Source organism: Pipistrellus kuhlii, unplaced genomic scaffold (genome assembly GCF_014108245.1).
Source record: "Pipistrellus kuhlii isolate mPipKuh1 unplaced genomic scaffold, mPipKuh1.p scaffold_m20_p_18, whole genome shotgun sequence".
Taxonomy (NCBI): Eukaryota; Metazoa; Chordata; class Mammalia; order Chiroptera; family Vespertilionidae; genus Pipistrellus; species Pipistrellus kuhlii.
The window spans coordinates 25,493,287-25,562,990 of record NW_023425493.1 but is presented as its reverse complement, the minus strand read 5'-3'; the positions used below and the strand labels follow the sequence as shown (position 1 = coordinate 25,562,990).

General features: G+C 51.7%; 3 protein-coding genes across 9 annotated transcripts in view; 1 reads left to right on the top strand and 2 right to left on the bottom strand.

Annotated features, from left to right (window-relative positions):
- CHRNB2 (cholinergic receptor nicotinic beta 2 subunit) overlaps positions 1 to 4,345 on the top strand; it is an 8,098-nt gene extending 3,753 nt beyond the window's left edge. Inside the window, exons 5-6 of the mRNA XM_036441730.2 lie at positions 1 to 578; positions 4,119 to 4,345. The exon at positions 1 to 578 is cut by the window's left edge and continues 410 nt beyond it. Of these exons, the coding sequence (XP_036297623.1) occupies positions 1 to 578; positions 4,119 to 4,289 (749 nt within the window). The 3' untranslated portion in view covers positions 4,290 to 4,345. The remainder of the gene's footprint in view (positions 579 to 4,118) is intronic.
- Positions 4,346 to 15,065: 10,720 nt separating this feature from the next.
- On the bottom strand, positions 15,066 to 51,704 carry ADAR (adenosine deaminase RNA specific). 7 transcript variants are annotated; one of them, XM_036441659.2, is made up of 16 exons: positions 36,541 to 36,675; positions 30,980 to 31,258; positions 29,829 to 30,892; positions 27,707 to 27,890; positions 26,963 to 27,111; positions 26,293 to 26,437; positions 25,990 to 26,180; positions 20,802 to 21,027; positions 20,389 to 20,560; positions 19,596 to 19,689; positions 19,099 to 19,221; positions 18,738 to 18,868; positions 18,290 to 18,472; positions 17,882 to 17,994; positions 17,431 to 17,558; positions 15,066 to 17,330 (listed from the first exon to the last, which is right to left on the bottom strand). In XM_036441659.2, the coding sequence occupies exons 1-16, from the start codon at positions 36,553 to 36,555 to the stop codon at positions 17,093 to 17,095; spliced, it is 3,435 nt and encodes a 1,144-aa protein (XP_036297552.1). In that variant the 5' UTR covers positions 36,556 to 36,675; the 3' UTR covers positions 15,066 to 17,092. The 7 variants fall into 7 exon arrangements, with proteins under 7 accessions (XP_036297552.1, XP_045439298.1, XP_045439301.1 ...); XM_045583342.1 differs by having other exon boundaries at positions 31,019 to 31,258; XM_045583345.1 differs by lacking the exon at positions 36,541 to 36,675 and adding an exon at positions 51,565 to 51,704 and having other exon boundaries at positions 29,829 to 31,258.
- A 17,653-nt stretch (positions 51,705 to 69,357) lies between these two features.
- Positions 69,358 to 69,704, bottom strand: part of KCNN3 (potassium calcium-activated channel subfamily N member 3) — a 111,552-nt gene continuing 111,205 nt past the window's right edge. The window contains exon 9 of the transcript XR_006741986.1: positions 69,358 to 69,704. This exon is cut by the window's right edge and continues 369 nt beyond it. The gene's annotated coding sequence lies outside the window, so the exon portion shown is untranslated.

Sequence of the window (69,704 nt, the reverse complement as noted above, 5' to 3'; positions counted from 1 at the left end):
CCTCGGACTGCGGCGAGAAGATGACGCTGTGCATCTCGGTGCTGCTGGCGCTCACCGTCTTCCTGCTGCTCATCTCCAAGATCGTGCCGCCCACCTCGCTGGACGTGCCGCTGGTGGGCAAGTACCTCATGTTCACCATGGTGCTCGTCACCTTCTCCATCGTCACCAGCGTGTGCGTGCTCAACGTGCACCACCGCGGGCCCGGCACGCACACCATGGCGCCCTGGGTGCGGGCGCTCTTCCTGGAGCGGCTGCCCGCGCTGCTCTTCCTGCAGCCGCCGCGCCGCCGGGGCGCCCGCCAGCGCCTGCGCCAGCGCCTGTGTCGCCGCCAGGGGGAGCGCGAGGGCGCCGCGGCCCCCTCTCCCCGCGGGGCCCCCAGCGCCGACCTCTGCACCTGCTTCGTCAACCGCGCCTCCCTGCAGGGCCTGGCGGGGGCCCTCGGGGCGGAGCCCGCGCCCGCAGCAGCCATCCCCGTCCCCCGGCGCCTGCGGGGCCCCTGCGGCTGCGGCCTCCGGGAGGCGGTGGACAGCGTGCGCTTCATCGCCGACCACATGCGCAGCGAGGACGAGGACCAGAGCGTGAGTGCGGGGGTGGGGGACTCAGGGCGTGGGTGCGGGGGTGGGGGTATGAGGGACTCAGGGCGTGGGTGCGGGGTGGGGGTACGAGGTGGGGGTGGGGGTACGGGGGATCAGGGTGTGGGTGTTGCAGGATCTGGAAAGCTGTCGCGTGGTGTAGAGACCCGCAAAGCTGGTCAGGCTGGATGCAAAATGTGAGTAAGCTGGGGGTTTGGGGCTGGGGACTGGGGTGCTGGCCAGCGGGTTTTTTTTAGTTCTTTAAAAATATTTTTTAAAAAAATATATTTTATTGATTTTTTACAGAGAGGAAGAGAGCCGGATAGAGAGTTAGAAACATCAATGAGAGAAACATAGATCAGCTGCCTCCTGCACACCTCCTACTGGGGATGTGCCCGCAACCAAGGTGCATGCCCTTGACCGGAATCGAACCCGGGATGCTGGAGTCCGCAGGCCGATGCTCTACCCACTGAGCCAAACCGGTTTCTGCTGGCCAGCGTTTTGGATCGGCTTCGGGATGAGGCGCGGCCGAAGCTGGGGTCCTGCAGGAGGACCGTGCGGCTCCCGAGCACCAGCACCCAGCGGGGAGATGCCCCGGTGGGCGTCGCTCCTGTCAGGAGGCGGCCAGGAAGGGGAGGAGGCCTCCGAGCTGGCCGATGGCCTGCACCCGCCGCCGCTTGCATTCCCAAGTCCAAGTTGTTAATCTTCAGCTCTCAGCACAAACCCAGACTGCGTTCTGCGTGTGCCCACGGGAGAGGGGAAGGCAGAGTTAGAGGCAGCGGCAGGGGAGCGGGGAGGGGTGGGGGTGGGAGTTCAGAGGTTCCCAGGGCCTCCTGGTGGAGGAGACAGTCCCCGATCCATGTACTGTTTCTGCTCGTCTGGGTCCGGGGGAATGGCCTGGTGACATGGTTATGGAGGCAGGGGTGGGGGGTGGGGGGTAGAGCTTCTGAGACCCGCCCCCCAGCTTCCTGCACAGCTGGCCTTTCCTGGCAGCTCCCGGAAAGGGACTCCCATGGTTTCCGAATGGAGAGCCGAGTGTGAAGAGTTGACATGCCCTTACATTGAGTGCCCCCCCCCCCCCCCAGCTCAGTGTTTGGGCACCTGGCTAGCTCCAGGCAGCTGCTCAGCTGTTGCCATGGTGACCAGCGAGGTTTCTGCTGGGGTGCTGCCTTTCCAGTTTGAGGGTGAAGCAGGGCGAGCTCCTGTTTGGGGGGAGGAGGACTTCAGAGCCTGGCGTCTGAGCTGGTCCTGAGGCAAAAGAGGTGCTGTCCAGGCGGAAGGGGAGGGGTGCAAGCCTCTGAGCCGGCAGAGGCCAAGCCGAGGCTGCACGGGTGGGGATGGGGCGCAGGAATCCAGCCAGCTCTCAGCTCCGCCCCTCCCGCAGTCCACAGCACAGCATGTCATTTACCCAGCGGGGGCCGAGGGTGCGGTGACCTACTTGGCTGCCTGCCAGGCATCTCCAACGGAACTTGTCCCAAACGGTGCTCCGTCGACACCCACCGACTCCTCTTCTCACCTCCTGTTTTAGCGAATGCATCACCTTCCACCTGCTGGGTTCAGACTAAAAAACTGGAGTGACTCTCATCTTCCGGAGTAATTCTTTAAAAACGTATATTTTTATTGATTCTTTTTTAGAGAGAGAAGAAGGGAGAGGGAGAGGGAGAAACATCCATGTGAGAACGTGGATCAGCTGCCTCGTGCACGCTGCCTGTGGGGATCGAACTCTCAGCCTGGGCATGTAGCCTGACGCGGATCCAGCTGACAGCCTTACAGAGCATAGGGTGCTGCTACCCGGCCAGCTGAGCCACCCGGAGTGCTTTTCCCTTGTTAACCCTCACTGAGCCACACCAGCCATGCTTACCTGAGGATATTTGTTCCTTTGCTTTTTCAGAGAGAATGGAAGGGAGGGAAGGAGAGGAGAGAGAAAAACACTGATGTAAGAGAGACACATTGATTGCCTGCCTTCCTGCAAGCACCCCCATAGGGGGCATAGAATGAATCCACAACCCAGGTACATGCCCTTGACCAGGAATTGAACCTGAGCCCCTTTGGGGCGCAGGGTGATGCTCCAACCACTGAGCATGCTGGCCAAGGCTGCTTTTTTTTTTTTTTTTTTTTTTTCCTCACCTGAGGATTTGTTTTCATTGGTTTCAGAGAGAAAGGAAGGGGGATGGGGCGCAGGAATCCAGCCAGCTCTCAGCTCCGCCCCCTCCCACAGTCCACAGCACATCATGTCATTTACCCAGCAGGAAATTTACCCAGCGAGGGAGGGAGAGAGAAAAAGAGAGAAAAAGAGAGAGAGAAAAATTGATGTGAGAAACATGGATCGGTTGCCTTGAGTATGTGCCCCAAATGGGGATTGAACCCGAAACCTGAGTGTGTGCCCTGACTGGAAATGGAGCCTGCAGTCTTCTGGTGCATGCTCTAACTAACCAAACATCTCGGCCAGGGTGTAATTCTCTTATTTTTATTTATTTTGTGTCCATCTCCCTCAGTAGACTGTAACCCATAGGATATGTTTGTCTCGCTCTCGTCATAGCCCCAGTGCCAGCATGGTGCCAGGCACACAGTAGGCATACCTGTGACACGAATGAGTCATTATTCAGTGGCCGACTAAATGAAGGTGCACAGGTGCCTCCTTCCCACCCCCAGCCAGCTGGGCTGCAGGTGAAGATGTGGGCTAAGGCCTCGGCTCAGGCTGGGGTGGAGCAGCTTGAGGGAGCCAGAGCTTCCCCGGAAACCCACAGAGGACATGGTCTTTCTGACTGGTCTGTTCACCTCTGGGACTTCGTCCTCCCCATCCGGGGCCTGTGTGCTCAGGATGAGACTGTTGGGTGGGGCTCCCCAGGCAGTCACGTAAGGAGCAGAGGGAGCCATTCCTTTACTAATTGAACACCCATTTACTGATTCTCTGTGCGCCATGGGCTGGAATTACAAAGATGAATCTGATGGGCCCTTGGAGTTTAGGAGCTGAAGGAAGAGGAAGGGGTGGGGGTGGGGCGCAGGTAGCAAACTGGAATGTAACACAGAGCAGTAAAAATACTGTGCTGGACATGTGTACACGGCGTTAAAGGAACACAGAAGGGACCCAGGTTCGTTCTTGTCAGGGGCATCAGGAAAGCTTTCATAGAAGAGGGGACATTTGATGTGGGCTTTGAAGGATGTGTAGGAGTTCACCAGGTGGAGACAGGTAGGGCAGGCATTCTAGGCAGAAAAGAAACCCAAAGGCATGGAGAACTGAAGAACGTGGGGTTCAGTAAATCCGGGGCGTAGCATGGAAGAGGATGGGGGGTAGGCTCAGACTGGGTGGGTCTTGATTCCGGATTTGGGCGTCTGGGGAGGTCCTGAAGGCAGAGGGGGCACTGCTGGAGGCTTTAGGCATGCTTTGGAAAGGTCACTGTGGGGTCCTGAGGGAGAGGCGTGGTGTGTGTGTGTGTGTGTGTGTGTGTGTGTGTGTGTGTAAGGGGGAAATGCTCAGACCCATTCCGTTCCCATCTTTCCTCATGTGGCTGACATACTTGGGCATCATTTGTCTCCTCCGCACAGGTGTGCGAGGACTGGAAGTATGTCGCCATGGTGATCGACCGGCTGTTCCTCTGGATCTTTGTCTTCGTCTGTGTCTTTGGCACCATCGGGATGTTCCTGCAGCCCCTCTTCCAGAACTACACCCCCGCCACCTCCCCCCGCGCGGACCACTCGGCCCCCGGCCCCAAGTGAGCCCCCTCCCCAGCTCCAGGGCCCCCTCCCCAGCTCCGGGGCCCTCGCCCCGTAGCCTTCCTTTGCACAATGGGAAGGTGGAAGAGGATGAGCCCCGGGAAGAGGGGCACTGCCCACAAGACCCATCCTTCCACCCCGGAGCCCCTCCCCCCACACCGGCCCTCACACAGCAGGTTGCACCCGGAAGCTGGGCCGGCCGCTCGCCTCCTCCCGCGCCGGGCGTGTCGCTGGTGGAGGATGAAGGCTGAGAAGAGGAGGATGGAGAGATCAGCGACTTCTGGCCTGAGGAGAGTGGGAAGGGGAAGGCCCACGAAGGGGCCAGAACCTTCCAGAACCTCCCACTGCCTCCTAGTCATGGGCAGGCTGTGGAGGAGGAGGGGAGGGGGACAGCGGCTTCAGCTCTGTGCTGGGCTGGCAGCTCAGAGGGAGGAGCAGAGGAGAGGGGCCTGGGTGTGGCTGATGCTTGCCATAGGCCGGTGAACTCCCACTGGGCTGGGTGGGCCTCACTGTGGGCACAGGTTCTGCCCAGAGGCTGTGTGGGCTGCTGTGGCCAGACTCCTGAAGGGAGCCTGCAGCCCAGGCCCACAGCCCCAGCTCCCCTCCATTGGCGAGGCGTTCTCACACCCCCTGGGCTCCCTTCCTTTCTGATCGGCCAGGGTGATGGCCAAGGCTGGGGATAGGGAGCCTCTGAGTTTGGAGCCTCTGCGTACCTGCCTGGAGCCTGAGGTCTGGGCACACACACTGTGAGAAGGCTGTCTTTTACCCCCAGTTGAACTGACTGGTTGTTTGAAGTAAATGAAGGATGTTCGCTGTAAGCAGACCCAGCTTTTTAAAAAATTTAAATATGTTTTTTAGTGATTTTAGAGAGGAGGGAGAGGGACAGAGAGATAGAAACATCCATCGGCTGCCTCCTGCATACGCTGCACTGGGGATCCATCCTGCAACCTGGGCATGTGCCCTGACTGGGAATCGAATCATGACCACTCGGCTCATAGGTCAACTCTCAACCACTGGGCCACACGGGCCAGCCAGCCCCAGGCCCTTTGCTTCAGCAGAGCTGGCTCCCGGGAGTGGCCACATCAGCACTGCTCCTGCTCCGCCCTGCTCTTCAGGGCTCTGCTCTTCCGGCTCTCGCCCCTCCTCCTACCCTGCCCGCCCAAACCTGAGCCAGGGTGCAGGGGGACAGGCCAGCTGCTGCCGGCAGCTCCCGGAAGGCACCCCGTCCTGGGGGCTGTGGAGGCTGCACTCTGACACCGCGCCCAGGGGACAGCCGGGGGCCACCTGGCCTGTCAGCACAGGAAACATCTCTATCTTTTGTCCCCATCCCTGCCACGGACTGGCTCTGATTTATGGTCCCAGCCTGTGCTCCGTGCTGGGCCAGCAGGTGGCCGGTCACAGAGGGGTCAGTCTGCCAAGTGCACTGAGGGGCCTGGCCCCCACACACCATGCTGTTCTGAGCCCAGCTGGACCCCAGTGCCTCCAGACCCTGCACAGGTTGGGGTGCCGGGGCGGGGGGAATGGGGGGCGGGGAGAGGAGACACACGGCATATGCAGAGCGCTGAACAGGGGTCACTTTCCGGATTCTGGTCCCAGCTCTGCTGCCATGTAGCCATTTCAAGCAGTCTCTGCCCTGTTGGGTCTCTGTTCCTCACCTATCAAATGGGGGCAGGGATGCCCTCTTAGGGGTTGCCGTGAGGATGAAGGGATGTTTGTGGAAAAGCCCAGTGCTCTCGCGGGCACAGGGTGGAGGGTCTATTACTGTGGAGTCAGAGGCAGGCAGAGCTGGTGGGGTCACCTGTCATGTCAGTCTTCCCCTAGACCCTTACCCTCTCTCTCTTTTTAGTCTTTATGTACTTTTATTTTAAAAAATCTTTATTGTTGAGAGTATTACAGATGTCCCTCTTCCCCCACCCCAGTGCTCCCCTCTTCCCAGTTCCTGCCCCACCCCAGGCCTTCACCACCCTTTTGTCTGTGTCCGTAGGTAAGATGTTTGGATAATCTCTTCCTGCCCTCCAACCCAATGCCCTCTGAGATTCGTCAGTCTGTTCCATGCTTCCCTGCCTCTGACTCTGTTTTATTCACCAGTTTATTATGTTCATTAGATTTCTTGTTCATCTTGATTTTTAGATTTAATTGTTGATAGATATGTATTTGTTGCCATTTTATTGTTCATGTATTTTATATTTCCTCCTTCTTCTTCTTAAATAATACCCTTCAACATCCTATATAATAAAAGTCTAATATGCAAATCGTCTCCTCAACCAGGAGTTCCACTGGAAGTTCAAGCCACTGGCCAACCTCTGAGGCCCCTCCCCTCGGCCATCCCTGCCCCCCCATCTCCTCCACCCCCTCCCAGTCAGGGGACCTCATCTGTGCGTGAATTTGTGCACTGGGACTCTAGTTTCATAAATACTGGTTTGGTAGTTAAATTCCTTTAGCTTTTTCTTGTTTGTGAAGCTCTTTATCTGACATTCAATTCTAAATGATAGATTTTCTGGGTAGTCTTGGTTGAAGGTCCTTTCTATTCATCACTTTGAATATTTCTTGCCACTCCCTTCTGGCTTGCAAAGTTTCTGTTGAGAAATCAGCTGACAGTCATATGGGTGCTCCCTTGTGGGTAACTAACCACCTTTCTCTTCTTTTAAGATTCTCTCTTTGTTTTTAGTCCTTGGCATTTTAATTATGATGTGTCTTGGTGTGGGCCACTTTGGGTTCCTCTTGTTTTGGACTCTCTGAGCTTCCTGGACTTCTTAGTCTATTTGTTTCACCAGGTAGAGGAAGATTGCTGTCTTTATTTATTCAAATAGGTTTTCAATATCTGCTCTCTCTCTTTTCCTTCTTGCCACCCCCCCAATAATGCGAATGTTGGTATGCTTGAAGTTGTCCCAGATGCTCCTTACACTTTCTTCATATTTTTGGATTCTTTTTTTTTCTTCTGATTGGGTGCTTTTTTGCTTCCTATACTCCAAATCATTGATTTGATTCTTGGAATCCTCTACTCATTGTTGAATCCCTGTAAATTGTTCTTTGTTTCAGTTTGTGTATGCTTAATTTCTGACTGGAACTTTTTCATGTCTTTGACATTCTCACTAAGATCCTTGAAAGTCTCATGAAGATCCTTGAGTAACCTTAGAACCACGCTTTTGAACTCTGTATCTAGTAGTTTGCTTGCTTCCATTTTGTTCATTTGTGACGTGTTTCTTTGTCTCTGCATTTTGGCTGCTTCCCGTGTTTGCTTCTATGTGTTAGATAGAGCTGCGATGTCTCCTGGAGTGGGTGGAGTGGCCTTGCGTAGTAGGTGCTTTAGGGCCCAGTGGCTCAGCCTCCCCAGTCACCTGAGTGGGCATAGAGCGTTAAGATGACCAGATGTCCTGCTTTTGGCGGGACAGTCCCAATTTTGAACAATTTGTCCCGCATCCCGTGCATTTTAAAGCGGGACATCTGGTCACCTTACTCTAGGCGCACCCCTGTGTGGGCTGTGTGCACGATCTTGTAGTTGAGCCTTGATTGCTGTTGGCACCTCTAGGAAGAGTTGTCCACCAGGCCAATTGGCTGTGAGGACCCCCTGTGAGAGCAGTGGGAGAGCTGCTGTGCGAGAGCCAGTCTCTGGTCTTCTATTCAAGGGTTTGGGGCACCCAGCTGCAGCTGGTTGAAGCCTGAGGCAGCACAGACTGTTCATAGGGAAAAGCGGCTGCAAACAGCTTAGGGTGATCCTGCAAATTGGAGGGGGTGGGGCCTCAGGAAACGAGAGGGCGGAGCAAACAGTGTGCTCCAGGCTGATGGAGACTCCAGTATGCCTGCGGGTCAGCCCTGCCACAGGGGAGGTCCCAGCACTGGGACCGGGACCCTTATGAGCACCCCTGTCTGAGAGAAAGCCGCCCCGAGTTCCTGCCCTGCTGCCAGACAACCCACTTCCTCCCGCCTGTGTCTGGAGCTCAGAAGTAAGTGTGCGCCGGGCATTCACACCTGGGATTCCACAGCCTTGGGGCCACTCAGCCCCGGTCCCCGATGGTTTTCACAGCCTGTAGTTGCGTGGACTTTTCTTCCCGGCTCCGGAACGCTGGGCTGGGGTTTGGTGTGGGGCTGGGACCCCCCTGGTCCTCAGGGGCCGCCTCCCCAGAGACACCCTCCCTCCGGATTAAAAAACAGCACACACGGGGTGAGGCCGGCCGGTCCTCGCCGCCACCGCCCCTCCCCATCTCAGAGTGCTTTCCTCGTCACCGTTCTGGCTGTGATGGAAAGCAGGCCTCCGTTCAGCCAGCCTTCGTGGTGGTTCTGCATTTCGGTTGTGATCTGGATGCGGTTGTGGGAGGCGGCGTTGATTGATGGGCGTGGGGCACGCTGCCCCAGCTGCAGCTTGTTGGGGGATTTCAGCCGAGTCTGAGGCCCCAGCCAGCACATCCGGTTCTCCTCTACCCCATCTCTTTCTGGAACAAACCAGGTCGCCCCAAACAGGGCCTGTGTCGGGGGACCTGAGAGCTGGAGGGAATGCTCTGGGAGTGCAGTGCTGGGGTTGGCAAACTGCGGCCCGAGAGCTGCATTTGGCTTTTTGGCCCCTTGAGTGTGGCTCTTCCACAAAATACCACGGCCTGGGCGAGTCTCTTTTGAAGAAGTGGCGTTAGAAGACGTTTAAGTTTAAAACATGTGGCTCTCCAAAGAAATTTCCGTCGTCGTCCTGTTGACATCTGGCTCTGCTGATGAATGAGTTTGCCGACCACTGGGCTAGTGGGCGGGTCTCTCTGGAGCATCTTCAGGTTGGAACTGGCCTTGGCCCTGACCTCCCTTCTGTGCTCAGGGCTCCCGCTGACCGGGGCCTTCCCGGCGGTGTGTGGGAGGTGTCCCCAGTGCTCTCACCCGCCGGCCAGAACAGGCTTCGGACAGCCCTCCTCGGGGGGTAGTTAGTGTCCTGGCTCCATGGAAACGCGCTTGTCCTAGGACAGCACATGGAGCGCTGCCAGTGTGAGGCCTGGCTTCTCCTCAAACCCACAGCCCCGAGGAAACACCTGGAACCGGGTCAGCAGCTGGAGAGGAGCTGTCTGCAGGGCCGGTGTCTCCCTGGAAGGGCAGGTGCTGGCCTGGGTCCGGGGAAGCCAGCGGAGGAACAGCTCCGCCGGGTCCTCTCCGGGCACATGAGGAAACCGAGGCCTGGAGACTCTGCCTGACCTTGTGCAAGCACCTTCCTCCTCGTCTGTAGAACAGGGTGAGAGTGGGCTGAGGGCTGCAGCAAGGAAGAGGGATCGGTGGACGCGAAGGGGCTAACCAGGCCGGGTCCCTGGGCAGTGCCATTCCCGCCATCGCTGGCTTCAGCCCTCTGGGGACCAAACCAGTGGGGAGGGGAGGGGAGGGGAGAGAGGGCGCCACTGTGAGGGCCAGTGTTACAGGGTCTGAGCCCCCCAGGCCATGGGAAGCTTCGGAGAGCCAGGCTCTCCATCCTCAGGTCTGTCCTTGCCCTGGGTGCTGTCTGGGCAGCCCCTGCCCCTTCCCTGGTGGGGCTGTTTGTAGGGAGAACCAGGTGCCCAGCTCAGCACTGCGCACCCACCAGAGGCCCCACATCTGAAGAGGGAGAGACACCGGATTGCGACCTGAGTGAGGTGGCCTGGGAGGAGGGCAGTGTGGGAACCAGGAGGGATGGTCTCCATCAGAAACGGCAAGACTGCAGGCGACCTGAGAGCTGTTCTGTCTGAAAAGAGTGCCTGCAGATCTGCCTTTGATGCTGGCCCTGCAGCTGGGGGACGGCAGCTTCCTGGCCGCGAGGGGGCTAATGCCGGGACAGCTTGTGCCACGTTACTGAGGATGTAAACACCAACGGGGCACGGGCAGCCCCAGCTGGCATCCTCTGCAGAGCAAGGCTGCCTGCGGAGGGAGGAAAGGCCGTTTCTCTCCGAGGAACCAGGGTGCTCTCGGGAATTGGGGAGCTTTGACCCCCGTTCGGTCTCCTCCCTGCTGCAGTATTCACTGCTGCTGGCCACGGGCCTGCTCTGTGCCATGCGCTTCAGCTGCACTGTCCTCATTCCTCACAACAGCCCTGCCGGGAGGGGCCTGTGGGCAGAAAGCGGGGCTCAGAGGCAGGTGGCAGCTGCCGAGCGGGGCTGGGCCGGAACCTGACTCGGGGCCCCGGAGTCCCCGCTCCCGCGGCTGAGATGGGGAGGAGGAAAGGGGGGGGCCCTCGGGGTCTTTTCTGAATTCATTCCCAAGCCAGGGTGGGCCCCGGGCCTGCTGTCACCCTCTGCTCGTGTCACGGCCTCCCACCGGCCCACCCAGACTGGACAGAGGACCAGCCGTCACGTTTTGTTTTTAACGTAAATGCAGATTTATTTGTACCCAAACGAGGAAGAAAAGCAGCCTTCTGACAAACGGAGGCCTTAGGTTGTTAAGGAGCGGACTCTGGGGCCCACTCCGGTGGGGAGACTTGCTTTGCTGCCTTCAGAGGTCGGGGTACCTAACCCCCGGCGGGCTTTTTCAATAGGGCTTCCCCCTCCTCCGATTCCTGATGACGGACAAGCCGGCGCTGCAGGCAGTTTGTGCTCCTTCGTTCCTCCGTGCTTTCCCTGAAGCGGGAGGCGTGTGTCCTTGTTGTCTGAAGCATGGTCTTCCCTTCAGGCAGGAGCTGGGTTACCGGCTCCCCAGTTCTCCCTCCCCCTCCCCCTCCCCCTCCTCCCCTCCCCCTTCCCTTCCCTTCCTTCTCCCTCTCCCCTTCCCCCTCCCTCTCCCCCTCCCTCTCCCCGGGAGCTGGGTGGGACTCTCACGTCCTCTGAAACATCATAGCAATAGCTTTCCGTGTTCCCTCTTCACCTCAGCTTGATTTTCAGTGCACGTGGCAACCCGAGGTTCCTCTGGGCCTCCCACGTAATAACAGGCCACAGAGAGGGGGCACCACGCATGTGCAGCTCACAGATGCCATGTGATCCAGAGCAGCCCTCCACGCTCAGAGAGCTCCAGAGAAAGCCAGGCATGAACAGTTTTGGTATTCATCCCCCAGGTCCGAGAGGTCAGGGTGAGAGTCCCATGGTTCCGAAGGGGCTGTAGGTCCAGGACACCTCACCCATCTGCCCTTGGTGCCCCTCTCCCCGACATGCCTTGCGTGGCCTCCCTTCCACTCCAGGCCAGACTCATTAGGAACTTAAGATTCTTTTTTTTTTTTTTTAACTTAAAAAAAATCTTTATTGTTTAAAGTATTACATATGTCCATCTTTCCCCTCCCTCCCCATTGACCTCCAGCCACCCCCCTACTCCTTTACCACCCTATGGTCGGAGTCCATAGGTTATGTATATTTGCATCTTTGTTTGATCACTTCCCACCCATGTACCTTCCCCCGCCTTTCCTCCGAGATTCTGCACTCTGTTCCATGTCTCTGGATCTACTCCGTTCGTCAGCTTATTCATTAGATTCCACATATGAGTGAGATCATGTGATTCTTGTCTTTCTCTGACTGGTTTACTTCACATAGCATAATATTCACTAGGCCCCTCCATACTATCTCAAAGGGTAAGAGATCCTTCATTTTAACTGCAGCATAGTATTCCTTGGTATAAATGTACCACAGCTTTTTTATCCTCTCATCTACTGATGGGTACTTGGGCTGTTTCCAAATCTTAGCTTTTGTAAACTGTGCTGCTATGAACATAGGGCTGCATACATTCTTTCTGATTGGTGTTTCAGGTTTCTTGGGATATATTCCTAAAAGTGGGATCACTGGTACAAACAGAAGTTCCATATTTAGTTTTTTGAGGAAACTCCATACTGTTTTCCATAATGGCTGCACCAGTCTGCATTTCCACCCGCAGTGTTCTAGGGTCCCCTTTCTCCACATTCATGCAGTCATTTGTTGATGGCAGCCATTCTGACAGGCGTGAGGTGACATCTTGTCGTCGTTTTAATTTGCATCTGATGATCAGTGACTGAGCATTTTTTCATTTGTCTCTTGGCCATCTGTATGTTCACTTTGGAGAAGTGTCTGTTTAGGTCTTTTGCTCATTTTTTTTTATTTTATTGGATTGGTGTCCTTTGTTAAGCTGTATGAGTTCCTTATATATTTTGGAGATTAACGCTTTTTCAGATGTGTCATTGTTCTCCCAGACAGGGGGCTCCCTTTTCATTTTGTTGGTTTCTTTTGCTGTGCAGAGCTTTTTATTTTGTTGCCCCACATATTTATGTTCTCCTTGGTTTCCTTCCCTAGGAGATGTATCTATAAACATATTGCTATGAGAGATGTCTGAGATTTGCTGCCTATGGTGTTTTCTATGAAATGATGGTTTCCTGACTTATATTTAAGTCTTTTATCCATCTTGAGTTTATTCTTAGGTATGGTATAGGTTGGTGGTCTAGTTTCTTTCTTCTTTTTTTTTTTTTTTGCATGGATGTGCCCAATTTTTCCAACATCATTTATTGAAGACTATCTTGTCTCCACTGTGTTATTGCCTCCTTTGTCAAATATTGAGCATAATGGTTTGGGTTGATTTCTGGGGTCTCTGTTCTGTCCCATTGGGCATATGCCTGTTCTCGTGCCAGTTTTGATTGCGGTGGTTTTGTAGTGTAACTTGATATCTGGTATTGTGATTCCTCCAACTTTGTTCTTCTTTCTTAAGATTGCTGCAGCCACTTGGGATCTTTTTTGGTTTCATATAAAATTTTGGAGTATTCTAGATCTGTGAAATATGCTGCTGGAATTTAATAGGGATTGCATTAAATCTGTAGATTGTCTGGGAGAGTATGGACATTTTATTATTATTTTCTTAAAATATATTTTTATTGATTTTGTACAGAGAGGAAGGGAGAGAGTTAGAGAGCTAGAAACATCGATGAGAGAGTCATCGATCAGCTGCCTCTTACACACCCCCCACTGGGGATATGCCCGCAACCAAGGTACATGCCCTTGACCGGAATCGAACCCAGGACCTCTCAGTCCCCAAGCCGACGCTCTATCCATTGAGCCAAACTGGTTTCGGCTAGTATGGACATTTTAATGATGCTCATTCTACCAATCTATAAATATGGTATATTCTTCCATTTGTTTATAGCTCCCTCTATCTCTTTTACCTCCTTGGTTAAGTTTACTCCTAAGTATCTTAATTTTTCTTGTTGCAATGGTAAATAGGATTGGTTTTCTTTCTGAGAATTCATTATTGGTGTATAAAAAAGCCATCGATTTTTGCGTGTTGATTTTGTTAGCCTGCTACATTGCCAAATTCATTTATTAAATCTTGATGGAGTCTTTGGGGTTTTCTATGTACAATATTATCATCTGCAAATGAGTTTTACCTCCTCCTTTCCAATTTGGATGCCTTTTATTTCTTCTTGTCTGGTTGCTGTGGCTAGGACTCCCAGCACTATGTTGAATAAGAGTGGTGAAAGCGGATGTCCTTGTAGGAACTCAAGATTCTTGTGAAGTTGTTTCCAAAGACATCTTGTCTGTTATTATATATTGGGGGGCAGGGAGGACCCGGGTTGGCAAATATGGGAAAATCAGAGAATGCTGGGAAAAAATTGTCATGAGGTTCAAGACAGAAGAACCTGAAGAAAAGTTCAGTGGTAATTGTGCAATTAGTGTGATCTGCTGCCTTCCAAGTCTGTTGGTTAGATGGGAATGAAATGACCAAATGGGTAGGCCTGTGGTAGACAGAGCGCAGAAATAGCTCCTGGGAGGACCTGGAGGGCAGGGCAGAGGCGGGGCTGGGGCCGCCTCTCACAGCCCCTGCGCTCCCGGAAGTCAGGGCTGTAGTCCGTGGAGGCCACACCTGCTCTCAGAACACTGGTTTGATCTGGAGATGGCATCACATTGTGGGCCTGCTAGATGGAAGGCAGGGTGAACGGAACTAAGGAAACCCTGTGGCCCCGCAGGGCAGCCAGCTTTCCCGCCTAACAGAGGTGGGGTGGGAGGACAGCCCACCGCCTGGCACTCGCCCTAGGTAGGCAGGAAAGTGCCCCTTCTCCAAGCCCCGGACACTCCGTCTCTCCAGGTGGAGCCAGGGGCTGCCTGAGAACAGGACACGGCGCTCGGGGTTCCTGGCACATCCTGGCAGCAGACACGCAACCCTTCCCTGCGTTTAAAGCTGTCAGCTCACCCGGCACCATTTCAACAGATGGAGCAACACCCAGAGCGCTCTGGTCCTTCCTGTGCCCCAAACATAACCATGTCCTTAGCCCCCCCCTGCACCGCCCGGCTCAGCTGCGGCTTCTGTGTGATGGGTGAGGAAGGAAGCTTTGCTAGGGCAGCCTCACCCTCGTGTCCTCTGGCTCATCATTCTTAAAAGGTCAAGCGCGAGTCCTGTAGAAATTCTGGACTAAATTACAGTGTGGCAAGTGGTGCATTCTCTTTGAAATTCAAGACGAAGAAATATTCTGGATGCCAGCTATGAAGTAAATGGCCCGCCTCCTGAGACGGCCACCGGACCAGTCCTGGTTCAGGTGGCACATCCCTGCAGGCGAAGCCCCGTGTGGGGCGGGGTGTGGCCGGGAGGGGCTGTGAAAGCCACCCGGGAGAGGTGGAATTCTGCAGGTAATTGAGATACTGTGGCTATTTTCTTACCCTGGGCTCTGGAATTTTGCCTATCAAGCCTCTGGGAAGAAGACAATTAAGGGGTGCTCTGATGGGGGTGGGGGGAACACCTGATGTACCTCACCTGCCTGACAGGCTCAGCTCCCAGGTGGTGCACTGAAATGGCACCTTCTGCAGGTGGGGATGGCCTTCTCCCCAAGGTCAGCTGCAGCCGGTGCTGGTGCCAGAAATGCCTCCGTCCGCTCCCGCCTCCCCCAGGAAACCAACACGTGAAGCTTTCTACCAACTCAGATTCTTTATTTCTTTATTTACTTAGAAGGAATGTATATGTTAGTCATGTATCAGGGAGACACATAAAGCGGGATTTAAAAACTGACTGCAGCCTCATGGCTCTGCCCACTCTGCTCTTGGAGTCACTGCTACAACCCCAAACCCAACAGAGTCTCTTCCAGGTGAGGGAAGGGAACAGCGTCAAGCAGTGACAATTTTTACAAGTGATTACTCAGGAATGCACAAAAGCCACAGTTCAGACAAATCAACTACAAAGATCGTTTTAAAAAAGAAGGGGTGGGGAGGGGGCCTGCTGATTAAAAACAGACTGGACAGGTGAGGCCACTCGAGGAGGGCTCCGCCTCCTGTGTGCGTGTGGCCCCGAGGGGCACGGGGTGGGGCCGTGCAGGGCCTGACGGGATTGTTTCCGCAGACACGGGGTCAGGGGCCTTGCTCTCTTCCCACAGCAGAACCCAAACGCTGCCAGGCTGCCGGACAGGAGCCGCAGTGCTCAGCGGGGCCCGTGTTCAGAAGCACAGGGGCGCCACCCTCCAGCCTCGAGGCAGGACTGACCCACGCGCCTTCAGCAGTCAGAGGGCGGGGCGGGCAGGCGCCTCCCCCCGGACAGCACTGCTCCCTGCCAGCTCCTCTGACCCCGGGTGTCCCATGGAGACGGCTTAGCGCACCCACAGAACCTGGGCTTTCGCCTTTGGTCTCTTCTGGGGAACAGCAGCCACAGGAAAAGTATGGATGTGGATGATTCCACTACTGAAGAGGTGGGACCGATGGGAGTCCCCTCGTCAGCAGCGTTTGGGCGAGGGAGGGTGAAAGGTCGTGTGAGGCTGCTGGCTCAGCATGTTCACAGGTACAGGCAGAGGGAGCTTCTAGAGCAAGCATGTCGAACTCGTGGCCCATGGGGCGCATGCCTCATAAACACGCGTTTGACATGCTTGCTCTAGGGAAGGGGGCTCTGGCCTGGGTGGCGGGCCTGTGCTTCTCGGGAGCATGTACACCCGCTGACACGGGCCCAGAGCCAGGCTCAGAGGCTGACGGCTCCGACCACAGGCTCCTCAGTGTGAGGGGTAGACCTGGGCTCCACCTCAGAACCTGCCCTTCCATGTACAGCTGCGGTCCGATGTCAGCCCTGAGACCCCGACAGGCAGGAGGGAGACCTCGGCTCCGGGACCTGCCCTCACGGCCTTCTGAAGCGCACTTGAAAAATTACGTACCTCTGAATCTACGTCTGTGCAATTAGTTACCTGCAGCAATGGCCAGTAAGACTCAACTCTTACGGGCTCCTTTCAAACACTCCTAGCTCACCTGCGGCTCCAGCGCTCCCCAGGGTGTCCGCTCGGGGAGACCCGCCAGGTGGGGGAGTGCTGTGGCCGCGTCACTGTCTGCCTTGTTCCTGCCGAGGCCCAGCAGGGGCTCTGCCCGCGCCCTCCCCCGCAGGCACGTCCTGGGAATGCTTCGGGAGGGGCAGCCGGGCTCGCCTGGGGTCTGTCACCCGCAGGGGCCTCGCCGCGCCTCCCTCCGCGTCTCTAAGAAGCTCTGCTCCTTCCGGGGCCGCAGGGCTCTCCTGCTCTCACCCTCGCCGAGGAAAGTGAGAAACCTGACCACAGGGAGGATCTCGAAGGGGCGAGGGGCTTGCAGAGTCCGCAAACGAGTCGACTGGAACCTAATCCAGACCTCAGGAGGCCAGGGTCGCACCCCAAGGGGCAGGACATGGAAACCCCCAAACGGAAGTGATGAGGAGCCGGGCTGCGGTGCTCGGGGGCGGCTTCCGGCTGGTGGGAAGGAGACACCCTTTTCTCTCCCGTCTCTACCTCTTTGCTCGGGAAAAGAGGGGGCCTGGTGAGACCGGGCCTGTATTCCCAAAGCAGGGCAAACAGGAACCCCGAGGTCTCCGTGTCACCAGTTGTGGTTCCGTTAAAAAAAGAGAAAAAGAAGAGGAGGCGGAGGAGAAATAATAAAAAAAAAAGACCCCTGACTAGCAGGAGGAACGCTGCCTGCCTCGCCCGCCCGTGGCCGGCCGCACTATAGGGGGCAGAGGTGGAAGTTCTTCTCCTCCTGGGGTTTGCTTATCCAGTTCCCGTAGCCCATGTCCTTGAGGCCTTTTTTGAAGTGGTTCTTGGCTATCTCGTATTCGCGGGCGGCTCTCTTGGCCTCGCCATAGGAGAGTTTAAGCAGATCCCTGCGGCCCCGGAAGGAGCAGAGCTTCTTAAATAGGAGGAAAATGTTCTTTTTGGAGACCCGGGACAGCTCATTCTGCGGCCTGGGGAGACAGAAACGTTTCTCAGCTGGACGGAAGCGGGGGCCCGGGGCCGCCTGGGGCTCGGAAGCCGGAGGCCGGCAGCGCGCCGCCCTCTCCTTACCCGTCCACCGTGCCCCTGGTGCCGTCCAGGATCTCCAGGTCGTAGCCGTCGGCCAGGCACCAGTTGACGCTCGTCTCCTTGGTCTTCCCGGACTGCCGTTTGGAGTCGTAGACGCTGACCCGGCCGACCTGGGAGAGAACGGACACCTCTCAGGAAAGGGTCCTGCAGAGACCAGGTCTCTCAGAGGCAAAGGGTGAGGGCTGGGACCTCGCCCCTCACTTATTAGGGTTCCACGTGGCTGAAACTCTCGGCACACTAGCCCCACTTTGATGGAAGTTAATTCCAGACTAAGAGGAGAGTAGGAGAGCTGTTGGCATTCAAAGGGAGAAAAGGGTAAGCTCTTGGGACACCAGCTAAGGACCCTCCCCCAGGCCACCCCGGATTGTTTGCTCAGCGAACAGATGGCTGGAAAGGAGAAAAGGCGAGGGAGAAGCGGATGGGGCTGTGGCACCTTGGGGTGGTTGACGACAAAGGGATGGCGCAGTCCGTTCTCAAATGCACTCCCGTCTCTCGTCAGACGACAGCAGATGGCACGAGTCAGATGCCCTTGGCTGAACAGGTAACCTGGGCGGGAGAAGGACGGACACGTTTGGGCTCCAGAAGTGACGGGAAAGGCTGTGGGCCATGGAGACTAAGAAAGGAAGACACTGCGGTTTTGCTGCTGAGTTTCAGGGACTCATCTGGAAGAGGCCTGCCTGGCAGGTCCCTCACCCAGGCTTGCTGCCTAAACCAGCCTCCCTCCATGACAGACGGACGCGCAGAACCAATCACTGACTCAAACACACTCTGAAAAGTGGAGACATCGTGCTAACTCCTGGCACCGGAGCAGGCGGTGTCTGAGATCCGGGCCCTTCCTTACCCAGTGTGACGGACTTGAGGTACACGGGCTGCAGGAAGTGGGTCAACAGCGCCCCTTGCAGGCCCAGCACGTTCCAGCGGAGGATTTTGTCGCTACAGGACATGGTGCGGAGCCTCTCCCCGAGCCGAATGCCGTCCCACGTGGGCACGATGTCACTGGACTCCACCGGGATCGTGCCTTCCCCTGCACGAGAGCTCGGTCAGACCCACAGCGGCCAAGGCGCGCTCCGCGAGGGCCTGTCCGTCCCCATGGCTGTAAGGGCAACGACTGGAGGCTGACCCCCACACTGTTCTTCCAGCCCAGCTCTCTGCCTCCTTCTGATCGCATCTTCCTGCGCCCATTCCCCCCCTCACCCCTGACCTCCCCTCCGCCTGCAAACAGGACCCTCCGCCCCTGCAATGAGCTCTGTGCCCCGGAGGAGCCCTGTGCGGAGGCGGCGGCCGCTCACCGTTCTCCACCTTGGTGCGCAGCTTGCCCTGCTTGGGGTTCTCGAAGACGGGGTAGTGCCGGTCTGTGCTCTCCACCGTGCGGTCGCTGCAGGACTTGTCGAAGAGCGCGCCATCCCCGCACGGGGCCGTGCTGCGGGGGGGGCGCTGTGAGCACTCGCCCGCCGTGCAGTGCTCCCCGCCCTTCCCGGCTCAGGAGCTGTCCCGTGAGGCGGGAGCCAGGACTTTGAGGGAAGCCTGTCCCGGGGGACGGGGTGGCGGGCAGAGTGTGTGGGAGACGTTCCGTCCCAGGTCTGCACAGAGCGGAGGGGCCGTGGGACCGGCTGTTGGGGACCAGGAGAGCCCCCGGCGACGGGCACAGACCTGATGTAGAGGTGGAAGGACACCGTCTTCTTGATCTGGAGCTTCTTCCCGCCCTTCGCGAGCTCAAAGATGCTGTCGTTGGCCGTCTGGGGGTTGTACTTCATCAGCTCGCTGTAGAGAAACCTGCCGGAGGGAGGGCGGGTGAGGAGACGGTGAGGAGACGGCTGGATCCTGGGAGCAGCTGCTTCTGTGATCCGACCTCCAGGAAGGAGGAGCCTCATCTGACCCTTCAGTGTCTGGGGCAGAAAGGCGCCGGGGGCCCCGGGGCCCGGCATTCCTCAGCCCGCCAGCCGGGCCAGCTCCCGCTCCGCTCGCAGGAGCAGCGGCTCCTCCGGCCGCCCCGGCGGTGGGAGGGGCTGAGGCGGCTGGCCGGCTGCGTGAGGTCCTCACACGCAGAGCCCAGGACCAGGCCGTCTGGCCTTTTCAAAAGGCGGAAGCAGAGCGGGCAGGCCGAGCCGTGGTGCCGCCGGCCGGCCCGCGGTGCCGGCGCAGCTCACCTGACGAAGCCGCGGCGGGAGATGATCTCGGCGTGGCAGTCGTTGACGGTCTCGCCCTTCAGGCTCAGGGAGTCTCCCTTCACACAGCGATTGCCTGGAAGGCACGGGGGACGGGCACTCACTCCCCGAGGACAGGACGACGACGAGGGGGCTGCTGTCCTCAGGGCCTCGCTTATCCCATCCCGACGCCCAGCTCCCTCCCCTGAGGATGGGCAGCCGCCCCCCTCCCCCCCTCCGCTCTGGATGATCCGGAGCCAAACTGAGACATAATCGTCTGTTCCATCTTAAACTCGCCCAGGGACTCCCGGAGGGCAGGACAAGGACACCCTTCAGGCACCGTGTGTGTGTGTGTGTGTGTGTGTGTGTGTGTGTGTGAGAGAGTGAGTGTGAGCGTGTGTGTGTGAGTATGAGCATGTGTGTGAGAGTGTGTGTGTGTGTGTGTGTGTGTGAGAGTGTGAGTGTGTGTGTGTGAGAGTGAGTGTGTGTGTGAGTGTGTGAGAGACAGTGTGTGTGTGTGTGTGTGACTGTGTGTGTGTGAGTGTGTGTATGAGAGAGTGTGTGTGAGTGTGAGTGTGTGTGTGTGTTGTGTCTGTGTGTGAGAGAGTGTGTGTGTGTGTGAGCATGTGTGTGTGTGTGTGACTGTGTGTGTGTGAGTGTGTGTATGAGAGAGTGTGTGTGTGAGTGTGTGTGTGAGTGTTGTGTCTGTGTGTGAGAGTGTGTGTGTGTGTGAGCATGTGTGTGTGTGAGAAACTGTGTGTGTGTGTGTGTGTGTGTGTGTGTGTGCCTCACCAACCTGTGCCCAGGCTGACCACGACTCCCAGGTCTTGGGTGTCTTTTTTCATGATGATGGCGGCCAGGATCTTGCGGCCCAGCAGGGAGGGCTGGAAGCTGTTGGTGAGCGCGTTGAAGCACCGGTGGCTCAGCATGGCTATCTGGTCGTGGAAGGTGCTGCCGGTGAGAGGGAGCTGCGGGGACCGGAGGCCGAGTCAGGGCCCAGGGCAGTGCGGCTGCCGCGCCTCCGAGGGGGCGGGAGACACGCTCCCTCGGCAGCGAGCCGTCCGGCCCCCTCGGGCCTGGTGCCCGTTCCCGTCTGGGAGGCTGACATGAAAGCCCAGGAGTAATCACACACTGGCACTGAGAGCTAACTCCACCCAAAGGAGCTGGCTGGACCCCCAAAGAAGATAGCACAAAAGTAGACGTCTTAACTGTCTTTGGCTGTGCGTCTGGGGACCTCGAGAGGAGGAGCAAAGTTCTTCTGAGAGTGGCCCCCGCCACTGGGGTTACCTCTGTGAAACCCATGCGCTCGGCCTTCTCGTCCTCCCCAATCAGGACGCGGAGCGCGGCGTCCGCTGCCTCCTGCTTGCCTTGTTTCTTGCTGTGCGCGCAGACGGCTGGGAACCAGCGACCCCCAACTTTTGCTTGGTAAACAAACCTTCGGATGAGAGGTGGGGGACAAAGACAACAGTTGAACGTGCGGGCAGTTGTAGGAAACGCAGGTTTTGCTTAAGATGCAGCCAACCTCAGGCCCCAGCCCGCCACTGCTCTCCGGCAGCAGTGCCTGGGCTCTGACGGTCCTGGGTCGCAGGCGGCTCTTGCTAGACTCAGATATAACCTATCACTTAGGCCAGAATGCCAAGTCCGTCTTGCACCAGGGAGCCAAACTTGCACGAGGAGCTGGTTTTCCATTCCTGGAAGCCTTGGGTGGCTATGAGGGATGGAGAGCCTCGTGGCCTGGGACTGGCTTCCTGTAAAGGGCCCGAGTAGAGCAGGGAGGCGGGCAGCAGTGCTGCTGGCCCTGGGGCCCGCCCTTCCTGTGGGGCCACACACACGGAGGGAAGAGTAGGATGACAAAATGGCTGGAGCGTCTATCGGATCAGAGTTCAAGGATCCTATCTTTCAAGCACCCTAATCTGCGGGTTGGGGACCCTGCTTTGGCCAATCCAATGGCACGTGGGAAAGGCTTCGGGATGGAGGCAGGGAAGCTCAGGCGCTAACGGGAGCCAAGCTTCTCGCTGTTCCGTGCTCATCCACGGCACTGAACGCCGTCACCCTGTTGTGCTGATGCCAGAGGGGCGTGCCGGGAGGAGGGCTGGAGTCCAGTGAAGGAGAGGGGGCGGGGCTGGCCATGTTGGGCCTCTGCCAGGGGGAGAATTTCACCACTGTTCATGTGTTTGCACATATATCACATATGTATCTATGATAAAATTTGTAAATTATGCAGTTAAGAATCCTTAGAGCCACACTGTCCAATATGGTAGATACTGGCCACAGGGAGCTGTTAACTTTGGCTAAAATTCAATACAATTAATGATTCAGTTCCTCAGTCACACCAGCCACATTCCAAATGCTCAGTAACCACATATGGCTGGTGGTTAGCCTTTTTAGCGAAGCGCTGGGGACAGAAGCTCCGTTGGAATGCGTTAAGTAAGTGAAGACAAAGACTACCAATAATTGAGAGGTTTGGCCAGGAGGGGAGCAGAGAGAGGATGTGGGCTCAAGGCGGGGCGCCTAAGTCGGGCATAGTCATGTCCACAGGCTGGCAGAGGCACCCAGCCTGGTGCCGAGGGAGGGAGGGAGGAGGGATGCTTCCCGCAGGGGGTGCAGACAGACGCACAGATGCAGGGAGAGGGGCAAAGCCGATGGTGAGGTGAAGTATTTGTCCTATGACTATTGCTATTTTCTCAACCAAGTGTGAATTAAGATCACCAATTTAGAGTGAGGAAGAGGGATTTTGGTGGAAATGTGAAGGAAGAGGCAAAGGTCTGAAGTGGTTTTCTCGAGCAGGAAAGAAAACTCAGTGGGACAGCGCAGCAGGAAAAAGGCTGGAAGAGAACGGGGGTGGAGGCAAGTGGCAGCCCCGCCCTTAGCACCTTCCAACGGCTTCCCACTGCTTGGATGGCAAAAGCACAAAGCCTCCATCGAGGCCCTGTGGCTCCCCCGGGCCAGGCCCTGTGCTGTCTCCTCCGCCTGGAGCCCCCACTTCTCTCTCAATCTCCCTCCCCTCTCAGCGAAGCCCTCCCCCCTCTCCTGACCCCGTCAGGTCCTGCACGGAGATTCTCCTGCACATGCCACTCGCGTCCTTTGTCAGACACATGGAACATGAGAGCTCACGTTACTTCACGTGACTACTGATTACTACCTGGCTCCTGCACTAACAGATAAGATGTATCCACAAATAATGGCTGGATGACTAAGGGAGGGAGATCAGGTGGCTCCTGCCCTGGGTTATGGGACAGAAGACAGTGCTTAGCCTGCCCTAGAGGGTAACTGGAGCTGGAAAGACGAGGAAGGGATTTGGGATGGAAACAGTGAACATAACAAACAGAACTCAAGGATGGGGAGCGATGTCACTGACTGAGACAGAAAGGCCAAGGGCAGAGAGGGAGCAAAAATCAAGGAGTGCTGCTTCTGAGATGTCTGTCCAGAAGTGACATGCAAGCAGCTGGACCGAGGCGGCTGGAGCTCTGAAAGGTCTCCAGCATTTCGATGTTAAAAGTCGTAGGCCACAGCCGGTTTGGCTCAGTGGGTAGAGCGTCGGCCTGTGGGTTTGGTTCCAGTCAAGGTACATGACTTGATCCCCAGCCCAGTTGATGTGTCTCTCACATTGATGTTTCTGTCTCTCCCCATCCCTTCCACTCTCTCTAAAAGTCAATGGAAAACTATCCTCGAGTGAGGATAAAAACTAACAAACAAAAAAGGTAAAAAATTAATGAAGTTTGCCAAGAAGGATAGAAAGGAAAAAAAGAGGACTCAGCATGGTTCACAGTAAGGAGGAAGTAATGTGTGTTATTGTACCAGATGTTTAATAAATGTAGCTTCTAAATTAGCATTTCCCCTCGGTGCAACCTTCTGAGACACCCCAGGGGCCACTGCCCAGCGTGCACCGAGTCCCCACAATCCCTCGCATCCACCTCCAGCAAGCCCCATGCTGTGCTTACGTGACTGCGAACAGTCAGGGCGCTTTTCGTATCTGTAATGTAGTTCACAGTGAGTTCTCAGGTTGAGTGGATGACTGATCTGAAGGCCTAGAAAGGACTGTGTGGAAAGTTTTACAGAAGAGGAAGAGGAAATGGACTAACCCTGATGCAGATGAGGAAGTTAAAGAATGAGGGGAGTGTGAGGGGTATGAACGGGAGCCCGCCCCTCTCCTCTCTGAGGCGGTGACACATGCTAAGTGGCCCGAGCTGAGGAGAGGACCTTTCCTGGCCCCCTCAAGGCTGACTGTTCTATAGCGGGGTGCACGCTGGTCAAAGTACTAGGTTTGTCTTTTTCAAATCCACACCCAAGGATATTTTTTTCCATTGATTTTTAAAGAGAATGGAAGGAGGGAGAGAGAAACATCCAAGTGAGAGATACATCGATTGGTTTTTCTCGTTTGATCTATTAATATGATAAATTATGATAAATATCTGAATATAGAATAACCTTTGCAATGCACTGACGTGCCATTTTTCACATTTTAGAATGGCAAAGATAAAAATGTTGATAATGCCATATTGGTCATGGTGTAGAGGAAAAGCCATTTTTATATATGGGGTGGGGCAAAAATAGGTTTGGAAATTATTCATATGGAAATAATATAATAAAATAATAATATAAGAAGAAACTGTACTCACAGCTATAAACCTACTTTTGCCCACTCTGTATTGTTAGTGTAAGCATAAACTAGTATAATTCTCACTGGAGGAAAGTTTGGCAATATTTGCCAAAATTTTGTATGTACATAAACATGTTATTCATTGCAGCATCGTTTATAATAGCAAAATTTTGGAAACAATCCAAGTAGTCATCAATAAGGGCTGGTCAAACAAAGCATGATAAACCTGCGACATTGGAATACTGTATTTTGTACCTATTTACAAAGAATACAAAGTAACATGGAAACTCTTCAAGGTAATACAATTATAAAAAGGAAGCTGGAGATCAATACTCCTTGTATTTATATAAGGATACTATGGAAGGATACATAATAACAAAGTCATTACATGTGGATGTGCTGGGTGGCTGTATGTGTGTGTAGGTGAGAGTTGGGCCAAAGGGAGAATGGGTGAGAATGAGCTTTATATTTTTATTTAAATTTTTTAAAATTTGGATAGTCTATTACCTATTAAAAAAAACTTAAAAAAAAGTCCATGACCCATGTTTGCCCAGAAATTCCTGAAAATGTGTACCACAAACATGTTTGCACATGTAAGCAGACATACAATAGGACAGTTACTGCAGGAGTGCTTTTAACAGTAAGATCAAAACCAACCTAATGTCACTGGAAATTGGTTAAATAAATTTTGTAAGAGCAGGTGCTTTGACAGTAGCAACATACTCTTTCTTAAATTAGGTCAACTGCATGGGTATCTGTTTTAGAAAAGACCATTCATATCTCTGGTTTATTAACAGCGTCTATTCAATGAAATATTATGAAGCTGTGCAGGAGTCAGATCTATCCACGCTGGTTTGTAATGATCTCTAAGACACACTGGTAAGAAAAGGAATCAAGGCATGGTACAGAAGATAAGTTATATACTTATTTTTAAAACAAAGAAAAACATGCTAATATATGCATGGAAATTTCTAGAGGGACCCAATCAGTTGGTAATAGTGTATGGCAGTGGTCGGCAAACTCTTGACTCAACCGAGCCAAATATCAACAGTACGACGATTGAAATTTCTTCTGAGAGCCAAATGTTTTAAACTTTAATTCTTCTAACGCCACTTCTTCAAAATAGACTCGCCCAGGCCGTGGTATTTTGTGGAAGAGCCACACTCAAGGGACCAAAGAGCCGCATGTGGCTCACGAGCCTCAGTTTGCCGACCACTGGTGTATGGGGAGTGTGGGGAGGGAACTAGAAGCCCGAGTTAGAAATAAGAGCTTTCGTTGCATACTTTTTTAATCAGCTTGAGTGATTTTCTTCAGCTTGAGTGATTTTCTTGAAAATTAAAATTAGTTAAAAAAATTAAAAAGCAAATACAGATTATTATTTTCATACTCATTAGCAAAGTGACTATACTCTCAAGATAGCTGATCGCCTAGGGCAGGGGTGGGGAACCTTTTTCTGCCAAGGGCCATTTGGATGTTTGTAACAGCGGGCCATACAAAATTATCAACTTAAAAATTATGTTGCTATGAAAAAAGCTCCTAGGTTTATTAAATTTCGAGTTCCACCCGTAACAGTTGCCTTGGTAGGGCCAAACCAGATGGTCCAGCCCATGGGCCGCATGCTCCCCACCGCCGTTTGAGGGGGTCACAGAGACACGGCTGGACTTGTTTCCTACAACTCGCTCTCCCTGCTCTCCCTCACGGCTGGTGCGCATCCTTTCTCCCTGGGTTACAGGGGACCCCCCAATGGGTGACAGAGCCCCCCTTGACACCCACCGCAGTCGGCACAGGAACACTCACTTGGGCTCGTGAGGAGGTCCGGACTGGTCGACCAGCTTGAACTCGGCAGCGAAGCCGTGGGAGCGGGCGTACTCCAACAGGCCGCCCACCGGGTTGGTGTTCAGGTATCGGACGAGCTCGCCGACCTTCCGAACCTTGTTGGGCATCATAGACTCCAAGTTCTCAAGTGATTCTGTGCTGGCGTCTCCGGACTGGAAGAGAATCAGCCAAGGAAACAGTGAAGGAAACCGAGCGACACCTGGGCGATCCTAAGCCGTCCTGCGGCTGAACGTGACCGGCATCTGGAGTCGGGAATGACCTCACCTGGTTATCAGACGACGCCGAGTTGCTGGCCTCCTCGTGCAGGGCCTTCATGGCTTCCTCGGCAGCCATCTGCTTGGCCGCTTTCTTGCTGGGGGCACTCACGGTGGGGAAGGTATGGTTTCCCATGGCGACACAGTACTGGAACCTGGCAGGAGACGAGCAGGTTAAATGCTTTGTGGGAAGGGGCTCACCTAGCCTCTGTCAGGCGGTCGTCCTTCAGGACTTCATTTCCGTGCAGCAGTCACTTCTGCCTTGCAGAGCGGTGCCTTTCTCCCTCCTCCTGCCCTGTCTCTCTGAGCCTGGCCACCCCTGCTCCACATTTAGGCATCAGCCTAGTGTCACTGCCTCCTCCTCTTGAGCACGTAAGTCTGCAGAGCCTTAGAGCAGGGCTTGTCAGGTGTGCCCAGGTCTTGTACGGTTTGTCCCACCAGCAAGACGCGCACCTCCCTAGTGCTCGGTCCCTGCCGCACCCTTTCAATTCCTAGTCCCAGATTCTCTGCTCCACAAGCAGCAACCATGCCCTCATGGCCCCCCATCTTCCACACTGAGAACTGGCAGGAGTGACTGCTCTGTGAAATATAGCTGCCATTGCGGAGGAGGCAAGGAAGAATGGCATCTCTCTCCTTTTTTGAGAAAAGCTCAGCAGAGAGACAGGACACAAGAGATGTACTTGGGGTCATGGGCAGGGCCTTCTCTGGACAGGAGGCGGAACTCGCAGGAGCTCCCCAGCTTGTGCACACACTCCAGCAGCGTGCTGACGGGGTTCTTCCCGGATAAGAATGACGCTGCTGAAGGGGTGGTGGGCTCGGACTCCGCCGTCTGCAGGAAACGAGAGAAGAAACAGCACAGACAGTGAGACAACACCGGCTAGTCCATCCCCGCAGAGGGCACGGGGAGGGAGAATTTCTTTTGGTCACTACACGTTCAGGGCTGGCTTCCAAAGGAAGAGGCTGTGGGGATTCTTCAAACATCACAGGAAAGGGTGAGCTAAAGGTTCTGGGGCTCTTAAAAAAGTTTTTTTTTTTTTTTTTTTTAAATTGATTTCAGAGGTGGGGGGAGGGAGGGAAAGAGAAACATCAATGATGGGAGAGAATCATTATCAGCTGCCTCCTGCAAGCTCCCTACTGGGGATCCAGCCCACAACCCAGGCATGTGCCCTGACCGGAAATCGAACTGTGACCTCATAGGTCGATGCTCAACCCCTGAGTCTCTGGGGCCTGGCGAGTCTCCTGTCTTATCTTCGAGAGGAGATTGGACTGGTAACCTTTCATATCTCTTTCAACTGCTGGTGAGGGGGGTGGCTGAGGGCACAGCGTCAGTTGTGAGGCCGAGATGCCTCTAGAAGGCCAGCCGAAGCCCTGCTCCCTCACCCTCAGGAAGGTAACGGAGACCCCGGCCGAGGGCGGACACCCACCTTCTCTGACTCTTTCTCGAGGGAAGGGCAGTGGGAGTCTTCCGGCCTTCCGCTGTCCTTGGCCTTCGCCTCCTCCAGCAGAATGGTCATGGCCTTCGTGGCGGCATCTTGCTTGGCCACTTTCTTGCTGCCGGCTTCAGCCGGGGGGAACTCTCGGCCGCTGATGACAACTTGGAATTTAAATCTTGATGGAAAGTGATTAGATGTGTGAACACTAGTCTAGGTCTCCCTTCTGCCCTCTCCAAAGAGATCTGCACCTGCAATTCCTACTGCTCTGAGGGGCTTGTTGACTTGTGAGGGGCTTTTTGACTGGGGGGAACTCTTGTGAGGGGCAGGCCAGGGACTCCTGTCCTTTGGGGGCTCAGCCTGTCCCTACTTTTCAGAAAAACAGCCAGCGACTCTCCCCCCACAGCTCATTAGAGCAAACAGCCACAATTCAGGGACCCCCCACGATCTCTCAGCAATGAACTGAGGTAAAGTCTATAAAAATGAGGAGCTAGAGTCACCATTACAGTCTTGTTAGCAACCAAGCCTTCACCTAAAGCAGCCGCACAGACCGGCCACAGCGAGGGTAGCTCTAAGGCAAGCGAAGGCTCTTACGATGCAGTCTCCCTCCCTAGACACCTGCAGGGACCAGAACACCTGTCCCTTCTCGGGGCTGTTTCTGTCCCAGCCTACCCACAGGACACACCACTCTTACGGCTGGTTTTGAGTCGCTCTAAAGCTCTATGTGAAGCCTGGGATGAAAGGACTTTCCCTGTTATGTAGAAAACCAAAAAGCACTTGCTCTAGGCCTCTGGACTGAGCTTAGACTTCCTTTGTTCAAGCTTTTAAATTTGTTCAGCTCTTTGCTCAATCTGGGATTTCATTTAGAAAAAGTAGGTCAGATTCTTATTTCCTGGGTCTTCTGAAATATGTGACTATGGCATCAATGTTTCTTACAGCTGGAGGCCAAAGAACGGTTAGCCACCAACCCCACTGCTTGTCCCCAACCCCGGGGATAAGGATGAAGGACGAGAGCATGACGGCCAGCCAGGCCCTGTCACTTTGGACAGACACACGCCCTCTGCCTAACAGCTCCCCCGCAATGCCATCGCCGAGTCAGTAAGACGGGCACAGGGAGGGGGAAGGGGGAAGCTGGGCATCCTGCCCCTAGCAAACCGCCTCGGTGAGCCTCTCCTGTCCGCCCCAGCAGGAGTGCAGCCACTCGGCGCCAGTGGCTTCAGCTCTCTGCCGGGCCCTTCGCAGCTCCCTCTGGGCCTGCCTGTTTCCCTCCATCTGCCCGCTGGCCTGCAAGAGCCGGCCAGCTGTCTGAGTGAGGTCACTTCTGGTTTCACAGCTCAGGAGCAGCAGCCAGTGCGGCCCACCCGCCCGCACAGAGGTGTGTAAATCAGAACCCACCTCGCAGGCAGGCAGGCAGGCAGCGTGTGTGCTCTACACTGTCCTTTCCCCGCGGAAAGGGGGCGAGGCGGCTGGAATCCACCGCTGCTGGCAGCACAGGCCCCCTTGCTCTCATGTGCAGCCTGCCCCGCCCACCTGCTCCTGGACCTCCTGGGACTTAGATGGGGAAGTGGGAACGGTCATGAGGGGGGGGGGGGCAAGGGAGTCACGTCTTCATTACCTCTGGCCTTAACAGGCAGACGTGACATCGATGCATGAAAGCTAACCATTTCCCAAGAAGCTTTGACCTTCCCTTTGCTCAGCCAGGATGCTGGTTGGTCTGAGGTCTACATTCCTCGCTCAAGATCTAGAGCAGGGGCGGGGAACGTCCGGCCCACGGGCCGTATAAGGCCCTCAAAACCATTTGGTCTGGCCCTGCCAAGGCGACCATGGGCGGGACTTGAAATTTAGTAAATCTAGGAGCTCTTTTCATAGCGACAAATTTATATTAAGTGAATTACATGAAGCAAATGATGCTATAAATATCCAAATGCCTCTGGCAGACAACAGGTTCCCCAGCCCTGATCTAGAGGAAGGGCCAGCAAGGGTGCGTTAGCTGGAGGGCAGCGAGGAGGAGGGAAAAGTCGGGGCCACCACACAGCATTGCTCACGAGTCAGCCACCTGTCAGCAGCAAGAGCGCCTGACCCAACCCTAGGCACGCAGAGTCCTGGGGTCTCTTACCGAGGTTCATGGGGCGGTCCGCTCTGCTCCAGGAGGTGGAACTCACAGGTCTGACTGGCGAACTGGGCATACTCTAACAGCCCGCTGATGGGGTTCTTCAGCTGGCACTCGGTCAGCTTCTTGTAGGGTGAACACCGTGGCAAGCCATGACTGTAGAAGGAGGGCATCTCCATGATGGCGCGGAACTCCCCTGGGGCGGTGCGGATACTGTTCAGGTCATCCGGGATGTCATCGGTGGCCCACTGGCCGTTCTCAAAGTCCACACACCCCGGCTTCGAGGGGCCATTGTCACAAACAGGTGGTTTCGGTTTCACGGGTTCTGGGGGGACCCGTGGACTACTTTCTGCCTTGAGGACCGGCTCCTGTCCATTCTCCAGGCTTTCCGGGGCCGCTTCGTTTGAGGCAGCTGGCGGGGGGGAGCGACAGGCGGGAAGCTCTGCTTTTGTTTTGGGCTCGGGGACCGCAGCGTGAGCGGCTTCGGGAACGCTGTTCGTGCTCCTCTTCATCTGTATCCTCTCTCGCTTCTTGTCGGTCAGGAACCAGATGGGAGGGGTGGTCCCTACCCGGTACACGTCCCCCTGCCTCTCCAGGTCAATCAGCACGGCATTGACATCGCGAGCTCTCGAGAGGCCGATGTTTTTAGCCAAATTCAGGGCGGAGGACTTGAACACGTCAAACAGGTGGTTGCAGATGTCTTCCTTGATCTCGGCCATGTCGAAAGGCTCAGGGGGCTCTTCGTCTTCCGAGTCGGACGTGGGGTTCCTGTCGGCGGGTTCCCAACTGGGACCTGAGCTTGGAGCTCCCTGGCTCCACCCGTCGGCTGTCACTACTCGGTTGTGCTGGTTCAGAGCCGGAGCGGAAGCTGCAAGTCTCCACAAAGGGGGCGTTCCCGCCTCCCTGCGCAGCGCACCCCTCTCTGCCAGACGGTATAAGACGCGGTTGATCTCCTTCTTGTGGGCCTGGAGCTTGCGAGCCAGGTCATGTGCTGTGGTGGCCTTCCCCTCGCCTTGCTCCTGCAGGAGCTCCAGGACCCTCTGCTCCTGACCCCGGCTGATGCTCAGCGCCTGGAAACGCGAGGAGAGCCGGTCAACACCTCCCCATGGCCGAGCCCCGCCGGGCGGGGGAGGAGGCCGGAATCCCGGGTGGAAGGCCTGGCTCCGGGGAGGCACACCCCTCGGGACGCCCCAGACCTCGAGCGGCCGGCCTCTGGCAGGTGGTCCGGGAAACCTCGGCCAGGGTTCAAGGAGGAAGGGTGGCGGTGGTGTCTGCTTTCCAACGAGGGGTGCTTCTGGGAGCTGCCCCTGGAGAAACGCTATTTGCTGAAGCTGGAAACTCTGAGGGTAAGGCCCGGGCTCTGGCTGCTGGCGTCTGCGCTGGCGGTGCTCATAGCCTTGAAATGGACCGGGGTAGTATCTGCCGGGAGAACACCCCTGCACAACAAGAAGGTGAAGAAGGAAGTGAGTCAGGACTGCGGGGGGGAGGGCGGTGCTGCCCTGCTTTCCAGTGGCTGGGGGCCCAGCCAGGATAGCCTGCCCACCTCAAAGCACTGCTGCTGACCCACCAGAGGTAAGCGAAGAGCAGGAAATGAACGCAGAGCTCCCGGGAGCAGCACGGCGGCTCCAGCACCTGGCTCATTCTTTTCCCTTCGGCAGCATGTTAGAGAGCTGACAATGAATCTTCCGCTCAGCCATACACTGACCCTTTAAAAATAAAAACCTTTTCTTCCCAAAAGAAACAAAAAGAGCCCTAGCTGGTTTGGCTCAGTGGATAGAGCGTGTCTGCCTGTGGGTGAAGGGTCCCGGGTTTGATTGCAGCCAAGGGCCCGTGCCTGCGTTGTGGGCTTGATCCCCAGTAGGGGGTGTGCAGGAGGCAGCCAATCAATGGTTCTCTCTCATCATTGTTGTTTCTCTCTCCCTCTCCCTTCCTCTCTAAAACCAATAAAATGTGTTAATAAAACAAAAGGAGAACAATAACCTGAAGTGCAAAGGGGCCAGGGGACCAGGGAACGGACTGCAGCACAGACCCGTGTGTCTAAAACCTCCCTCTGGTGATTAGAACAAAAAGTGATGTAAGTGGAAGCAGTCCTGTGAGGCTATGACCGAGACCTCCCGGCCCCCCCCGCAGCGGGAGCACACAGGTTCATGGGCTCCTCACTGCCAGAATCTGGTTTTAGGGCAGATGGAGGATTCCTTAGAAAACAGACCATGTGCTCATACCTGGCATGGTGCTCAGGCTTGGAAGGGGCACTGGCACTAGTTTCTAACCAAACCACCAGCTCACCTGATGAGCGGAGCTGGCAGGACCATTCCTGGAGACCTCAGGCCCGCCCTCCCACACTCCCTTAGCTCCCTCCCAACAGTGTTTCCATGGTTGCTTCTGTGTCCTTCAGAACCCAGTTCCATGGGCACAGCCACACCATGTCCTCACCAACGGCCACCTTTCGACCAGGACCCCGGGCACTTGTGAGCGCCTCCCCCTCCACACACAGGGCTCCCCCTCTCCCCCTGGCGGGGTGGAGGTGGGAGGTCCAGGGAGGGGCGGACAGAAAATACTTTGGTACCTTCCTCTGGGGCTTGCAGACGTGTGTGTGTATGTGTGTGTGTGTGTGTGTGTGTGTGTGTGGAAGAGGGAGGGAGAGAGGGGATGTGAGGTGGAGGGGGCAACAGCTGGGATCAATGCTTCCTCATGCTTGTTCCCTTGTCTGACTCTCCTGAAGGGTCAGGACCTGCAGGCTGGACCTTTTCAGTAACCACATCCTCTGTTGCAATCGGGGGATCTTAGCACCTTGCCAAGCCCCTCTCGGTCTCCTGGCTGTGGCGTTCCCCAATGACCACCACTCGCCTAGCTTCTCCCTCAGTCTCACTGTTACCCCAGCGGGGCCACCACCAGACCTCAAACCCCGACTCCTTCCAGGGGTCAGCAAACCTTTCCTGGAAAGGGTCAGACAGTCTTCATTTGTAGCACAAACCAGCCACACACAACTTGAACACGGTTAGGACAAGGGTCTCCAGGTCTAGGATGCTCTGAATGTTATTCCTGCTGGATGTTAAAATGCAGCATAGCATTCTACAGCTGTAACTGTAACCCAGAAGACCAGGGCACAGGAAAATCACTGTCACGGACCAAACAGTGTGGCTGAGCCTTCCTTTGGGGAGGCAGAGCTTTGGATAGGAACCTGGCCTCCATAACTGGCTGCAAGGACACCTGTGACAACCACTTCTGTGACACCCCTTGGATTCGGGAACACACTTCACTTACAAAACAAGCTGCACTTGCTGACCCTGCTCTGCACTGAGAACTTCCGTTTGCACAGCTTCCTCTCCTTGCTTATGGGACCCCACGGCGGCTGCAGGTCAGCCAGGCCCACTCAGCCCGTCCGGTGTGACACCCCCCTCATCCAGCTTGGATGCCACGGCCCGATTCCTTCTCCACCCGAAGCCCGAGGTCCCCTTTCCCTATTCCCTGGAGAAGGATGATTCCTCCTCTTCAACGTCAGTTAGGTGGTCAGTTCAGTTCAACACGGTTCACTGCGGACTGAGCGCTCTTGGTAAGTTCTCCTGCGGTGTGGGGACACAGCACCAAAGCCGCCTCTCACCTTTCCCCGCCACGTCTGCCCCTGTCCCTTCCTTCCATGTGAGTCTCCAAGGTTTTAAGGGCCTCTTCTTCCTTCCCAGGCTGACTTCATCCACTCCCTCAACCTAAACCGGCCTCTTCAGGAACTGTCAAATCTATTCCCTCCAGCCACCACCTTGTCCTTGACTTTCCAAATGCTAGATAACCTGTTCACTTAGATATCCTACCGTGTCATATTCCAACCAAATTCACCTTTCCTCTCAAGCCAGCCCCTCTCCTGCTGTTCTTATGACTGACACTGGCACCTTCCGCTCTTGGTTATTCAGGTGAGAAACCTGAGTCATCTCTGCTGCCTATCTGCCTTCCTCCATCTAAACATCAGGCAGCTGCCACATCTCACCTTGTCTGCCACCTCTGCCTTTCCCCTTAACTGTGTCACAGTTCCAGCCCCTCGGCACCTCTCACTGGGCTACGTAAGTGCCCCTCTGACCTTCCCAGGCCTCTACATCCTAACCCTGTGGGCCTGCTTCTCCCTCTGTGGCCACCTGTCACAAGTCCAACCTCTCCTCACAGATCTCCTTAGATGCTGCTCCCCAGGAGACTTCTTCCGACTTCCATCTCCCTCAGCTTCCTGTCTTTGAACTCCTCCTTCTCAGCACCTTTTACACTGCTAACTTTAGCTTTTACCAGAGTTATCGGTTTTTAAGTGACGCGCAGATTGTAGTACATCTGAAAGGCGATTAACAATGTTAGGTATTCGAGAAATTATGCTCGACTCTCCCCTCCCGATATTCCCCTGTGGTGCTGAGGGGCGTCTGCAGCCGGCTCCACAGAAAGCTCCGGGGACAAGGACCGTGTGTCCGTTATCTCTGCATTCCCAGCACCTCAGAGAGCTCCTGGCACAAAGCTGATCCCGAAACCTTTGTGGAATTAATGACCGTGAACAGGACACCCCCAGACACACCGACCCTTCTCGCCGCACACACTCCCTCCCCCAGCGCACTGCCAGGGCCCAGGTGTGCGGGCTCAGAGCGGGAGTCGGGCTCACAAAAGCCGAGTTATGGGCGTTTCAGCACCTCCCCGTTTGGTTCTTGGACTGAACTTGGTAAAATAACTGCTTCAAAATGGCTCAAGTCAGTTCCTAGCCAAATACTTTCTAGGTCTAAACTGCTTCTACTTGGCCAAAGTCTGTAAAACCATTTAATGTCCATCTACATAAGAAGAGGAGAGTAAATTATGACACGTTCATGCTACGGAAGAGTACTCACACACACACACACACACACACACAAAGGTGTTGCGATCTATTTGTATTTTCACTGGAGGAAATTTAGGCATGATAAAATGTTAAATTAACCAACAAAAAAGGCAAGCTGCAGAGAACATGCATGCTAGAACGCCCTATTTTGTAAACACAAGACACATCCATGAATATGTGCGTGGGTGTGTGTGCACATGCTAGAATGAGTACAGAAAAAAGAATACATAAATTGGTTAACAATGGCTATTTTAGGGAAAGATTAGAGGGAGATTATGTTTTCTTACTTGCCAAACTACCATTTGAGAACAGCCATTTGCAGAACCTGAATGGGAGCGAGAGCAAGAAAGTGGGAAAGCACCTCAGGCGGACCATTCTTAAATCCCTCCATCGCCACGCACCCACTGTGGTCTATGCATTAGGAAAACCATGTAACAAATTAACATCCACTGCCCTACACAACTGCACTTCCATCTAGTCTCATCTACTTAGGATCAAGAGAAGAGCCCCACCTTTACTACATGGGCTCCATAAAAAATATACTGAAATGTGCAAAAAACTGCTTTTCCTTAAGTGCCTAATTCTTTTAAAGAAAATATAAATTAAAATGATATATATGTATATACGTGTGTGTGTATATGTATATATATACACACACACATATGATCATGGTTATAGTTATAAGGTCCTATGTGTTTTGACTTTATGTAGTCAAAACTCAGAATTATATACTAAAAAGGGTAAGTTTTACTGTGTAAATTTGCTTCTACTTTTAATATATATATATATATATATATATATATATATATATATATAAAAATACATATACACACAGGTATATGTATTTTATATATATATAAAAGATGGGCAAAAGTAGGCTTACAGTTGTAATACAAATAAGTAATACAACTCTATCCCTCTCTCCTCCTCTCTGTAAAGAATCAATAAAAGCATATTATATATATAAAAAAAGATTAAAGCCTGCCTGGCGTTGCTTAGTGGTTGAGCACTGACCCGTGAACTAAGAGGTCACTGGTTGGCTTCCTAGCTGGGGCACACGCCCGGGTTGCAGGATCGATCCCTGGTTGGGGGCCTGCAGAAGGCAGCTGTATTGTTTCTCTCTCATTATCCCTCTCCCTTCCTCTCTCTAAAATCAATAAAGGCAGTAAGCCCTGGCCGGTATGGCTCAGTGAATAGAGCTTCAGCCCTGAGACAGAAGGGTCCCAGGTTCGATTCCATTGAGGGCCAATGCTCTATCCACTGAGTCAAACTGCTATGGCTGTCCTTTTATCGTTGCGGTTTTCTCCTCAGAGTAAAGGGAAAGGGACATACAGTACATATACATTCTTTGCTTAGCACAGTGCGTTTGCGATTCACCTATACTGCTGCCTGTATCAGCCCTTCCCTCCAGTGTTTTGGCCAAACAGCAGTCCTTTATGCAGAAGCATGCCACTGTGTGTGTGTCATCACCTGTTGAAGGACATTTGGTTTTCCAGTTTTTAGCGACAATGATAAAGCTGCTATAAACTTCCTCCTACAGGTGAAGGGTGGTTTTTCATTTCCCAAACGCCTTCAGGAGGTGCAGAGGATGCTAGAACAAAGCCTGTGGTCCAAGTGGGGCCCCAGGAGGGGTGCGGGCGAGAGTCCGAGGTGCAAGCAGAAAAAAGCGGGGTCAGCTTTGCCTTGCTCTGGGCTCTGGCCTTGCTCTCAGCCCACGTGCCTGTCCCCCAACAAACCCCTTCCTCCTGCTGCTCCCAAGGCAGCTACTCACCACGACAGAAAGGCGTCGCCAGCCATTCTGCTCGGTGAGCGAACACACACACACACACACACACACACACACACACACACACGCACGCAGTGAACTCGGACCGCCCTTACCTGCCTCAGGTCCATGGCGCCCCCCGAGGCATGTCCAGGCAGTGCGACCCTCCCCGGGTGGCCGTGGGGTTCCAGGGGTCCGCCTTCGAGGCTTCGCGGGCGCTGGGGCGTCCGGGGGGGACGTGCGGGGGGCGTCCGGGGAGCCCGGACAGGAAGCAGGACAGGAAGCGCTCCTGGGCGGGGAGGGTGAGCTGGGCTGTGAAACGGCTCCGGTTCAATTTCGCTTTCGTTTCCCCAGAAGGACTGCCCTTTCGGAAAGTTTGGTCGGGGGCGGGGCTTGGGCGGCTCGAGGGGCGGGGCTTGGGCAGCACGGCCTGGAGCTGGAGCTGCAGGTTTCCCAGGGATCACAGCCTAACGCCTCCTCCCAGAACTGGGCAGGGTGCTCTTTCTTTAGGAAAACAGCTAAATACCGAGCTCATGAAGCCTCTCCCCACCCTCTCAGGCCTCCAAGGGATAAAGCAAAGGCAGCAGGAAAGAGGCGGGCGAAGTTGAAATGGCGGACACCCCTGCAGAGCACGCCTTACTGCTACTTCTTGAATATTATAAACGGGCCTGAACAGGGGAGAGAGAGCTGCTACGGACTTTCTCCTGCGGGTAAATCGGCGGTTCAGAAGGAAGCCCTCCATGCATACCCCTTTAATCTCACAGCAGTGCTGCGGGGCAGGCATGATTCCTGTTACAGAGGTGGAAAACCGGGCCTTCAGGTCTGACCGTGGAAAACACACCGTCACACTCGCTCCGGTTCTTTCTAAAAAGAACCGTGTTTGCTAGAGGAATAATTCAACTGATTTCAGGATCACACTTAGGCACCTGCTCTCCTTTGTTCAAGTTCTATAGCTCAATTCCAGTGCTCAGCAAAGCCCCACCTGTGAAAAATCTCTTTTCTGTGTTTAATTTTATCCCCACTACTTTTGAGATTTACAAGGCAGTCCCTTTACAGCATTATCACCAGCAGATGCCCTTCTCCACTGTCCTTTGTTTAAAAAAAAAAAAAAAATATATATATATATATATATATATATATATATATGTATGTATATAAATTTTTATTAATTTCAGAGAGGAAGAGAGAAGAGAAAGAAACATCAAGGATGAGAATCATTGACCATCCATCTCCTCTATGCTCCCTCCTCGGGATGGAACTGTGACCTCCTGGGTCATAAGTTGAGGCTCACCCACTGAGTCACACCGGCCGGGCTGTATATCTGCCTTTAGAGCTGTACAGTCTTTTCTGGGCAGGGAATACGTGTCACATCCCCACATCCCCAGCATGTGACTTTCTAAATAAACTTCCTCTTATAATTTGAGTTTCTTGGTTCTGAATTCTTTCTTTGCTGAACTCAAGTACCGAGGTCTGGTACCATTCTGGTGTCATTTCACCACTAACAACTGAAATGTCTATCAAAAATAAAATGCATAAATGGTGGCAAATGTCTATGATGGAATCCTACATAATAAAAAGCTAATATGTAAATAGAACGAACAGCGGAAAAACTGAACAACTGGTCACTATGACGTGTGCTGACCACCAGGGGGCATGCACGGAACGTGGCGGGCGTTGGCCGCAGTGGGATGGTGGAGCAGGTGAGCAAGGCACCAGACCACGGCGGGGCACCGGTGGCTGCCATCAGGTGAGCCTCTGGTGGTGACTGCAAATTCTCTGCTCCCACACGCCCGTTCTCACCCACCCGCCACGAAGCCGCCATCACACCCGCTGCCGATGCCCGGTGCTGGCCCTGGTCTGGCACCGGGGTGCGAGCGGCAGCTGCTGGCCCCAATCATCACTCAGGGGTTCTCCATCACCCCCTGTTCCTGAGAGGCAATTAGGGCTGGCAGCCGCCGCTTGCACCCACAGCCGGTGCCAGACCATCAGTTGCACCCACTGCCAGCTGCCAGCCCTGATCGCCCCTGAGGGCTTCTTTAACCCCTCCCCCACACTCCTGAGGGGTGACTGGGGCAGCAGCTGCTGCTTGCACCCAGTGATGGGAGCAATTGGGGCTGGCACCAGCAGTGGGTGTGACGGGCTGGCGCCATCAGTGCGTGGGAGTGGCGGGAGAGGCTGAGTGGTGGTGTGGAGGATGGGCAGAGACCCACCCGTGCCCACCGCAGCCTCGTGGCCCACAGTTCCTGTCACGGTGCATGAATGTGTGCACTGGGCCCCTAGTATTACATAGCAACAAAAATGGAAGAACTATTCAATAGAACCACCTGGAACAAAACGAATAATCATCTAAACATGATATGGAGAGAAATCATAGATATATTATATGATTCCATTTACATAAAGGTCCCAAACCAGGCAAAATTAAACTACAGTCTGCACTGCATAAAAGACAGGATGGCCAAAGCCGGTTTGGCTCAGCGGTAGAGCGTCGGTCTGCAGACTAAAGGGTCCCAGGTTCGATTCCCGTCAAGGGCATGTACATTGGTTGCGGGCACATCCCCGGTAGGGGGTGTGCAAGAGGCAGCTGGTTGATGTTTTTTTCTCATCGACGTTTCTAACTCTCTATTTCTCTCCCTTCCTCTCTGTAAAAAATCAATAAAATATATTAAAAAAAAAAAGACAGGGTGGTTACTGGAGGGAGGAAGGGGCAGGGGTTTGATTGGGAAGGAATGTGCTGGGTGCTGGTGATGTTTTAGCTCTTGACTTGGGTGGTGATTACATCTATGGTTGCTTTCCAGTCATATACATATGCTCTAAGCTGTACGTCACAATTTTATAAGGCGAAAAACAAGAACTCTCATTACAACCATTCTAGCCTCTGTTCCCACCTTCTATTTTCCATGTAAGTCAAATGAGTTATGTCTTGCCTTTCCTTCTTTGCCTCAGGGCTAAACAATTCCACAGCCCTTAATCCTCCTACAAGAATGTTCCAGAAAAGTCTTAATCACTGCTGCTGTGCACTGCTGCTGCCCCCATCACTTCTAAGCAGATGGAAAATTTGTTTCCTAAGCAGAGGGTCAGATTGTTCCTTGAAAGAACAACTACTCTTGTCATTTAATCTTAGCAGCTCAAGTAGCTGTGGACAGTCTTATTCATAAACATTTCATCCCCCCCCAGTGATTGTTCCAGCTCCCACAGGGTGGGGAGGGAGTGACATAGACCTTTGTGCTGTTCTACTGGAGGGACTTGATGCATCGGGTGAAGCTCTTTACACCACAAGTAACAGGATGATTAGAGAAAACTTCAGAAAATACAGACAAGCAGTCAAAGTGATCCCTGCTCCTTCCCTGTCGCTCATCTGGGCCTCCCTTTCCTGCGTTTCCGTGCCCAGCAGCACCAGGTGCTCCTTTCCCGACACACCGACCACCGACCCGACCGACCGACCGACCGACCCGACCCAACGGTGCTCACCTCCCAGGGGGAGTGCCTGCGGCCCCGCCCCGCTGTGAGGGAGCCGAGGGCTATTTACCAACACCACCACATGGCTGAGCGTCCCCATCTAGAATGAGGGGAGCACAAAAAGCCCCTCCCTGGCAATCAGGCTTTCGCAAAGCACTGCGCTCTGGCCTTCGGGGCCCTGGACTCCCTCGGTACGGAGGACGACTTCATCTGGCTACCGAGCTGGTTTTAGCTTCCAACTCCTGCTATTCTCGCCTCTTCACTATAAATAACTGCTGCTCTGGCTTGTTGTGGCTCTTCTGTTTAATCGCACTGTGTGCAGGATGAGGATCTCCAAGTCTTTTCCGTCTACAATTTCCTATAACCAGCCTCCTGCACATATGGGCCACGTCCACTGGATCCTCTATCACCCTATGGTAACGCAGATGTCTGCAAACTCCTTCAACGTTTGCTCGTATAGCGATCCTGCAACAGAAATGGAGTGCCTGCGAATGGTGCTACTAAACTTGCAACATATTATCAAAAAAAGAAAAAAATAACTTATTTTTAATTACTAGGCCATTGTTTTAGAAAGGGTATGCACATAAACAAACTCATGTTCTTATCCTGAATCCTAGGAAATACATAATAAGCAATTTGTAGAGTTGCGAGGACAAATTTAATGGCTTCCTTTTTTGTTGTTTCTTTTCGCTTCTTGATCATTGGATTTTTATTCCACTGCAACACTTACTGCTACATCAACATGATTTCAAAGTCCCAGGGCCTCCCTGCAGTAACCCCGTCTGCTTTGAGAGACTGTGAGGCTTTCTGCAGACAGACTAGTGAGCTGCCTAATTGGCTAGCAGGGCTCCACAGCTGTATTTATGCTGATATGTACACTCTACTGATGCTAATAATGATCAGACCGGTGTTCTTTTTAGACTGGCTTTTGAAGTTACAGGAACAAGAGATGCCTCAGATATCCTAGGAGAAACATGTCTCCAAAAGTGGCTAAGTGCCCCTTCCCCCAGTTATCTGGTAAATGAAAGAAGGAAAGTGGTATTTTATAATTACCTATAGGCACCAGGCATTGTGACAGTAGGTATCTATAATATCTATAATAATAAAGGTTAATATGCTAATTAGACCAGATGACCTTCTGGATGAAGCCAGGGCTACGAGGAAAGCCCGGGTCCCGGGTGCCAGAGGGAAGCCGGTGCCGACAGCCGACAGCCGACAGCCGACAGCCGGGGGAAGAAAGGCCTACTCTTGCATGAATTTCGTGCATCGGGCCTCTAGTTATTAATATCAAGGCTATCATATTATCAATAATGTCAAAACAATACTACTAACAATGGCTAACAGGCCTCTGCTGAATATTTTACATGTAAGTTTAAACAGTTAATGTACACTTAGCCTCATAACAACCCAAGATGATCCTGCAACTTGTGGTTTTATGCATTAAGCCCTGACACCCTTCGCCTGCCCTCCTATGCTAGGCTGGTCTGGCCTATACCACTGACTGCCCTCCAGTTTGGCTCTGAGCAGCACAGAGAGGTTCTGCTATGGCCCACATTTGGATTCTGCTGAGTCAGGGTCCAAAGGGGGGCCTCCCACTCACTTTTGCCTTCTCTCCTGCCGGGGCAATGCTCCCATTGGTGCCTGCAGGAAGCAGTGGGGGGCGTGCAGTGCTGGCGCAGGCAGGCCTGCAGGCAGCCGCAGCCCGCGCTCTGCAGTGCTTTCTAGGGAAACAGGCAGCTTTTACCAACAGCGAACTGCAGAAAGCCAATTTGCCAAATGGCCAATTCTCTAAATAACCAATTCACTAAGCAATCAGTATGCTGAATTAACTTTTTACATAGCTCTTGTCTTTGTCTTCCTTTTCTTTCTTTTTTTTTTTTAAAAAAAAAAAGGCATTTTAGGATTTAAAAAAATTCCCCTTTATTGATTTTTAGAGAGGAAAGAAGAGGATAGATGGAAACATCATCATCGAAAGAGAAACATCATCGATTGGCTACCTCCTGCACGGCCCCAACTGGGATTGAGCCTAAAACCTGGGCATGAGCCCTGATCGGGAACCGGGGAATAGAACCAGGGAACTTCTGGTTCAACCGCTGAGCCACACCAGCCAGCTTGCCTTCCTTTTTTCAATTCTGTCTTCAGAGTATTAGAGGAAATGTACGCTGCCCGTCTCCCTATTGCCGCAGAGCTGGACACGGAGTGGGGACTAGGGGACAGAAGAAGGGGTGAGGTTGAGGGGCTCTTGTAGAACTGATTCACGAGAACTGACCTAGAGCCATTTCCAGGTGTCTACAATCTTCTTTCCAAAGGGAATGAACAAGGCTTGGCTCTTCCTAACAGCAATCTTTTTTTGTTGTTGTTGTTGTTAATCCTCACCCAAGAACATTGTTTCCCATTGATATTTTTAGAAAGTGGGAGGTAGGGCGGGGGTGAGGGTGGGGGTAGAGAGGGGAGGAAGAGAGAAAGAGAGAGGGAGGAGAAACATTGATGTGAGAGAGACACATCCATTGGTTGCCTCCTGCATGTGCCGCAGGGGGGGCCGGGGATCAGGTCCGTGCTCTAACCACTCAGGAGCACTGGCCGGGCCTCACACATGTCTTTAAAAGCATCACCTCCAGCATTGACAAGTCCACATTGCATCTACACACAGAGAGAGAAGGCGTATGCAGACGGTGCAGAGAGAGATCTGAAGATGCTGCCCTTGAAGACGGGGGTGATGTGGCCACAAGCCAAGTAATGCAGGCAGCACCGAAGCTGGAAGAGGCAAGGAATGGGTCTTCCCTAGACAGAGCCTCTGGACGGAGCGCAGCCCTGTGACACCTGTTTCCGCCCAGTGATACTGACTTCTGACTTCTGGCCTCCAGAACGTGACGGAATACATTTCTGTTGTTTTAAGCCACCGCATTTGTCACTGCCACTGTGTGAAACTAATACAGCATCCTTGACAGGCAGTGCGGCCAGGGAGCTCTGAAGGCAGGGCGAGGCTAGCACAGGCCGTGCTCTGCAGCCAGGCAGTCCTGCACGCGAGGCTTTCAAAGGGAAAGGGCTGAAACAGACCAGGTTGTCCTAGATGACACAGCGCAGCTATAATTTCCACTCTTCAGTTCAGTCAAATAGTACGGCCTTCTCACTATGGCCAGCAAAATTAGAGTTTTTATTTGAAAAAAAAAAAAAAAAAGGGGGGGGGGGGATATTCTTAAATACACCAGACTATCATAAACCAATAGCCAATGCCATATTTAAAATGGAATAGCTAGGCATTCACACTAAAATAATTCAACATTACCACTATTCTATTATTTCCTAAATTCTGAGGTGTCCTCCAAACATTTATGATATTGGGATGTGCAATCATACATTTCATATATTAGTCCCCAAAAGCTATTACTAAATTGATAGCATGTTCTCATGCTTATGGTCTAAGAATCAAAGAAATATGGCATTTAACATTGTTTTGGAAAATCTTGCATATTCTGTAGCACAAAACAAATAAAAGATAAACTATTTAAAAAAAGGGAAAAAATCCAAATTATTTGCAGATCATTACCCTAATTAATACAAGATTATCTAAAAAACTCTTAAAACCAACATTAATTAAGGAATATGACTGGACATAAGAGAAATATACAAAACAACTTCCTTATATGAAAAATAGTATATTCTTAATAACAAATAAAAGAGAGAAATATCTATGTAAATCTTAAGAAATGTGAAGAGCCGATAGGAAAAGTATGAAACTGCTGAGAAATAATGTCTTACATAGACTAGACCAGCCCCAAATGTGATAGACAAATAGTTTAGAAAGCCAATTAGTGCCAAATTAAAAAACAGTTTACTGCAAGCTCTAATAAGGATAAGGGAAGTAAGGAGTGGACATCTAACAAAAATGATTAATCTAAAGTTCAAGTGCAAAAACAAACTGGCAAGAATGGCCAAAATACCCTGTTAAAAAGAGGACGGCTATGTGATTAAGTGAAGGCAGTACTGGCATCACACAGGAATGGAGCCACAGACTAACAGAGCAGCAACACACTCCCCGAAATAGACCCCAGTGTGTGCATGGATCTAACGCCTGGTACGGAGGAACCAAACGCAGTAGGGAGGGAAAGAAATGTCAGTCAATTACAGAGAGCTAATTGGTTGGCTTTTTGGGATAAAATCTATTTAGAGCCTTGCCTTATATTAATAAGCCAATATAAATTATAAGCAGATTAAAGGATTATTTGTAAAGTATTTTAAATAAAAACACTAATAAACAAAGTCATTGTGTATGACTTTGATCTGTTACACAGCAATGGAAGACATCACAAAAGAGAAAACTGACACTGAGGTATATTCACACAAGATATTGACATCTGCAACATGGTTTAACCTCGCTGGAAGAAGCCACGCATAAAAGAACAATTCTATTTACTTTAAATTTTAGAACAGGCAAAACTAACATGCAACGATTGACAATAGAACAGTGGTGGCCCTTGGGGATGGTGGTGACTAGAAAGGAACATGAGGGACTTTCTGGGTGATGGAGATGTCTTATTCTCTTGATTTGAATGGTGATTAAATGGATAGACTATACATTTGTCAAAACTCACTAAATGGCACACATAAATGATGTGCTATTTCTTGCAAAAAGAGTTAGGGAAACAATGGAATAAGGGCACCGGAAGAGGCTGAATTCACCATCCTGGCTACCACTCATCATCTGGGTAACACACACATTCAGCACAACAAGAACACCTCCTTAAACCAGATCAACAGACACAAATAAACACTTTCATGCAGCTACTTATGGAAATGCTAAGAACAGTAAGATCACATGAGAAGTATACACGTATCTGAATCTCAGTTTTGTGGAGCAAGCTTTGATATTTTGATTATTTAAAAATATATTTTTATTGATTTCAGAGAGGAAGGGAGAGTGAGAAAGAGAAACATCAACGATGAGAGAGAATCATTGATTGGCTGCCTCTTGCATGCTCCCTCCTGGGGATTGAGCCCACAACCCGGGCATGTGCCCTTGACTGGAATCAAACCTTCAGTTTGCCGCTCTATCCACTGAGCCAAGACAGCTAGGGCTTGATCAATTATTTAAATAAGGAAAAATATGTCATGTAGCACTAATGCAAGGATCTTTAAAATGAAACAGATCTTTATCTAATTCAAATAGATTTTATGTAAACATTACATAATATTTTCATCAAATATCTTGTCTTAATCTGAAATAAAACTGAAAATTAGCTTTTTAAAGTAATAGGTCAAAAAGCAAACTATAAAAGAATACAGAATGAGCCGAGACCGGTTTGGCTCAATGGATAGAGCGTCAGCTTGGGGCCTGAAGGGTCCCAGGTTCGATTCCGGTCAAGGGCATATACCTTGGTTGCGGGCACATCCCCAGTAGGGGGTGTGCAAGAGGCAGCTGATCGATGACTCTCATGGATGTTTCTAGCTCTCTATCTCTCTCCCTTCTTCTCTGTACAAAATCAATAAAATATATTTAAAAAAAAAAGAATACAGAATGAGGAAAAAACATTTTAAAGCTTACAAGCAAAAGAAGAAAAATTTAAAAACACACAAAATGTCTACATAAAAATGAAAAATATGTATGTTTGATGATAAAGCCAAAATTAAATGGCAAACACCAAACTAGAAAAATATTCACAGCGAAGTTTTTATAATGAGCACATACTCATGTTTTTTTTAGGAAATTTGTATAATTTATAAAAATAACACAAGGGCCGAAACCGGTTTGGCTCAGTGGATAGAGCATCGGCCTGCGGACTGAAGGGTCCCAGGTTCGATTCCGGTCAAGGGCATGTACCTTGGTTGCAGGTACATCCCTGGTGGGGGGTGTGCAGTAGGCGGCTGGTTGATGTTTCTAGCTCTCTATCCCTCTCCCTTCCTCTCTGTAAAAAATCAATAAAATATATTTTTAAAAAATAACACAAGGGTCCAGATAAAAATTTTAAACACAAAAATTAAAAGATAAAATGGTTAATAGGCATTTGCAAAGAGTTCAAACTTAAACATAACAAAAATGCAAATTACAATGATGAACATCAAAAAGATGTTCCTTTTTTAGTTAAAATACCCAGTCCTGGAAAGGGCAGGGGGAGAGAGGGCAGTGGAATGGGTGGGCATTGCCATGTATCTGGGCATTCACTTTAGGGAAGTCAATCAGGACTAAGCACTACGAGAGGGAGGGGCCTGATGTGTGGGGGTAAATAGCAGCGTGTCACCTCGAGTCTTCACAGTATTTCCATGAGAACTTTTCTGTGTTAAAAGAAACAAACAGGAATTCCCCACCTCCTTTGGTGGTGGTTGTTGGAGGTGAGCATGACACCATGATATCCAGGAAGGTGGAGGTGAGTGGGAGATAAGGTTTGGACCTCCCTGGGAGAGCGTGAAGGGCTGCTGAAGGACAGAGTTCACTCCTGGCCACTGGCCCCCCGCATCCAGCTCTGCACCCCCAAGCAGGGTGGCTTTGCCCCGGGAGCAGTGGTGGGAGCATTGGAAGCACCCCGAGGCAGCTTGGGAAAGGGCAAAGTGCAGATCAGCATGTAGAACGTGGCTGCATTTGGAAACGAAGCAACAACCAAATTACATATATATTTTACTTAATTAGTAGCTGTAACTGAACAATCCTAAGAAAAGATCAGGAAGGAGACACACATCAAGCTATTATCAGTAGTTCTACCTCTGGAGGATGAGGTGAGCTAGATGGAGAAAGGTCTCCTTTTATATTTTTCTGACCTGAAACAACAACAACAACAACAACAACAACAACAACAACAATTTCTTGAGTGTTCTGGTACTTAAAAAGAAAAATGTTTGGAAGTGCACAAGCTTTGATCACAAAAACTCTGGTCAAAGAATGAGCTGTTATTTATAAAGGGTTTAGAACAGTGTCTGGCATATTATAAGTGCTCAAGAAAATGTTTTAAAAACATAAATAAGGAAAAAGACTCAAACTATGGAAAAAGCTTTCATCTACAACCCATCGCAGTTTGTAAAGGCTTGAGGGAGTTCAACATCTGAAAGGGAGGAATTTCCAGGCGGCCTCTCCTGGGGCCTGACCCTGAGCTTCTGCAGGTCCAGACAGATGCACCTGGGGGAGAGGCTCCGCCCTTCCAGGATGGACCGCGTGGTACCCGAGTTCACGGACTTTTACAGGGAGAGCCATCAGGTAGATCAGCATCCTCATCAACACCATGCCAGCATTTTCTCGCTGTGGGCACATTTTCATTCATTTGTTTAGTAACATTTATTAAGCACAAACTATGTGCCTGGCACTGTCCTAGGCCTTAGAGATACAGCAGTAAACAAAATGAAAATTCTTTTCCTATTATTTTCATGAAGCTGATGTTCTAGTGAGAAGACAGGCAAGAAGCAAATAAATATGTCATGTCAACTGGCTGCACGTGCTCTGAAGGAAGAGCATGCCAGGTAAGCCCGGGGGACACACACACACACACACACACACACACACACACAAAGCAAAGAGCACCTCTGTCCTTGAGGCCCTCAGTCTAGAGAACTGACCCGTTTGGACAACGATCAGACAAATCAAACCCCCGCTGAGTTGTGTTGAGGTGTTTACGGGAGCACAGAGAAGGGGCGCCTAACTCACTGATGGAGGCCGAGGAAGCTTCTAGAAGGAGAAGCCTCACCTGAAACCGGAAGGAAGACAGCCATTGGCATCTAAGGGGAGGGCAGCCCAAAGGGCAGGTGCAAAGGCATGGAAGGGATAGAGAACATGGTCGATGCCACAACAGGACAAGTGTGTGATGGACAAACAACGGCAGGCAGATTCCTTTCAGCGGGAAGGCTCTGGAAGGGCCTCAAAGAAGTGGGTGCACACACAAACACATGTACGCCTGCAGACACACATGCTTAGTGTAGTCATCTGCTGTTTTCGCCTGCTGAGTACTTCTGTACTTCCCATCCCATGTGGTTAGAGAGAGGCAGTTTACTCCTTCGTCCAGGAGTGGGCCTGTGACACAGACCTGTCCCATCAGTCACAGATCTTTCCCAAGTATTTAATTTTGCAACAAACTAGTAACTACTTGTCCACAATGATTAGATTAGAAGACAGCGCTGAGGTCACAGGCTGGGGGCTGCCAGGAGTCAGACTTTTCAGTATGTGTAGCGAAAACAGCAAAAGAGACTGAGGCTAATAAACCAAGAGGAGAGAAAGGCAGGGTCAAGAGAGTCCTCATGATTTCATTTCAGCCTCATGACCCAGCCAGGCCTGAAGCTCGTCTTCGTATTTCCTAGTTAAATGCTCCGTGAGGGGAAAATAGCCCAGCTTACCTGGCTCAGTGATTGAGCATCAACCTATGAACCAGGAGGTCATGGTTTGATCCCCAGCCAGGGCACATGCCCAGATTGCAGGCTCAATCCCCAGAAGGGGGCATGCAGGAGGCAGCCAAGCACTGATTCTCTCTATCATAGATGTTTCTATTTCTCTTTCCCTTTCTCTTCCTCTCTGAAATCAATTATATATATTGGGGAAAACCCACTTTTAAAAAATATATTTTATTGGTTGTTTTATAGAGAGGAAGGAGGAGGGATAGTTAGAAACATCGATCAGCTGCCTCCTGCACTCCCCCTACCGGGATGTGCTTGCAACCAAGGTACATGCCCTTGACTGGAATTGAACCCGGGACCCATCAGTCTGCAGGTTAATGCTCTATCCACTAAGCCAAACGGGTCAGGGCAACCCATTTTTGCTTGTTAGTTTACAATGGTTTTCTGCCATTTGCAACTAGATTAATATACCCCCTTTTGGGGAAAGTCCTTCACTGTGCATGTGGTAGTGGTGGGGTACACAAAAAAGGGAGGATGGGTTGAGTGAGGGTTTCTCCCATGAAGCTTGATGAAGATGGCGAAACAGGTGGCTTCCAGGCATCTGAGAGGACATAAAAGCAGCAACAAAAGCTTGGTGTGTACGTTGCAGTTGATATGGATGAGTTCTATAAACCTGTGAGTTCCCAATAATTCACCATACAGCCCAAGTCATCTTCACACAGAGCCAACAGAAAATATCAAAAACACTAAAAATATCACCTATTTAAACCCACTTTGCCATTCCCACATTAATGTGCCATCAGGCACAGACCTTGCCCAAATATTTAATTTTGCAACCAACTAGTATTTTGAACTCTTTACCCTTGATACCAAACATTCATCCAGTGTTCTCCAGCTTAACTCGAACAGCTGTAGCCATTGTGGTCCAAATCTAACAGATGTTACAGCGAAACAAACAACTGTATCTCAAGAGATCACCACAGAAGCCCAAAAGCTTAGGTCCTGTTGTTCACACATCTTAAAACTCTAATCAGTTGGTCACAGATAACAAGATCAATCTTGGTCTCAAACACAGCTTCAAATCTTTAAATCCACGCATCAGAAAGATGCTCATATTACATATCGCTGGGCTTAAGGGAGCCTTTGTGTATTAAGAAATGGGTCTCCCTCTGGCAGAAATAACACCTTAAGACTTTTTTCTTCTTTCCATGGGCATTTACCAACATTTACTGTGTGCCCGTGATCCCAGCACTGTGTGCCCATAGGCTTTTCCTCTTTTTTTTCTTTTTTCTTTCTTTCTGGATGAAAAGGCCAAATCTGGTTTCACATCTGGACAACACTGGGCAAAATAAAAGATAATTTATCACTGCCCTTATGCCTCCCTTCCTCCACTACACAGAGGTCCACATTTCCAGGACCCTGGCCACTGAAAAATAACAAGCCTCAAACTACAAGCCTGAGGGCCTGGGTTCAAGTTCCAGTTCTGCCATTAGCTAGTATTGAGTCTTGGCCAAGACACCTTTTCCATCTGTAAAATGGGGATAAAAATTATTGCTCTGGCCGGGACCGGTTTGGCTTAATGGATAGAGCGTCGGCTTGGGGATTGAAAGGTCCCAGGTTCGATTCCGGTCAAGGGCATGTACCTTGGTTGCGGGCATATCCCCAGTAGGGGGTGTGCAAGAGGCAGCTGATCGATGACTCTCTCTCATCGATGTTTCTGACTCTCTATCTCTTCCTTTCTTCTCTGTACAAAATCAATAATAATAAAATATATATATATACATATATTTTAAAAAATATATTGCTCTGGAATGCTGTTGGGATTAAATTAATTAACATCTGGAATGCGTCTGGTACAGCGTAAAGCACCTAACAAGCGCTCCATGAAAAGAAACTATAATTAATAAGAATAAAGTGAGGCCCTAAACTCTTTCCATTTCTAAAATGGTGCGGTCTATAGTAGAGAGATTACTATGTGTTTTGAGGTTCACCCCTCCACCTACCCCCTCCTGTTCCCCCGGCCTGCCAAGTCTGAGTTATCATATCTAGCGGAAGAGCAAACATCCAAAATAGCAAAAAGTCCCCCTGTTTCTCAAGCAGCTGTAACAATGGGAAACCTTCGGAGGGAGGGAGCAAGTTCAAGTGCCTGGGGACTGTGCCCTTACTAATAATAGCTAGACACTTTAGAGTCTGACAACAACCCTGCAAGGTACAATAGATAGAATTATCCTCCTTTTGTAGATAAGACCAGGCAGGAGAAGAGCGGCTCACTCAATGTCACTCAGCTGGTAAAGGGCACGCCCACCCCAAAGTTCATGCCCCTTTCCGCTGTGTCCCGGCACCCCTTCCGCCAGCCAAGCACTCAAGTGTTTGTCAAATAATGAAAAGGTGAAAAGGATATTCCAGGACCTTAGAAACGACGGGAACAAGCCTTCTTTGGTCAAGAAAGAAGTTGGCATCATCACTCCCATTTGCTCGACCATTTAATGCTCCTGTGTTCTCTGCTTCCAATGACCTATCCCAGCAAAACCGGCCTCCCTCGCCGGCCACGGCCACGGCCACGGCCACGGCGCAGGCCTGTCTCCTCCGTTCGCTGCTCAGACTCTGCTCCCTCAGCCAACCACCCACCGCGTTTCCAAACGCAACGACAGGTGTCTCCTTCGGAAAGACAAGTTCCCCCCAACTCTGACACCAACTCGCAGCACCTGAAGGCAGGCTTACCGTCTGGCGGGCGCGAGAACCAAGCCCCGCAGATGCAGGCAGGGGAGGTGACGCAACGAGGCCTCCTGCACCAGGGCCAGACCCGATCGGAGCGCGGCAGCCGTGACCCCGCAGTGGGCTCCCGCGGCGGCCGCCTACGCCATCCCTGCGTCAGGCGCGGCGCGGGCGGGCGGCCGGCGCGATCCCCGGGGCGCGGCGCGGCGCGGCGCGGGCCTCTGCAGCGAGCGCGACCCGGCGGCGCAGGAAGGCGCGCACCAGGACCGGTCCCGGGCGCCCCGCAATCCACTCACTCCCCGAGCCCAGGGGGAAGCAAGGGCCTGTGGTACCCAACTGTTGGGCACCACCTGGCCCGCGCGCCCGAGCATCCGTGCGCAGCCTCTGCTGCCCACAGCCGCGCGCGCACACACACACACACACACACTCACACGGGCGCGCACACGGCTCACGCGTCCGGGACCCCGGCGCCCGCCTCCCGCCAGGCTGCAAGCCCAGGACCCTGCATCCCTCCCCGGCCCCGCGACCCCCCTCGGAGCCCGCGCGGGAGCCTCCGCGCCATCCCTCCCACCAGAGTCCGAGCCCGGACAGGCGGCGCGCGCCGGGCGCCCGGCCCGGGGAGGGGAGGTGATGGCGAAGAAGGGGAGCAGGCCTCTTACCGGGTCGTGCAAGTGTCCGGACGCGGCCCTCGGCGGAGGCTGCCACGGCCGCCCGCCAGCGCTCCCCCGCCCGCCCCCACCACGTCGCGCGCCGCCGCCGCCGCCGCCGGACGGGAATCGAAGGCGCGGGCGCGGCTTGGTGACGTCACCGGCGCGCCGCGCGTGGGAGCGCACCACGTGGTCCCGCCTCTTTTGTCTGCGCCCCACGGAGGCTGGGACGTCGTCGCTCTGGTTTCCTCGGGGTTTTTACCGATCTGTTAGCGGCACGGTGGGCACGATGGGGAGTAGGTACCTGGGTGCATTTTTGCCCAGAGTCTTAATTCAGCTCCTCAGTCATTAAAACATTTTATTTTATTTTTATTTTTTACAGAGAGGAAGAGAGAGGGATAGAGAGTTAGAAACGTCAACGAGAGAGAATCATCCATCAGCTGCCTCTTGCACGCCCCCTATTGGGGATGTGCCTGCAACCAGTGTGCGTTTCCTTGACAGGAATCAAACCTGGGACCTTTCAGTCCGCAGGATGATGCTCTATCCACTGAGCCAAACCGGTTTCGGCCATCCGGAAAAATTTACCCCCCATTGATTTTTAGAGAAATGGAAGGGATGGAGGGAGGGGGCCAAAGAGAGAAACACCGTTTGGAATCCAACCTGTAACCCAGATATATGCTCTTGACTAGGCATCAAAACCGTGACTCTTCAGCACTCTGGCCGAGGCTCTAACCACTGAGAACACCGACCAGGGCTGATTTTCTTCCTTTGAGCTCAAAGTACTTATCCATGCTGTCGTTACTTAGATAAACTTCAGGAGTTTCTGAACGTCAGCTTTGGTTTGTCCCATGTGCTTTCTGTCCCTCTTGTAGCAGAACCCCCTCTTTCTTGTGAGGAATTGATGTGATTGGTCAGTTTAGGTTGACCCTCCCCTCTTCAAGGGGGGTCTTATGACCTAGGTCTAGCCAATCAGAATCCTCCTCCACTCTTGTACAGGTTAGTTGATGGCTGGGCATGCAAATGAACATGCAGGGAACCAATTAGAGTCTTTTCTAGTTTTGCAGGGGGAGCCAATGAGGAAGAGGGCTTCTCCTTCCGGGGTAACCTGGGATGGTGTGGGAGAGGCCTTCCTGAGGCCAGCTCCCCACCCTGTGGGGCGTTACTGCCTGGAGAATGAAGCCACGGAGGGATGAATAGGGATGAATAAGACTGACAGGTGAAGTGAGCAGAATCTTAGGACATCGCTGATCCACACCCAGAGGATGGCATCCTGGGCCTTCTCTCAATTTTGGGAGTCAGCCATTTCCCTTTCACTGCTTAAGTTTCTGTCATCTATATCCAAAAGAATCTTGTCTAATACAACTATTATATTGACCTTTATCTGAATTTAATAGAAACAAAGCAAACTATAAGTGAAATGAAAGTGGAAGAAATGCTGAATTTGAGATAAAGCTTTTTTGGGAAAAACAACAGACAATTTCTAAAAGCTTTTTTTTTTTAAGTTAAACAAAAAATGATGAATACATTTCAAGGTTGAGGTACTTGTGTTTTATAGTTTAACATGGGGTTTCTTAAACACAAGTTTAAGTTTCTAGAACAACTTAGTCAATTGCCTCAAGAACGAAAAGCCACCTCTGATGTTTAACCCAGTGGTCAGCAAACGGTGGCTCGCGAGCCACATGCGGCTCTTTGGTCCCTTGAGTGTGGCTCTTCCACAAAATATCACGGCCTGGGTGAGTCTATTTTGAAGAAGTGGCGTTAGAAGAAGTTTAAGTTAAAAAAAATTTGGTTCTCAGAACAGATTTCAATCATTGTACTGTTGATATTTGGCTCTGTTGACTAATGAGTTTGCCGACCACTGAGCTAGACTGAAGTCTCACACTTCCAGATCAGCTGTGGGACCTGAGGTGGGTCACAGGACTTCTCTGAGCCTGTTTCCACATCTCCATCACGGGACTATTGACCTTGACCCTGCTCACTCATGGGATTAGCAGCAGGATCCAACATCACAGATAAGAAGAGGGAATGTGCCTTACCAACTCCTCTAAAAATAATTCCTTCATTTGCTAAAATTTATACACCTTATTACTAAAATACATACACAAGGCTGTCACTTCTATGCAGATTCATCAGAGCAGCTAGTTTTCTTAAAGAAACCATCACCACAACAAACCTCGTTAGTGGGAGGTAAAGATGCAGTTTTAGACACCCACAGGTAACGTGTTTCCCTTTTGCCTTTGGAACCAGCTGTAAGCCAAAGGCCTTCTCAGTGCCTGATGCTAATGAGCTGCCTGGTAGCAAAGAGCCCTCCTTTCTGGAGAGAAGTCTGGCAGGGAGCTGCTCTTTTCCTAGTGTTGGCCATTCCTCTCACCCACCTTGGAGGTTGTGCTGAGAGCTCCCCCTGCAGTTGACTACAGCTCTGGCACCTGCTGCGGGCTGCTGTGGTGCCGGGCTGTCTCTGAGGACATATTTGGCCACTAGATTGCCTCCCTGGATCATGCGGGTCTTTTTCTTTAAATGCTGGCATCCCAAAGCGGCTGAGCATCTGACCCAACTATAAAACAGGCCATTTTGCTTATAGCTGCCTTCTCCCCTCCTCCCCCGCCTTCAGCTTGGGAAGAAGAATTGAGGCTTTAAGGTGCCATTTAAAATACCAAGATAATATACCATTTAAAATAGCAAGACTTTTGTTAATATATAGGAATAAACAAAAGAAATGTAAGCCCTCTATAAAGACAATGGCAAAACATTACTGAATGACAATAAGAATTAAACAAATAAAACATTCATGGGTAGGGCGATGCACTATCATGTCAGTGGCTGTTGGAATACATTTCCTCGCTCCCTCTCTTCGGATACTCCAAGCACTGATCCCATGAGTCCTGCTTCCTTCTCTTCCATCTGCCCACTTCTCTCACCAATTCTAATTTATTCCAAGCCCTTCTTATTTCTCTCCTGGATTTATGAAACCGCCTGTTAACTGTTGCTCCTTTCCAGAACATCTCTCCACAACTGCAGCGAAGTTTAGCTTTCTAAAATGCTTGACTAATGTTGAAGAAAGAGATAGAGGAAGATACAAACAAGTGGGAGCATATGCCGTGTTCCTGGATTGGCAGAATTAACATCCTTAAAATGTTCATACTACCCAAAGCAACCTATAGATGCAATGTAATCACTATTGAAATACTAACAGCACTAGGAAGAAATATTCCAAAAATTTATATGGAACCCAAAATATCCCTGAATAGCCTCAGCAATCTTGAGAGAGAAGAATAAAGTTGGAGGGATCACAATACTGGATATCAAACTATACTGCAAAGCATTGTATTCAACCACAAAAAAGAATGAAATCTTGGCATTTACCACAACATGGGTGGACCCTGAGGGCACTATGCTAAGTAAAATAAGTTACACAGAAAGAAAAACACCATATCATTGCAGTTATGTAGAATTAAAAACACCAAATTCACCAAACTCATAGATACCAAACTCATAGATACCGAGAACAGATTGGTGATTGCCAGAGGTGGGGTGTGAGTGTGGGTGGGGACAAAATGGGTTAAGGGAATCAAAAGATACAAACCTGCAGTTATAAAATAAATCAATCATGGAGATATAATGTACAGTGTTTCAACTATTGCTGATAATATTGTATTGCATATTTGATTGCTGCGAACAAAGTCTTTAAAGTTCTCATCACAAGAAAAAAATCCTATAATTATGTATGGTAACAAATGTTAACTAGACTTATGGTAGTGATCATTTTGCAGTATATAAATGATTGAATCATAATGTTGTACACCCGAAACTAATATAATGTATGTTGATTATACCTCAGTAAAAATAAATTATTTAAAAAATATCCTATTCTTTTTACATATTTTTTATTGATTTCAGAGAGGAAGGAAGAGGGAGAGAGAGATAGAAACTTCAATGATGAGAGAGAATCATTGATCGGCTGCCTCCTACCAACCTCCTACTCGGGATGGAGCTCTCAACCTGGGCATATGCCCTTGACCAGAATAGAACCTGGAACCCTTCAGTCCACAGGCCAATGCTCTATCCACTGAGCCAAACTGGCCATGGCTAAAATATCCTATTCTTCATCAAATTTCCTGTTTAATTTATTTAGATCAGTTTAGACTCAGGTTTCCTATTTTATTCAATAAGTTGTAATCATTATTTTGATGCCTTAATTGTTGTTAGATCTGCCCACTCACTGGGAGTGCCTGCAAGCTGCCTTCCAAACTTTTTTGACATGCTCCCCCCTTCTTTTAGCCAGTTTCTCATTCCGGTAGACAGATGAGTCTTCTTTATTTTTCTGAAAGACTGAATTAGGTATATATGGAATTCAAGTTAGTTATATTTGCTCTAAGAATGGCATTCTGAATTAAAAATGAAACATCCTCCCAGGATTTTAAACCATGCGGTGTGAACAGACACAAATGAGAGTCCCGGCTGATCAATGAGAGCATCTGTCATATCAGGAGAAATGAACCTGTTTCCCGGTTCTCATCAGGAGACTCTCCTTAGAAGAAGCCTTTGACTGGTTTTATTTATTTATTTATTTATTTATTTATTTATTTATTTATTTTAGTGACTCCATTTTCAGGTTCTTATTTAAAAAAAAAATCTGTGTATTTGTTGTTCGGTGAAAAGTTATGAATAGTTCTGCAAATTCTCTGCTGCCCTCAGCGGACAGACTATGTGTGTAAAGAGAGTCTAACTCCGGCACTTGAGAACGGGCACCTCCCTCCAGGTCTCTTTAAGAGCTGCCCAGGCCAGGCGCTGCCACGGCGACACCCTGTACCTGCCCGGTCCCAGGCTGGAGCCTGTGTGTGACAGGCTGGATGTCCAGGTGGTCACGCACGGTGTCCCGCTTCTGCCCACAGGATGGCAGCATTGAGTCGAGGCTCCCGCCCCAGCAGCGGCCCGGCTGCCTGGGAATGGGAAGGTGCCAGGCTTCCTCCTGCAATGAGCAAACCTCCTTCCAGGAGGGAAATACAGGAAATCGTGCCCCCTGTTACCTGCCCACCCTTTCTCCAACGTGCTTCCCGGAGGATGGCTTCTTGGGAGTGAATTTCGTGAGGTTTTGGGACCCGGGGCATCCGTCCCGGAAGGCCTGTTAAGAGCTTGTGTGTTCGCTGAAAGCCACCCAGGAGGCTGGCATCACCTCCCATTTCACCTGAATCCTTCGGAGCAAAGGATTGTGGTTCTGTTTAAAGAGAAAGGAGGGAAGCGAAACCATTGAGCTCGTGCTGCGTGTCACGTTCTTTGAACCAGCCCCTGTCCGATGGCTCCGGGCTCCAGCAGTGGTGGAGTCCCTGATGCTCCGCCTGGGCTGTGCTGAGAATCTGTGCTGCAGTTATTACTCAGGCACCAATTGCCTCCAACTCTCTTCCCCCAACTTTATATAAAACATTAAACCTGATAGCTCGGATTTTATTCTACATATTTGTGGAGAAGGGGTGGGGCGTGGAGGAAGAGGATATAAAGAGAGAGAGATGACTTCGGCTAAAGCTGAGGCTGCCAGTCTGCCTGGATCAAGTGGTCCCCTCCCTTTGGTGGCTCCCATTTCCCCTCTGCAGTCAGGTCTCACCTGTCTGGTCCAAACAGAACAAACAGGTATGCTCCTGCTGGGCTTTCTTTAAAAATAAATAAATAAATAAATAAATAAATAAATAAATAAATATTTGTATTGCATTCAGAGAGGAAAGGAGAGGGAGAGAGCAAGAGAGAAACATCAATGATGAGAATCATTGATCGGCCGCCTCCTGCACGCCCCCTGCTGGGGATCGAGTCTGCAACCTGGGCATGTGCCTTGATGGGGAATCAACCACTGAGCCACACTGGCCAGTCATGCTGGGCTTTTAAATGCAGCCAAAGAAGACTTAGTAGTAGCCCATGGAGGGCCAGAGGTGGGCAGGCTGGGGGCCTTTGCACTTAGAGAGGACACGGCCACGCTGCCCACCTCTAGCCGCCTCCAGGTGAGTCTCGCCTGCTGCCTGGAGCAGCGGTCTCTCAAGAAAAACCCATTTGTGTGATCTGCTAGATCTGAACCTCAGAGACTGTCCCACACCTGAGGGCTCCTGAGTGCTTCCTCCTCCCTCCCTCCCTCCCTCCCTCCCTCCCTCCCTCCCTCCCTCCCTCCCTCCCTCCCTCCTTCCCTTCCTTCCTTCCTTCCTTCCTTCCTTCCTTCCTTCCTTCCTTCCTTCCTTCCTTCCTTCCTTCCTTCCTTCCTTAGGAAGGGTTATAAGCAAGCCCCTGAAGGAGGGCAGTGCCTCTGTGTGGGGGCGGGCAGGGGCAGGGGGTTCTCTGAGAAGTGGCACCTGCAGGGCACCGGGAACAGGAAGTGAGGAGAGAAGGCCGGGTGCCCCGGGAAGCATCACCGACCCTGCCAGCCTGCCCCACGGCCCCCCGAGGGGCCCAGGCCAAGGGCTGGGGCTCAGTCCCTTCACCCTCACACCCTGCACTCCCCAGGGACTCTGAGCCCCAGGAACCCAGAGGTTTCTGGGGAGCAGAATGCTGTCAAAGAGACACAGTAAAGAGAAGCTTACACCAGACAAAGCAAAAGCAGTACTGAACATATGACTTGACACCAGAAGGTTGTGGGTTCGATTCCCGGTCAGGGCACATACCTAGTTGGAAAGAAAGGAACATGAGCAGGAAAAGGAAGATGAAAAAGTGTAACCCCTGAGCCAGAAGCACCCTAGCGCTTTTGGTGAGAGAAGGGGGAGATGGTTGAAGACGGGGTGCATTGTGAAGCGGCCGTGTCACGGACTGACCTCGTGTGGGGAGAAAGAGGAGGAAGAAGGAGTCTTTTCACAGCACAGGGATGGAGGCACCACTGGGAGGAAATCAATCTCCGTGCCGGGCCCACCCCTGCCGAAGCGGGCAAAGCGCCCTCACGAAGGCGGGGGGGGGGGGTCCCCCCCAAGAGCCGGAGCCTCAGCGGGGAGCTCAATGCTGCGGCCTGAGGACCAGAGGGTGTGGTGGCTGCAAGGTGGGGGGTGGGGGGTGGGGTGCCAGGGAATCAGACGCAGCAGGAACGAACGAGGGGCTGCTGCTTCCCCGGGACCCCCTGGTTCCCCGAATGCTCTGTGCCTCCCTCTGAATGCCCTTCGGAAAGGCAGGCCTCTGTGAAATGAGATTGGGAGGAGGTGTTGCCCATGCGCGTGGCTTGTTGATTGGGAGGGCTGTCACGGATGTGCTTTGGAGGCAGTCGAGCCTCTTTTTAATCGCACGGCGTGCTGCGCTGTGGACCCGGGAGTGAGAGGAGCCCCGTGAGCTGCATTCCTGATCTGCAGCCCCTGGGGCAGGGAGTGGGGTTTCCAGCGCTCATTATGGGATGCCGGTGGAGTCCGCTGCAGCCAGGGCAGCGACTAGAAAGACCTGCGTCCCACGGAGAGAAGCGGTGGCTGAGTGAGCCAGCTCCCTCCCGGGGACTGCGCCCACCCCCTGGGTTCCGTGGGAGGTGACCCCCGGTGCAACTGCATGTTGTCTTCACAGCCATCCTCTGCAGGAGTGCAGTTGGAGTTCCCATCCTGCAGACAGGGAAACCGAGGCTCAGAGTTCTTCCTCAGGGAAGGTAACCAGCTGGCAGGAACCCAGGTCCGCGTAAGATCCCGGTCTGGCTGACTACACCCGGGCGTTGGTGCTTAGGTGGTCCTTGATTCAATAGGACACCCTCGTCCTCGGTGAAAGCCTGCAGGGATTGCTCTCTGCCCTCCTGTCTCAGCTGTCAGGAGGGCCTGCCATGTGCTCAAGGTTACAGTGCTCTGGGGCTGAGAGCTCTGCTCCTAACTGATGTGTGCATGTGGGCTCTGGCTGGGTGGCTCGGCTGGTTAGAGTGTCGTGGTGATAGGCCACAGTGTCAGGTTCAATTCCTGGTCAGGGCACACGCAAGAAGCAACCGATGAACACATAAATAAGTGAAGCAACAAAGCTTTCCCTCTCTCTCTCTCTCTCTCTCTCTCTCTCTCTCTCTCTCTCTCTAATCTACACTAATAAAAGAGAAATATGCAAATTGACCATACCTCAGTGACACCCACTAGCCGTCAATCAGGAGTGAGCATGCAAATTAAAACCAACAAAGATGGCAGGTTAATTTGCATATGCAGGTGAGGAGCAAAAACTGAGGTTGTGGTTCCATTCCCGGTCAGGGCACATGCTCCAGTTGCAGGCTGGATTCCCAGTGTAGGGCGTGCAGAAGGCAGCAGATGATTCTCTTTCATCATGGATGTTTCTCTCTCTCTTCTCTGAAATAAATAAAAAAATATTTTTTAAAATGCCAATTGTTTTCCAAAGTGGTTGCAGCAATGTATACTTCCACCAGCAGTGGGCGAGTGTTCCAGGAGCTCCACATACTCACAGCACTTGGCATTATCTGATTTTCAGATTTTTTTTCTGTCCCTCTAGTGGGTGTGAAATAGTAACCTGTGATTTGTCTGCATTTCCTTGGTTACTTATGAAGTTGACCACCTTTTCATGTTCATGGACATCTGTGGCTCCTTTTCTGTGGACTTCCCTGTCTTCTGCCTGTTTCCGCCTCCCCCTGTTCCCCTTGGCTCACTTGACTTTGTAAGTATAGGAGTTATAATTCACTTTCCACTTAAAAAAAAAAAAAAAGGAATAAAAGGTCTTCATTTTAATAGACTCAAATTTGTCAATCATGGTTTGAGCTCTTGGAGTCTTGTTTAAGAAATAGTTTCTATTGTGTTCTGGAAAATGTCGCACTTTTTCTTTACATTTGTGTTTTGAATCCAATCAGGATTAATTTTGTGTATCATTGTTTCAGTGCTATTCACTGAATGGTCCATTCCCCCCCCCCCCCAACTGATTTGCAAGGCCAGCTCTATAATAAATCAAGTTTCTGTAAATGTATGAGTCTGTCAGCTCTCTGCTGTGCTCCATTGTTCCATTGTCTCCCTCTCCCTGCACCAGCGCACATTGTCTTAGCTACTAGTTTTCTGACAAACATTTTTTATCTATGGTAAGTCCTTCCACCTTTTCTGCTTCAGAAGTGTCAAGGCCTCTTTCTGTTTCTTTTAAAAATCAGCTTTACAGTCAGCGTGTCAATTTCCACAAAAAGAAAAACAACCTATTTGGATTTTGATTGGCGTTGATTAAATTGGTAGATTAGCTTGAGGGAGAAGAAATACATTTACAATCCTGAACATGAATATGTCCCCATTTTATTTATTGTCCTTTCCTTTAATAATATTTTATCATTTTCTCTGTAAAGCTTTAGTATGCCTTTTGTTAGTTTATTGCTAGGTTTTAATATTTTTTGCATGCTATAGTAAATGGTTTTACTTTTTAGCTTCTTATCGATAGAGTATAGAAATATAATTAATTTTTAATCTATTGAATTTGTATCCAGTAACTATGGTCTCATGAATTCTAATAATTTATCTTCAGATGCTTTTGGGTAAACAAGCAGACAATCATATCAGTTGCCAATAATGACAAAATTTTCTTCTGTTTTGATCCTTGGCCTCCTGTTTTTCTACCCACATTGCACTGTGAGGGCCTCCACTGCAGAGGTGGTAATAGCAGGCATCTGGATTTCACCATTAGGGATGTTTTAGGAAGATAATAGTTTGTAGATGCCACTTACTGGGTTCAGGAAGTTCCCTTTTGCATTAATTTTCTATTACTGCACAACAATTACCACAAATTTAATGGCGAAAAACAACGCGCATCTATTATCTTGATTTCCATGGGTCAGAAATGTGGGCACAGCTTAGCAGGGTCATTGGCTCAGCCTCACCAGGGTGTGTGGAAGCTCCATTAGAGAAGGGTCTTTTTTCTTAAGGTCAGTCATTGTCGACAGAATTCACTTCCTTGCAGTTGTGCGACTCAGGGCCCTGACTTCTTACTGGTTCCCCTCAGCTCCTAGAGGCTGCCCACAATTCCCCGTGTCTCAACCCTCTCCACAGGCAGTTCACAACGTGTCTGTTTGCCTTTTTTCTTTCTTTTTTTTTTTTTAACACTCACCCTTTTCCACTGCTTTGTAGAGAGAGTGGAAGAGGTGGGGAGAGAGAGTGAGGTGGAGAAAGAGAGAGAGAGAGAGAGAGAGAGAGAGAGAGAGAGAGAGAGAGAGAGAGAGAGAGAGAAACATTGGTTGCTCCCACACTTTCCCTGCCTGGAATTGAGCCTGTAACCAAGGAATCTGAGTTACATGCTCTTGACTGGAATTGAACCTGGGACCCTTCAGTTGGCAGGCCAATGCTCTATCCACTGAGCCAAACCAGTTAGGGCTGCTCAGTTTTCTTTAAAAAAAATAAAATAAAAAATTAGCCAGTGTTGAATTAATTAATCTTTTAAAAACTATTATTTATTAAATGAATTTTGTCCTTTGAGAAAATGTTAATTCATCCTTTGTTTTTTAACTTCCCAAGGAATTTTTATTATACTTTTTAGTTTTACTGATTTGTAGGATACTAATATATTGCTTTTGTAGTCAGAGAATGTTGTTTGTACGGTACCAGTCCTTTAAAATTTGCTGAACTGGCTTCGTGGCCCATTAAGTGGTCAATTTTTATTAATGTTCTGTGTACTGGGGGGAAAAATATGTACTATAAATCTTGTGATGATTAATTATGCTATCCCAATTTTTGTCCTTCTGTATTTTTTGGCCTGCTTTATCTTAATCAGAAAGGTGTGTTAACATTGTCTACTATGCTTGTGGGTTTGTCTGTGTCTCCTTGTAGTTCCATGGATGGTTTTGTATTTTGAACTTTTAAATGTCAGAATGACTGAGTGGGGTTTAAGGCCACATCGACTGCTCCTCTAGGACAGCACCATGGGCACAGAAGCTCGCTCTCTCTCCTTCGGGACACTTTCTTTAAAAAATTTATTTTTTATTGATTTTTCACAGAGAGGAAGGAAGAGGGATAGAGAGACAGAGAGAGAAACATCGATCAGCTGCCTCTTGCACCCCCCTCCACAGGGGATGTGCCCGCAACCGAGGCACATGCCCTTGACCGGAATTGAACCTGGGACCTTTCAGTCCGCAGGCTGACCCTGTCCACTGAGCCAAACCGGTTTCGGCTCGGGACTCTATGTCGCAAGTGGCAGCAAGCCCACCTCCAAAGGGTGGACCCAGAAAGCAAAGCGACTGGCTCAGGCCATTAGATGCAGTGGCTCCGAGGATGCCACCAAGGTCCCCATGTCTTCCTTCCTCCCCCCTCTGTTTCCTGTGGTCTGGGCCTCCACCTCGTGTGCTGCATGGCGGCCCCCTGCCCACGCCACCCTCTCCCCTCACGAAACAAAGCGGTCCCATCTGCTCCTGCCAACATCCTCACTCCACAGCTTCCCGGGAAGGCCGTCCTTCCTGGGCACTGCTGCCCAGGCTCTGGCTCCGGATGCATTTGCTCTGTGGGCCCGGTGGGGGCCATGTGTCCGCGGTGGGGGGGTGACAGGGCTCCCTCAGTGGCTTAAGCCTGCCGTGAGCCACCCTAGGCCTGCTGGCAGGATCAGTCCTACCCCAACGCAGAGTGAAGGTGGGGGAGCGGGAACTCACCAGAATAAAACCCGCACACTGCCGAAACCGGTTTGGCTCAGTGGATAGAGAGTCGGCCTGCGGACTGAAAGGTCCCAGGTTCGATTCCGGTCAAGGGCATGTACATTGGTTGCGGGCACATCCCCGGTGGGAGGTGTGCAGGAGGCGGCTGTTCGATGTTTCTCTCTCATCGATGTTTCTAGCTCTCTATCCCTCTCCCTTCTCTGTGAAAAATCAATATATTAAAAAAAATTAAATTAAAACCCACACACTGTTTGCTGCCTGGGAATCGGAGGAGGGGTGCTGTGGACGTCATAAGGAAATGTCCTCTGTGGCTTTCTCTCACTAGAGTCTCGAAGTGAGCACTGCGGGTGTTAGATGTCAGAACAAAGCTGGATGGTTGTTTTCTCATTCAAACCCAAACCAAACGGGTTCCCAGGCTCACCAATGTGTGAGTCAAGTACACATGGCCTTGTCATTCTTAGGGAAAAAAAAAATCCTCCAGGAAATCCTACATGTCAATCAGCATCCCTGCCTCCCAGCGTTCTGACGGAGCCCTGGATCTGCCTTCCCGTTCCGAGAGGTGGGAGGTGAGGAGGCGGGAGGTGAAGAATCACGGGGCACAGGAGCACACAGGAGACCTGGCATCTCCCCGGTGAGCGAGCGGGTGTGGGAACGTGTTCTTTCTGGAGAAATACTTGATTGCGCGCAGCGGCACCCACTGCTGGGCGTGGGAGGCACGGCTGGCTTGGAGAGCAGCAGATCTGCCTGAGGGAAGAGCAAATGGCCAGTAGGCAGCGCTCACATCTGCGTTTTCCACCTCTGCCTCTCCGGGGGACAGGATTGCATCTCAGGAAATGCTATCGGGTGTGACGTGTCCCCAGAAAAAAGGGAACTTTTCAAACTCACGCTACAGAAAAAAAAATAAAATACAAAATAAAAAAAGATTAAGCTAATGTGGGCGAATCTTTATGTACTGTTTTCAGTCGTGACTGAAATAAAGATGAATAACCTTGACCACCATTAGCATAATCCACTGTAATGCTGGCTATAGAATTGCATTATTTAAATCATGTGATTTAATGTTTCCTAACCAGTGGGTTTTTTGGTTTGTTTTGGTAGCTTTGCATGCTCTAAATTCCTTAAACTAAAGGCACGTAAATTTGAAAATGATCAATGCCTCTAGAATATAGAATACATGACACGTTAATTTAGCCTTTTTACAATATGCATATCTTTGTTTTCAGTGAGAGACTGGTGAGCTGTGTGTATGTGTGTACCTGTGTGTATGTGCGGGAGGAGCAGGGACCTTTATTTTTATCTAACATTTGCAAACCCTATGAATCTAGGAAGAACACGGCGAGGCCCCGGGCAGGCCTCGGCCTCCACGCCAGCGCGGAAGGATCCTCCGCACGGCGTGGCCACGCTCGCCCACTTTCTGCTCCCTTTCTCCCCTGGGTTTGGGGGAAATCCCTTCCCTCGGCCTCCCATGGCCTGTGTGTAAAGCAAGGGACATGACATACAAAAGGGCGTGTCCCCGGGGGCTGGAGAAGGTTCACGGCCCCTGAGCGGCTGGGTGTCTGTCTGAACTGCGGGGAGTGGTCTCCCTCAGGGGCCCTGCACTGAGCAGACCGGTTCCGCTCAGAGGCCCTGGGTTCTACGGCCCTGCGTTGCCCGCAGTCCCCGCCGTGCATAACGCAACGCTGGGCCCGTTGCTCCCGGAGACAGAAGGCGACACTTCATTTCCCGGTTAGACACAGTCAGAGAAAGATCCACTGGAGCAGCCTGGCGGGTCCCCCTGACCGTTTCCGTGTTGGGTTCAGGGAGACACCTGCCAGCAGGGCCGTGGCTGAGCTGAGCGTCGGCTGCTGATGGGGAAGGCCGGGATGGCATCCCCGCGGCGCAGAGGCCACGGAGAGACACGGCGCCCAGACAGAGCGCCGGGAGGAGGCGGGCGGCTGCGGCGGCGAGCAGAGAGATGCCGAGTGAATAATGACCCGGCAGCCTCGTTTGCCAATAAGTGTGGAGCCTGAATGCAAATCAGCACAGGTTCCTGGAGCCAGAAGGGAAGAGAAACGAGGGCACGAGGAAAAGGGATGGAGCTCCAAGCAACTCCCCATCTTTATAAAAACCTCGCTCCCTGCCCCTGGACTCTCCCTTCTCTCACTGCTCCCTGCCAACTCTGGTGGGGGTGGGAAGGAGGGCGTTTAAACCTTTTGGGGAGCACTTGCCAGGCTGGGAGCTGGGGGTGGGGTCTCACCTCAGCAAGCTTTGGACCATGCCCAGGGCCACCTCGCCTCTGCCTGCGGCGTCTGCACGGGTGGAGGGCACTGGCTGGGGTGTTTTCAAGAGCTTCTGAGCTGATTCTAGGGAGAAGCAAGGGCCGAGGCCTCCGCCCGGATGAATGTAAGGACTGCCGTGTTCAGCGGCCTGAGCCTTGATGTGAGCACGGCTGCGAGTCTGCCCTCCACACCTCGGTGTGTCTGCACAGCCTTGCTGTGAGCAGCTGCTCATCTTAGGAGCGGTTCTCACTTTCTCTCTCGGTTGTCAAAACGGAGTTCGGGGTTAAACCTGATCATGTGTCTGTGTTTCGGCAGGACCAGTCTCTGGAGCCAGCTGCCTCGGCTCCCGGGCATTCTGGCCTCGCTAAGGAGGTCCCTGTTCCCAGGAGCCTCTGTCTCCGGTCTCAGTGGAGATCCCCTCCTTTAAAATCCCTGTTTTGCTGAAATCGGTTTGGCTCAGTGGATAGAGCGTCGGCCTGCGGACTGGAGGGTCCCAGGTTCGATTGCTTTGGTTCAAAGCAGCCTCTTTGAGCTCCTGAGCAGAGCGATGGGAGCCTGCTGACGCCCCCTGGAGTCTGAGGGCTTCTCACCAGCCGGGTTGGTCCCTTACGGGCTGCCACCACAGAAAGAGAAGCCGTTTGGCTAACAGCCCCGCTGATACAGGCGATTGTGTTACTGTGGAAAGGCAGCTAGCTCCCTGGGGCCCCCTGCTGGTCTTGTAAGACAGGTTCCCACCTGGTCCAGGGGAGGAGTGTCCCACTTGTTCTCCTGGGAGGAAGCAATGCTTACAGCCGATCGAAACCCCATTCCCTTGAATGGAGTCTGCCTGGTGCTGACGAAACCAAGCACAGGATGGGAGGGGAAGGCCCTTCTGATGCTGATGTGTGACAGCAACAAGTCACTAGACGGGACAAAATTTCTGCCGTTGCGTTAAGGAGACCGCAAAAATGGATTATAATGAAATTTTCCAAGTCACTTTGACCAAGGAGAATCGTCGTTGCTGAAACAGAAAAAAGTTTCCCAAAGGAAAAACCAGCTTCCTCTCTGTGGACCTGAGGAAGTGTACCACAACCCCATTCAAAACCTCAGGCACTTGACTTTTTTTTTTTTTTTTAATATCCTTTACCTTTTTAATAAAAAGTAAAAAACAAACAAACAAAAATACATCGATGTCCTGAATAGAACCCCTCTATGCAAAGGTCTCACTAAACAAATAAACATAGAACCAGACAAAAAAAAATGGAGCTGCAAATAGCAATAGAATATATTATGAAGCGCTTATATATGCACGTATATGTCATATATGAGTGTGCGGGTACATGTGTGTGCACCTAGGTATGTACACATATGTAAATATTTGCCTACATACGTCACACACACACACACACATATTTATACTGACCTCTTTAGATTGAAGTCCAAGGCACTTTTTACAATGAACAGGTTAAAGCCATTAACTTAGGACATAACTGTTTCTGGGTACATATCGACTCACGGCGCCAAGATGGCAGTTCGCAATTCCTCCTGGCTCACCTCGGGGTGAGTGCCTCCGGTCGGGGGAAAGGGGACGAGCATTGGCTTAAGAAGAGATTTAGGAATGTTTCTAGAAGATGCTTAGACTAACTCCTCTTGCTAGCTTCCTCCAGGGAGGCAGGTTCTCGCTCCCGGGATGCTGGTCCCCAGGGAAGGAGCGCTACATCTGCGCGGTGACGGGCAGACCTTCTCGGACCTGCGCAGCAGGGCAGTGATATTCCGGTGGCCCGGCCAGTACTGGCTAAAACGAAAACCCTGAAAGAGGGCTGTGGGGGGTCGGGGGGTGGAGAGGGAGCTCAAGGCTATGAAGCGAGCATTTAAAAAACTAAACTGGGAGGAAGACCTGCTCTCGGTGTCCCACTACCTAATGGTTAGTGGTCGGCAAACCGCGGCTCGAGAGCCACCTGTGGCTCTTTGGCCTCTTGAGTGTGGCCCTTCCACATAATGCTAACTTAATTGGTATTAACTAATGAACGTACCTACCTATGTAGTTTAAGTTTAAGAAATGTGGCTCTCACAAGAAATGTCAATCGTTGTTCTGTTGATATTTGGCCCTTTGACTAATGGGTTTGCCAACCACTGACCTAACCTAGTGGAATGGTAAGGTGCATTCGATTCTATCCTCATGATCACTCGGGACCTTAGCATCATGAAATCACTCTGCAAAAGGAAGGAGTGGTCTGATTTTCTGATCGTTAGTGATGTTGGTTACCATTGCTGTGGGGTAAGGCCAGTTCTTCTCAATATTTAAAGTGTGGATGGATCAGTGGGGGATCCTGTTCAAAGGCCGAATTGGCTTCAGTGGGGCTGGCGTGGGGCCTGAGATTCAGCATTTCTCACATGCTCCCGGATGAGGCTATTCCTGCTGGTCTGCGGACCCCACTTGGAGGAGCAATGGTTAGCGTACAGCCCTATACCTGAGTTCTCGTCAGGGAAGGGGCGGGGTGGTGGTGCAGGGGAGGGTCTGCTTTCCCCAAATCAGGAATTGGTGTTGGTTTCCTTGGTCTAGATGGAATAATAACGTTGAGGGGGAAAGATCAGAATATATTCACTTACTATGCATGCAAAAGTCTTGGCCTGAGGAGCTCTACAAGGGAAAGCAAAAAAAAAAAAGACATTTCAGTTCTATGTAGTAGCAGAAAAATAGAAAGAGACAAGTCAATAACCCCCAGTACATTCATTAGTCAATTATGTAACAGAATAAGCGAATCCCCATTACCCAGTGAGAGAGGAACCGGCTAAACACAGGCGCCCGGGAGTCCCGATGGCTTTGAGGGCGCTCAGCCTAACGTGTCACTGAGAAGCAGCGCGGATGCCGAGTGAATGGTGTCCAATCAGAACAAAACATGTGTTAGGTTAGGTCTCAGCTGCACACGCAGGTGGAAGCTGGGCAGTCAGAGATTTGCCCATCAGATTTGTCAATGCCTAACTGACACCAAGGAGGCCAAGCCTTTGCTACACTTAAGCTCCAATACCCAGAGCTCCGAGAGGCTCCGGGAAAAAGCCTGCGGCCTGGCCCTATCCGTGTCTCCGTGTGGGTTTGCGGGGTTTGGGAAAGGAAGCGGGAAGCACCCCCAGGTGAGTCTGCCCTGACGCCGCTTGGTCGGCCATGTCACCCCAAAGGGATGCTAACCAGTAAGGTCCTCCGTGGGGAGAGGCCTACGGCTTCCGGGAAACCTTCCTTCTGTCACCCACACACCGTATTTCCATCGAGTGCCCCCGTCCTTCAAAGGAGGGAAGTGAGAAAGTCTCTGGGTCTCAACTGCCATGTCAGAGGAGAAGGGCAAGGGGCTTCGTAGTGGCTTACGTAGAGACTTCCCCCCAATTTTTCCCAGAAAGGAAAACACCTGGATCGAACTCTCTTCCCTCCCGGCTGGAGGGAGCTGGCTCCTTGCTGATCTGCAGGTCCTACCCCCTCTCTCTCCCCCCACATTGTGGATAAACAGTGGGGACCTCGCTTCCTCCAAAGGTGCCCCACCCCAGCTCAGGAAAGCACATCTGCACATGGAGCTCAGAGGGAGCCCCGTGGAGGCGGGACTCCCGTCCAGCTTTCACTCTGACAGAGAGAACACCCCCCGCCCCATAGTGCCTAGGATTGTGAGTCTCACAGGAGAACACGGCTCTTCCCGGTGCCCGATTCTGACACGGCCAAAGGGGACGCCCAGCTGCGTGGGAGGCATAGCCTTCCCATCATGGGGCCTTGGCACTGACAGAGGAAGAGCTGCTAACGGAGAAATGGCTTTTTAAAAATCTCTTCAGGAATGGCTTGATAGACTTTAGGGTAGGATTACTCGTCTAAGCCTGCAATAACGCTCTCTGGTTTCCAACAGTCAGGCCTCAGAGAGTGGGACTGTGGCCGTTCTGTAGGCGGAGGGCCTCGCTCGGGAGCTCGGGCCGCCCCTCGCAGTGATGTGTACTCAGAAACAGTCATGGGGAGTGCAGGCCGGCACAGGGCCTGCCAGAGACTAAGTCTGATACAAAAGGTTAATGGAAAGTTACAATATATTTTGTAATATAGCAATATATTTCATATTTAAAATAAACGGATATGCTTTCTCCTATCGTTAAAAAATAGCAAGCAGTACAGAGAGGCAAGATGCAAATTCGTATCGAAGCTCATCTGATTCTGGATATAAACACTTCGGTCTCTGAGTTTGCCATTGGAAATGTCTCCTCCATGAACATCCGGTCATTCTCCTTTGTCGCTCGCTCCTGGTCGGTGCGCAAGGAGGGTCTGGGACCAGAACCGAGGTGCCGTGCTGTCAGACGCAGTGTCCGGTGAAGGCGTGTCAGTCTCAGCTGAGATTCAAACACTGAAATCATGTGACACG

Excerpts from the sequence above, each read along its gene's own strand:
- ADAR (XM_036441657.2), bottom strand. Across the intron at positions 26,181-26,292 it reads CGGCGTCGTCTGATAACCAG|TCCGGAGACGCCAGCACAGA; the intron begins GTGAGGTCATTC and ends ATTCTCTTCCAG. Across the intron at positions 19,690-20,388 it reads CGTGGTCAGCCTGGGCACAG|GCAATCGCTGTGTGAAGGGA; the intron begins GTTGGTGAGGCA and ends CGTGCCTTCCAG.